This window comes from Thalassophryne amazonica, chromosome 2 (assembly GCF_902500255.1).
Source record: "Thalassophryne amazonica chromosome 2, fThaAma1.1, whole genome shotgun sequence".
Taxonomy (NCBI): domain Eukaryota; kingdom Metazoa; phylum Chordata; class Actinopteri; order Batrachoidiformes; family Batrachoididae; genus Thalassophryne; species Thalassophryne amazonica.
The window spans coordinates 12,728,436-12,800,524 of NC_047104.1; the positions used below are offsets into that span (position 1 = coordinate 12,728,436).

General features: G+C 42.5%; 1 protein-coding gene across 1 annotated transcript; it reads right to left on the reverse strand.

Annotated features, from left to right (window-relative positions):
* Positions 1–2,555: 2,555 nt before the first annotated feature.
* Positions 2,556–52,784, reverse strand: LOC117522313 (low choriolytic enzyme-like). Its single transcript, XM_034183712.1, has 10 exons — positions 52,646–52,784; positions 48,595–48,625; positions 48,448–48,513; positions 46,710–46,862; positions 40,943–41,060; positions 36,320–36,498; positions 34,177–34,258; positions 26,202–26,326; positions 2,960–3,023; positions 2,556–2,767 (listed from the first exon to the last, which is right to left on the reverse strand). Exons 1-10 carry the CDS (start codon positions 52,706–52,708, stop codon positions 2,758–2,760), a joined length of 891 nt encoding a protein of 296 aa, XP_034039603.1. The 5' UTR covers positions 52,709–52,784; the 3' UTR covers positions 2,556–2,757.
* Positions 52,785–72,089: the final 19,305 nt, after the last annotated feature.

A 72,089-nucleotide genomic window follows, 5' to 3' on the forward strand; every position in this document is an offset into this window, starting at 1 on the left:
CTCCAGTTCGTCATCGTAACCGACTTGAGTGGGCAAATGCTCACATTCGCTGGCGTTTGACACATTGGAGAGGAGTTCTCTTCACGGATGAATCCCGGTTCACACTGTTCAGGGCAGATGGCAGACAGCGTGTGTGGCGTCGTGTGGGTGAGCGGTTTTCTGATGTCAATGTTGTGGATCGAGTGGCCCATGGTGGCGGTGGGGTTATTTTATGGGCAGGCGTTTGTTATGGATGAAGAACACAGGTGCATTTTATTGATGGCATTTTGAATGCACAGAGATACCGTGAGGAGATCCTGAGGCCCATTGTTGTGCCATACATCCAAGAACATCACCTCATGTTGCAGCAGGATAATGCACGGCCCCATGTTGCAAGGATCTGTACACAATTCTTGGAAGCTGAAAATGTCCCAGTTCTTGCATGGCCAGCATATTCACCGGACATGTCACCCATTGAGCATGTTTGGGATGCTCTGGACCGGCGTATACGACAGCGTGTACCAGTTCCTGCCAATATCCAGCAACTTAGCACAGCCATTGAAGAGGAGTGGGCCAACATTCCACAGGCCACAATTGACAACCTGATCAACTCTATGCGAAGGAGATGTGTTGCACTGCATGAGGCAAATGGTGGTCACACCAGATACTGACTGGTATCCCCCCCCAATAAAACAAAACTGCACCTTTCAGAGTGGCCTTTTATTGTGAGCAGTCTAAGGCACACCTGTGCACTAATCATGGTGTCTAATCAGCATCTTGGTATGGCACACCTGTGAGGTGGGATGGATTATCTCAGCAAAGGAGAAGTGCTCACTAACACAGATTCAGACTGGTTTGTGAACAATATTTGAGGGAAATGGTGATATTGTGTATGTGGAAAAAGTTTTAGATCTTTGAGTTCATCTCATACAAAATGGGAGCAAAACCAAAGTGTTGCATTTATATTTTTGTTGAGTGTAATAATAATTGTTGTTGTTATTTATGTAGGGCATGCCCAGGAATCAATTGACACACAAATCAAAGAACTACAATACAAAATTAAAATTGTGTACCAAATTAAAGGGCGGATAAAAAAAAAAATCAAATGAAATCTTGTTTTTGCTTAAGTGTTTCCATTGCAGCTGGGATAGGCTCCAGCCCCCCTCCCTCCCCCGTGACTCTGAGTTGGAGTAAGTGGGTGTAGAAAATGGATGGATGCTTTCCCTGCTGTGGATCAGCAATCCATGTTCATCTGTCTCAAATAACATCCAAAATATTGTCCATCACACGTTTTACCCATCTTGCTTATTTTTTAAATTAAAAGTCCATACGGCACACATCGTACACTGGGAGCTTCATGTACGAATCCACAGTTCATGTCTCCATGTGTCCATCTGATGTTTTCATTTGTCCAAACTGCATCAACCAACATTCACTATGTTGTCCAATGGATGTTTATTTGTCCAGTTTGCTTCTTTTTTTTTTAAATTTCAAATTACTCGTTTTAAGTAACAACACACACTGTGGTGTGCACATGTGTGACATGCCCCCAGGGAAACAATGTTGAAAAGTAAGTGATGATTGTTAAGATTTTATTTCGAAGACCTGCACACAGTTTAGCTCCCATAGTCCACCGATATAGACATGTTGTGTTTTTAAAAAGTGAACAATGTATTAAGCCATGCTTGAGAATGAGTTTGAAACACTGTCAACCATTTCACCTCCAAGACCTGGCCCACTCTCAAGGCAGCGAGCCGGCAGCAATAGCTACACAGATCATACTTTCACCACACAGTGCCTTATCTGCACAGTTTCTTTCACTGCACCACTGTTCCTTCTTCCTTTGAAAAGCAGAAAAAATGGCCAAAAAATTACAACAAGCCTTCCAGAGAACAATTATGTGTGTCTCCAAGTCTCTGTTCACCTCATGAGCACCTCAAAATGACTCCTCAAAATGACAAATATGTAAGAAGGTTGAGATCATGCAGACTGTCCACTAGTGAGGAAGGAGGCCCAAATTATCAACCAGGAATTAACAGAAAATTGTCTTAAAGGTCCACTAGAATTTCAGGGTCACAATAAAGGAACTGATAAGAGGCGTGGAGGCATCAGATCGAAGTGGGACATCGTTCACCTTTCAAAGGTCAAAAATGTTCAGTGCACAATTGCAGACATACGTTTACATACACACTGGCTAAAAACTTCCAAACTTCATTTTTTCCTACTGTGCATATACTTTATTTCACTTATTACTTTAATAACTTATTCTAGTTATATAATTATTTAAAAATCATGTTTATCCTGTTTATGGATGTGAAAACTCAAAATGTGGTGCACGGATTCCAATGACATTTTATGGAGAGATGGTCCTCTAGTCAACGAAGTGCTCTGCAAGTTTTGAAATATAGGTGACAATTTTCCAAAATGTTCCAAATGTTTTTTTAATCACATTCAGTAGAATTGTTGCTTTATGATGTCAGAAATATGATGATGTAATAAAGGACTGCTTTGGAACTGTTTTCCTGAAAGTTTGAGTGATATGATTAAGAGTGAACAGAGAAGGCAGATAGTTTTTAAATTCTTTCATTTTATTTCATCAAGCATGCAAGCAGTTCACTGCAAAAGTGAAGCTTTGTTTCAGGGTATTTTCACGTCATTAGGACAGCAACAATACTAATCAAATTCTGACATACAGTGATACGGTCACTGGGGACAAGATGCATTTCTGGTTTTGCTTGTAGATAAAAAGCTGCAGATCTTCTGTTTCCGCGATAGTGTTCAGATTCTCCTGTTTCAAAAGAAGGAAAAAGTCATTTACAAAATTCCCTCAATTAGACATTTTAGAAAGAGCTTCAAATATACAGTACGCAGCAAAGAGAACTGCTCACTGGTTTCTAGAACCTCTTACGGCTGAGTGTAATGGAGTACTATTAAAATTACTCACATACTGCAGTTAGTGTGTACATAGAAACTCACTTACTCTGAGCTGAGGAAGAATTGGCTCATTTTATTTTTTACCAGTAAGGGTTTTTGTGCAGATGAATCTGAAATTAATTCAAACACACATGTTAAGTGAAATGTGGACACATGACATCATTATGCAGTGTTCACATTTTGATGGTACGAAGTTACAGGAAGTTACAGGATACTTGCTGAGTGACTGAGTGGCAGATGGAAGATGAAAGATAGAAAATACTGTACGCAACACAAACATACTGCAGCGGTAAAGGCGGTTAACCCGAAGAATGTCCACGGGACTCATTTGGGTCGCTCTGCCGATTGCTACGTTGCTGTTGGGGATGGAAACGATGGTCAGCTGGCGGTTCCTCGAAAAAGCGTACCTATGGAGCAAACACAACTTCAAAATGAGGTTTTCAATTGATTACTGAACGTTAATGTGTCCTGGCATAATTACAACAGAAAACTGACTCCTGACCACAAAGGATTTCATGCCTACCTACCAAGAAATGTGTTATGTCACTGTTCTATGTAGAATAAAAGAGTACTAGCGTGTTGCCCATGGGGATCCTCGGGCTCTAGATTGGGTAGTATTGGGTAGTGACATTTTTCAAGGGTGGTAATAAATTATGCAAAGTTTCTATAATGAGTTGGAATGACATATGATTCCAGAATGATTTTAGAACCTTAGACCTTAACAGGTTTTTGAAGTACAACTCAACCCATTTATTTCCTTTTAATTATGTAATTTTTTAATGTTAATTTACTGTCTTAATGCATTTATAAATTGTTTACATTGTTGTTATCATATACATATTATTATTAGGGCCCGAGTAGGCAACGTCCTACGAGGACCCTATTGTAATTGCGCTGTTTATTATTATTATTATTATTATTATTATTATTATTATTATTATTATTTGTTATGTGTCGACGCGAGTTGAGGAGCGGACCTCACAGCAAGAAGATCATGGTTTTGATTCTCACCTGTGGCCTTTCTGTGTGGCGTTTGCACGTTTGTGTGGTGTTCTGGTTTCCTCCCACGTTTAAAGACATGCAGGTTACTGTAGATGGATTGGAAACTTTATAATTGTCCAGGTCTCTCTTGCAAAAGAGATCTCGATCTCAATGGGACTAACCTGAATTGATCATACGATCAATTCAATTTATTTCATTTATATAGCGCCAAATCAATCAATCAATCAATCAATTTTTTTATATAGCGCCAAATCACAACAAACAGTTGCCCCAAGGCGCTTTATATTGTAAGGCAAGGCCATACAATAATTATGTAAAACCCCAACGGTCAAAACGACCCCCTGTGAGCAAGCACTTGGCTACAGTGGGAAGGAAAAACTCCCTTTTAACAGGAAGAAGACTCCAGCAGAACCAGGCTCAGGGAGGGGCAGTCTTCTGCTGGGACTGGTTGGGGCTGAGGGAGAGAACCAGGAAAAAGACATGCTGTGGAGGGGAGCAGAGATCGATCACTAATGATTAAATGCAGAGTGGTGCATACAGAGCAAAAAGAGAAAGAAACAGTGCATCATGGGAACCCCCCAGCAGTCTACGTCTATAGCAGCATAACTAAGGGATGGTTCAGGGTCACCTGATCCAGCCCTAACTATAAGCTTTAGCAAAAAGGAAAGTTTTAAGCCTAATCTTAAAAGTAGAGAGGGTGTCTGTCTCCCTGATCTGAATTGGGAGCTGGTTCCACAGGAGAGGAGCCTGAAAGCTGAAGGCTCTGCCTCCCATTCTACTCTTACAAACCCTAGGAACTACAAGTAAGCCTGCAGTCTGAGAGCGAAGCGCTCTATTGGTGTGATATGGTACTACGAGGTCCCTAAGATAAGATGGGACGTGATTATTCAAAACCTTATAAGTAAGAAGAAGAATATTAAATTCTATTCTAGAATTAACAGGAAGCCAATGAAGAGAAGCCAATATGGGTGAGATATGCTCTCTCCTTCTAGTCCCCGTCAGTACTCTAGCTGCAGCATTTTGAATTAACTGAAGGCTTTTTAGGGAACTTTTAGGACAACCTGATAATAATGAATTACAATAGTCCAGCCTAGAGGAAATAAATGCATGAATTAGTTTTTCAGCATCACTCTGAGACAAGACCTTTCTGATTTTAGAGATATTGCGTAAATGCAAAAAAGCAGTCCTACATATTTGTTTAATATGCACTTTGAATGACATATCCTGATCAAAAATGACTCCAAGATTTCTCACAGTATTACTAGAGGTCAGGGTAATGCCATCCAGAGTAAGGATCTGGTTAGACACCATGTTTCTAAGATTTGTGGGGCCAAGTACAATAACTTCAGTTTTATCTGAGTTTAAAAGCAGGAAATTAGAGGTCATCCATGTCTTTATGTCTGTAAGACAATCCTGCAGTTTAGCTAATTGGTGTGTGTCCTCTGGCTTCATGGATAGATAAAGCTGGGTATCATCTGCGTAACAATGAAAATTTAAGCAATACCGTCTAATAATACTGCCTAAGGGAAGCATGTATAAAGTGAATAAAATTGGTCCTAGCACAGAACCTTGTGGAACTCCATAATTAACTTTAGTCTGTGAAGAAGATTCCCCATTTACATGAACAAATTGTAATCTATTAGACAAATATGATTCAAACCACCGCAGCGCAGTGCCTTTAATACCTATGGCATGCTCTAATCTCTGTAATAAAATTTTATGGTCAACAGTATCAAAAGCAGCACTGAGGTCTAACAGAACAAGCACAGAGATGAGTCCACTGTCCGAGGCCATAAGAAGATCATTTGTAACCTTCACTAATGCTGTTTCTGTACTATGATGAATTCTAAAACCTGACTGAAACTCTTCAAATAGACCATTCCTCTGCAGATGATCAGTTAGCTGTTTTACAACTACCCTTTCAAGAATTTTTGAGAGAAAAGGAAGGTTGGAGATTGGCCTATAATTAGCTAAGATAGCTGGGTCAAGTGATGGCTTGAAATCACAACAATGTTGCCTCAAGGCTCCTCACACAAGTAAGGTCTAACCTTGCCAACCCCTAGAGCAAGCACACAGGTGACAGTGGTAAGAAAAAACTCCCTCTGATGATTTGAGAAAGAAACCTCAAGCAGACCAGACTCAAACGGGTGACCCTCTGCTTGGGGCACGCTAACGACACACTTGACAATACAAATGCAGAGTAAATTTTGGGAGTCCATGCTGGTGTCCAGGACGGGAGGCCTGCAGAAGAAGACACCACTCCCACTTCTGGATGGAGCCGCACCTCAAACAGAGAGAAAACAAAAAACAGAATCAGGCAGCAGAAAGACTACAAATTAGGTATAATTTGTCACCATTAAGCAACAAGAAAAACAGAAAAAATACTAAAGTGTTCGCCGATTCGCCGGCCACTAGCCCTAAGCTTCACTAAAAGACCATACCAATGATAAACTTGAAGCATTTTTTAGTTGTTCCAACAATTCTCTTTTGATATTTGATCATTTTGTGAATTGTTGTCCACTAAATGCTAAAAATGCAGCGTAAAGCCTTTCTATTACAAGTTCTGAATGTTTTTAAACTTCTGTCCTTCACCTTGATGCTTTCATTGAGAATTTGATCCCATGAGATTCCCGTCAGTTTAGGTAGCCCAGAGATGAAACATAAAAATATAGCCTCTGTTTGATCTCAAGACCCTGTGCAGTTCTACTAACTAGTTTTACCTTGAACAAAATCAACAGCATGTCTTTCTGGCAGAAATTGTCATATTAGAGGCTGTAATGATGATTCCATCCACCAGATATCACTAGTGGTGCATTAGAAGAATTATTTATAAAAAGCAGTGGTTCCCAGTCTTTTCCATCAGTTGTTCCCCTCTGTGGGAGGGTCAGAATAAATGCTGTGTGGCCAAAAAAATGTTGTGGCCATCATGCAGCATCACAGTGGTGTTGTTTGAGATGCAGATATTAATTAAACTTTTATTGCAGTGGAGATTTCATTTGCACCAGGTGTTTATATCTTCATTTAATGTTGTTTTCCCCCCAAGTGCTCCCCCAGGAAAATCTCTACAGAAATTGCTGTCCTTCCATCCATCCATATGGCAAAACATTCCATGTACTAAACGTCAAGAACCGTAAAACTCTCAAAATTTAAATTTTTATAACACTGGCAGGTCAAAGATATGGCTGCCAAAAAAAAAAAAAAATAAAAAATCATGTTTTCTGACATTTATAAATACTTTTTTAATCGCATTTTGGGTTTAAAGTAGGAAATGCACAGAAGCCCTGAAATGCTCACATCACATGCTAGATGGCGACAATAATCGCTCAAATGTGCAACACGGACTCCACTGTTTATACATTTGAGAAGTTAATTTTTATGGAAAATAAGATGACAATTTACTTATGGGCAACTTATTTGTGTTGTTGCATCTTTTCAAAATTATACTTTGTGACCTACCTTTAGACAGAAGATTAAAGGGTGGGTGAGATGTTACCTTCCATAGTGCATGACAGAGTTGTAGTCATAGGGCGTGTCAAGGTTCCTTGTGTTAATCTTCCGGAAATTATGTTCCTGTCCTGCATGGGAGTCACATGCACAAAGAAAATTTGTTTTAGTGGAATTTATTATTTTTTTCAAGTAAAGTGCTGAATTCTTAGCCAGGATGTTCTGGCACACACACACACACACACACACACACACACACACACACACACACACACACACACACACACACACACACACACACACACACACACACACACACACACACACACACACACACACACACACACACACACACACACACACAGTTGATTTAGAGTCACCAATCCACCACACCTGCATGTCTTTGGAACTGGGAGGAGACCAGAGTACCCCCACGGGAAAATCTTTGATAACACGGAAACTCACACAGAAAGCACCAGTAGTGCAGCAGATAATAGAATATTTACAGAGGAATCCTGCAGTGAAACAGTGTTTCAAGCACCAAATTTGGCACAAATCCCCCTTAGACATTACGCTTTTGAAAAAATCGACTGGCCAGTTGAATTTTCAATAGGAGGCCAAGTAAGGGTCAACTGAAGAATTACACGGGTCAAAATTGAAAAACATTCCAATCATAATGAAATGTATAACACATTTGTTGTCTGATCTTAAAGATTTGAAAAAGGTGGACTATCTGATGACTGAATGTTATGGAGTTATGGGGTAAAAACAAAAAGATTGGTGACAAAGGTCAATTTCAGTTTGTACAGTGGGTCAAACGTTAATGTTGCTCCAATTTTGGTAAAAAGTGATGTAAATTATTGGTGCCACTCTATTTTCAATGGTCAAATTTTATAAGGAGAGATTTTGTCTTAATAGCAACAGCAGCACAGTAGGCAGGGGTGGTGACCAAATGGTTAGTGTGCTTGATTTCAGTGTGGAAGGATCCTGGTTCAAACCCCATCCCTGCCCACTTTCGCATGTAATGTGGAGTTGTGTCAGGAAAGGCATCCGGTATAAAACTTGTTCCAAATCAACATGCAAATCCACCTCAGCTCTGCTGTGGCGAACTTGGGTGAAAACAGGGGAGTAGGGCCTCACTTAATTTTAACGATAGCAGTATGATGACATCACAACAGCACAAAGGATTCTGGGAATATAATGCTTAATAATTGTCCAATTATTCTATCATTTGGAAAGTTGAATGCTTCTTCTTGTGGTAAGATTCTTATAGTTTGTTAAAGCTTCTTAAAGGATGATAAAGTTATGTCAGTAAGTGAGAAAGTGATACCCCCATCACACATAGCCAGAATAATACAGAATGGTGTCGGAATTATGAATTGGCGCACATCCGAAAAGTGTCGGATTTCAGTTCCAAAACGTTCTCAAGCCATCTGTGGACGTCAACACAGTTGGTCAAAATCGGCCGGCGGCCCCGAGTGTGATGGCCATGTTCAAAATACTCTGGGCACGGTCGAGACGGGACACCTATCCGACAGCGGCCCATGTGCAGTCTGAGGACCATCTGACCGCAATTTACATATTCTGATGGCGGAAAAACTGGATCCTCAACAATTTGAGCGCATACGAGGGAACCTCAAGATTGATCTGGCACTGCAAAGCCTGCCAGTATGACCTGCACATGCCACGTATAATAATGTAAATAAGAAATTCACAGTTCTCATCATACACAAGCTCCATGATTTCTGTTTCAGAAGTTGCCACGTTAACTTCAGTCTTCATGTCTGTTTGTCTATTCATTAGGTGTTTTCCCTTGTCTGATGAAATGATCACTTGATTAAAGTCAATCATAACTTTATTTCTACAAGTTCAGAATCACATTCTAAAAGATAAAACTCACCCCGAATAACATTCCCTAACAGGATGCGAACATGCTGGTCCCTGTCAGATCGGGTTTGTTCGTGGTTGAAGCCCAGGGCATGGAGCAACTCGTGCTGGATGATCGAATGGAAAACACAACCTTGGTGACTCAGGAACACTTTCTGTCCACCACTGCGACGACCAACAAATGAGTAACACCTGCAAGAATGTGAAAATGGCTAAACTGCAACAAAAACTGACAGTTATTAAATGTACAGTGTAACTAACATTATAGATTCACGAAGAAACAGAAAAACGGGATGAGGTGGTGTATTCTGAGCTGCTGCCCGAGAAGACATCTTGCCCAGTGTGCTGAAGCTGTGTTCATGTTCAAAACGATCACAGGAACAAAAAGTTGAATGTTATCTTAAGAAAGCCTAGTATGATTTTGATCAAACTTGGAAGCTACATTTATTCTATAGACAGGAAGAAGTAATTTGAATTTGGTTCGGAACGGTCAATGAAAGTTTCAGATCAACATCAGATTTTCAGTTGCGTATTAAAAGTGCAGGTAGCTCAATGACATGAGGAGTTGGGCTACCATTATGCAGAGTTTGAATGCTGGTGATGCTCTGTTTGTGTCCTTAAACAAGACAGTTTATCTGCATTGTCTCAGGCCATGAAGCTGTAACTGGATACCAGCCTTGACTGTCGTCATGGAGTCCGGGTGTAGGCACCAATAGGCCACAGACCAGATAAAGTTTTTACTTCTTCTTTGCAACCTCAAATCAGAAAGGCAGGGACATTTTGGAGTGCATAATATCATTCAGTGATTCAAGGAATCTGGAGGAATTTCAGTTTGTAAAAGGCAAGAGTGCCAGTCTCAGATGAGCACCCAGGATCAATAACTGTTATTCATCAACAGATTATACATTACAGATTTACATTCAGTTATGCCACTTAAAACTTTACTGTGCAAAAAAGTAGCCTGATGTTAATCTTTTCCAAAAGCAACTTTGATATATATATATATATATATATATATATATATATATATATATATATATATATATATATATATATATATATATATATATATATATATATATATATATATATATATATATATATATATATATATATATATATATATATATATATATGCCCACCCATTAAAAATGCTCTTAATGATAGTTCTCTGGTACCGGGTCTGGATTGGCCGAGGTCCAAGTTAACAAAGACTGGCACCAGTGCTGTTGTTCAATAGCGTCCTGGCAGAAACTGTGCTACTGTTGGGTGATGAAGAAGAAAATGTAGAGAACATGTATGGAGTCAGCGGCAGAGAATGAAAATGTGGGAGTGAGAGTTGGGACTTGGGATGTTGGTGGTGTGACTGGTAACGGGAGAAAATTGGCTGATATGATGAAGAGGAGAAAGGGTGGTATAATGTATGTGTATTAAAGCCCAACTGGAAGGGAAGTAAGGCAAGAAGCATCAGAGGCAGGCTCAAATAGTTGCATCATGGTGTGGAATGGAGGCAAAATGGTGTTCAGGTCATTCCAAAGGAAGAGTTTAGTATGTGTGTTGGAGGTTAAGCAAGTGTCTGACATGGTGATGTGTGCCAAGTTGAAAATTGAAATGGTGATGATTCATGTCATCAGTACGTATACCCCACAGGTATGTTGTGAAGAGGAATAGGGGCGTTTCTGGAGTGAACTAAATGAGATAGTGGAGAGTGTATCTAAGACTGAAAGAGTGATCATTGGAGCGGATTTCAGTGGGCATGTTGGTGAAGGAAACAGAGGTGACGAGGAAGTAATGGGTAGATATGGTATAAAAGAGAGAAATGTGGAAGGGCAGATGTTGATAGAGGTGCAGATATGTTCTGGAGAGAAGAGGAATGAAAGTCAGAGTGCAAGATGGAGTGTGTGAATGAGAAGCAGCATGACTGAAAACTGTGGTTGCAAAGAGTGAAGGTGGTGAAGGTAGATGAATTTAAATACATGGAGTCAACTGCCCAAAGTAGTGGAGAGTGTGATAAAAGGAAAGAAGACAGTGAAAGTAGAGTGGAGTGGGTGGGAAAAGGTGGCAAGACAGTTATGAGACCAGCTCTGTTATCTGGCTTAGAGACGGTGGCACTAAAGCAAGACAGGAGGCAGAGGTGAAGATGTTGCAAATTTCTTTGGAGGTGAATAGAGTGGACTGGATTAGAAATGAACATTTATCAGCAGGATCATGCAGGTAGAACAGTTTGGAGACAAAGCCACTGAGCCAAGATTGAGATGATCTATAGATGTACAGAGGAAGGACTCAGGGTATATAGAGAGAAGGATGCTGAGGATGGAGCCACCAAGGAGGTGGAGGAGAAGAAGTGGTTTATGGATGTGCTGAGAGGACATGCAGGTGGTTGGCATGACAGAAGAAGTTTCTGTGTAGGCTCTCAGTTGTCCAGGTGGTTTCCATAGTAGAGAAGCTTGAATCTTCGACTGGACTAGGTTGCTTGACGCAAGGACGTTTCGCTTCAAATCGCAGAAGCTTCCTCAGCTAAAATTCTTGCTCTGGTGGTCTGACGTCTGTCTGGACTCTTGTAGAGAAGAATAATCAAGAAGCTGCCCTGTCATTAGGAGGGTGCTAACTAGAGCACAATAGGTGCTAATTAGAGCTATTGTTTAGTCACTAGCCTATAGCAGTCTGCCTCTCGGCTGAGGAAGCTTCTGCGATTTGAAGAGAAACGTCCTTGCGTCAAGCAACCCAGTCCAGTCGAAGATTTAAGCTTCTCTACTATGACAGAAGATGATTGAGAGGACAGGGTGAAATGGAAATGGATGATCTGATGGATGAGCAGCTGAGAGAAGATTTATTGTATGGTGCACTGTGTTTCGTACCCTGAACGAGACTTGATGTTGACAAAATCCTGCTGTCTGCCCTGGGGGGTGAAACGGATGCAGGTAGATGTAGCAAACGAGCGAAGGCCTGTGATGATGGTGTTTCTCTCTCTTGTAGCTGTAAGTACAAATCACAGCTTATGTTTACTTCATCACTTCGTCATCATTTTATCACTTCATTACAGCACTTCAGTGTCACTACATTACCATTTTTACATAATTTCATTAACTCTTCATCATCAGTTTCAGTTTCCAAAAACCCATTTGAACAGTAGGCAAGAGGTCTCACTGCCATCTGATTGTGGTCACAATCACGCATGTTGAACGCAGGTCAGACATATCGTGCCGCGTCCGAGGGGCTGCACCAAATTATCGGCCAAGTCAAACCCTGGCCGAATGGTGCGATTGAAGCAGCCTTCACACCAACGGCTGAATGACGGTAAATGGTGTGCGAGTGCCCATTCAACTCACTCTCAGCAGGAGTCAACAAGAGTCCAGGTGGCACCCACAAACGTCCAACACCACTCGTGGGGCACTTAGAGAATGCGGGGCCATTTATGCAGCCAGCATTATTATTCATTATTTTGTCCTTACACATTTTCATCGATTTATGTACATTTGTCCAACATGTAATTACTGCTGCTGCTGTGTGAGCACGATGTGGTATCACACCTCTCACATGCTCGCACTGTGTTCCTGCCCATGCACACAAGCATGCTCAAAACTGTCTCTGCAGACCGTCCCTCCTAACAGTTGCTGGAATTTTTCGCAGTTTGCCAATTCATTTTTTTCGCCCCCTTTTCTTCCAGTTTCTGCTTCTTTTGCCCAACTTTGTGTTATGTGTGAAGGGGCCACAAGGTTAGACCGTACTTGGTGATGCGGCTTGAGGCAGCTTTGCTGTGACATGGTGCTGTATAAATGAAATGTTGGCCTTGATCTCTTTGTCAGCTTGGATTGGTTGCTTTATTTTCGGTAACTGTCAATGGCTTGTGTTCAGAATCTTTGTCTTGCACTTTGATGTTGAAGTGCTTGCAGACTGCCCAGTGGAGGTATGCTGCTGCTTTCTTGGGAGGTGATGGTCTACTAATTAAACACTGGGCTTCAGACCAGAGGATCCTTGGTTCAAAAAACCCAGCCAGACTGAAAAATTGCAAAGGTCCTTAATCCCCTAGTTCAGGGGTGGCCAAGCTCGGTCCTCGAGAGCTACCTTCCTGACACTCTTCATTGTCTCCCTGCTCCAACACACCTGAATCCAATGAAAGACTCATTAGCAGACTTTTAATGAGCCTTTCATTGGATTCAGGTGTGTTGGAGCAGGGAGACAACTAAAAGTATCAGGAAGGTAGCTCTCGAGGACCGAACGTGGCCACCCCTGCTAGAGTAGAGAAGCTTGAATCTTCGACTGAACTGGGTTGCTTGACGCAAGGGCGTTTCGCTTCAAATCGCAGAAGCTTCCTCATCTAAAATTCTTGCTCTGGTAGTCTGACTTCTGTCTTGACTCTTGTAGAGAAGAATAAACAGAAGCCACAAAAGCTGGAGTTTTAAACCTAGCTAGACCCCTCCTACCGAGAGGCAGACTGCTATAGGCTAGTGACTAAAAAATAGCTCTAATTAGCACCTATTGTGCTCTAGTTAGCACCCTCCTAATGACAGGGCAGCTGTCCCTCCTAATGATGGGACGGACACCTCTCCTGACGGCTCCCCTGACGACTCTCCTGCTGACGTGAATGACTCATTACCATGAACAAAAGACTGAAACTGCTTTGACCTGAGTATCCCATTGTAAACAGGGGACAAAGCGTCCCCGGTTAAGGCTGGGTTTCAAGGCTGGGTTTCAACTGTTTCACATAACCAAATATGTTTCATAACCTTTGGCCCCTTTTGTACTGTGGTTTTACGTCTCAGATGTCCCTGACTACTGAGACAGAGGCCTAACACAACTCATTTACTTTGGTAAGGGACGGTTTCTGCTGATTTTGTACATCTGTCATGTTTGATTTTTGGTAGTGGTGCTCTTTCATACATGCTTGTCTCTTTCACAGTCTCCTACTTTCTCAGGATTTCTTCCATCATTTCTATTAGTTTTGCATCATCAGGATTTTGGTGAGCCTCTGGTGTCTCAGCTCATTTGGTTGAGTTCAGTATCTTCCTGCATAGCTACCTTATCATTCTCTGTCTTGACATTGTTTTTTTGATAGTGCTCCTTTTCTGTTCCAATTCTTCAGCAACTCTGTCTTTGATGGTTTGGATTTCCATATCTATCAGTCTTTTCGTGTTCATGATGTGTCATCTGTTGTTTGCCTTTTGTTTTTCATTTGTCTTGAATTTCCTTCTAATAGAGTGCAATGGGCCCCAGACCCGGGATCTAAAGTTGCACCCAACATTACTGACATTGTATCTAAGGGCTCTCTTCAAAATGGTGACCTATCCTCTCCACAAATACTGCCTTTGATAGCCTGCCCCGTTTCTCATGCCTTGAGTAAGCAAAGCAGTATAAGATCTTTTTCTTCTCCCCAATGGACCAGTTTACAGTAATGTAGTTTCATTGCTTTCTTTTGGCCCTTTGATGCTGTTATTGCTGGAGTCCAGGATCAGAACTATGCTGATCTGGTGGATTATCCAGCTGAGTGCTGCCACAGGAGAGATGTCTTCTCGCAGCACTGGGAGAAACTGCACCATTGCTCTCCTCACACGCCCTGGTGTCTAGGCACTTTGTGGAGTTTTTAGCTGGAGTTTGTTTTCTTTGAAACATCCTCATAACAAGATCTCTCCCGGCAAACCCCTTCACAGTGGGACTCGAGGATAGTATCCAGTAGGAACTCCAAACCACCCAGTTTAATGGGATCCATGTGAGTTCATGTTGGTGGATTTTTTTTGCACACCAAATATTGTATGTGTTTTTTTGGGACTGATGCATTGAGCTTAGAAGCTTACTAAAGCTTTAAAGTACTTTCACATTATCCTCCCTAGTACATTTTCTTTTTCTTTGCCTTTGGTGGCTTTCAGATCATTACTTTTGAGAGCCTCATTTCCTTGTGGGGTGGAGTTTGTTCCATACTGAGGGACCTGGTTTTTGTTCATCTGAGAGCTGGGCAATGCAGTATGAAATATCTTTACATTAACTTTTCATCTCACTGTGTGAGATTGCTTTTTATACTTTTGACCTTATCAGAAAGATGCGTCGGCATCAACGAATAGTGTTTAGTCCCCTTCCCTCTCAGGATAATGACGAGATGTTCAGCAGACTGATGTCATTGAATAGGTGTCTGGTGCACTGTGCAGTTTTGTAGACAGCAAGGTTTTACTTTTATTGATAACTCTCATTTTTTCTGGGGGCACCATGGCTTGATGATGCCGGACAGCCTTCACCCTTCTGAGGAAGGCACTGCCATCTTCTTTGTAAACATAGATAGATTTCTACAGAGAGACTAACATGAGGACTCTACAGCAGGCCACGGAGAAGGTGATTAGAGAACCTGCAGTGCCTACAATTAATGTGGCCGTGGAATCCATTAGACTAGTGGGGAAATTAGTGCATGAAATGCAGTTCATGTGAATGGAAGGGAAATTTTTCAAGATGAGACTGTTGCCTGTTTCCAAAGATGTACCCATAAAGAGCTTAGAGGGACATGTATTGCAAAAAACCATTACACTCTCTCTAAACGCAACACTTTTGGTTTTGCTCCCATTTTGTATGAGATGAACTCAAAGATCTAAAACTTTTTCCACATACACAATATCACCATTTCCCTCAAATATTGTTCACATACCAGTCTAAATCTGTGATAGTGAGCACTTCTCCTTTGCTGAGATAATCCATCCCAACTCACAGGTGTGCCATACCAAGATACTGATTAGACACCATGATTAGTGCACAGGTGTGCCTTAGACTGCCCACAATAAAAGGCCACTCTGAAAGGTGCAGTTTTGTTTTATTGGGGGGGGATACCAGTCAGTATCTGGTGTGACCACCATTTGCCGCATGTAGTGCAACACATCTCCTTCGCATAGAGTTGATCAGGTTGTCAATTGTGGCCTGTGGAATGTTGGTCCACTCCTCTTCAATGGCTGTGGGAAGTTGCTGGATATTGGCAGGAACTGGTACACGCTGTCGTATACGCCGGTCCAGAGCATCCCAAACATGCTCAATGGGTGACATGTCCGGTGAGTATGCCGGCCATGCAAGAACTGGGACATTTTCAGCTTCCAAGAATTGTGTACAGATCCTTGCAACATGGGGCCGTGCATTATCCTGCTGCAACATGAGGTGATGTTCTTGGATGGCACAACAGTGGGCCTCAGGATCTCGTCACGGTATCTCTGTGCATTCAAAATGCCATCAATAAAATGCACCTGTGTTCTTCATCCATAACAGATGCCTGCCCATACCATAACCCCACCGCCACCATGGGCAACTCCATCCACAACATTGACATCAGAAAACTGCTCACTGACACGACGCCACACACGCTGTCTGCCATCTGCCCTGAACAGTGTGAACCGGGATTCATCCATGAAGAGAACACCTCTCCAATGTGCCAAATGCCAGTGAATGTGAGCATTTGCCCACTCAAGTCGGTTACGACGACGAACTGGAGTCAGGTCAAGACCCCGATAAGGACGACGAGCATGCAGATGAGCTTCCCTGAGACACTTTCTGACAGTTTGTGCAGAAATTCTTTGGTTATGCAAACCGATTGTTTCAGCAGCTGTCCGAGTGGCTGGTCTCAGATGATCTTTGAGGTGAACATGCTGGATGTGGAGGTCCTGGGCTGGTGTGGTTACACGTGGTCTGCGGTTGTGAGGCTGGTTGGATGTACTGCCAAATTCTCTGAAATGCCTTTGGAGACGGCTTATGGTAGAGAAATGAACATTCAATACACGAGCAACAGCTCTGGTTGACATTCCTGCTGTCAGCATGCCAATTGCACGCTCCCTCAAATCTTGCGACATCTGTGGCATTGTGCTGTGTGATAAAACTGCACTTTTCAGAGTGGCCTTTTATTGTGGGCAGTCTAAGGCACACCTGTGCACTAATCATGGTGTCTAATCAGCATCTTGATATGGCACACCTGTGAGGTGAGATGGATTATCTCAGCAAAAGAGAAGTGCTCACTATCACAGATTTAGACTGGTTTGTGAACAATATTTGAGGGAAATGGTGATATTGTGTATGTGGAAAAAGTTTTAGATCTTTGAGTTCATCTCATACAAAATGGGAGCAAAACCAAAAGTGTTGCGTTTATATTTTTGTTGAGTATATATATATATATATATATATATATATATATATATATATATATATATATATATATATATATATATATATATATATATATATATATATATATATATATAATAGACTCAAAAATTAATTTGTCCCCATGTCCATCAAATTGCTAAACAATAATGTCTAAAACTGGAATTGTGCAATACTTTTGGTGTTTGTCCTGACTTCCTGTCATGTTAATTTGTTATGGATGTGGTTGTGTTTTTACTTGTATCTGTTTGTTTTCCTTTTGTAAAGGCACTTAGCATGAGTCCAAGACAAATTTCCCTGAGGGGACAATAAAGTATATCGTATCATATATATATATATATATATATATATATATATAAAGCTGCCTTGAGGCAAAGCTGCCTTGAGGCAGCTTTGTTGTGATTTGGTGCTAAATAAAGGAACTAACTAGAATTGAATTGAAATTGAATACAATTTCAAATATATAAATTCAGTTAAGAAATAAATTGCACATTATGAAGTCATTCACTACTTGAGTAATTTTTATCTCTTATGAGTACTTTAACTTTTACTTTCATAATTATAGTTCTGAAGTACACAATACTTTTACATCACTACTTTTTGTGTTTACTTTGGTACTTAATATGTTGGTTTTCGATGGTGTACTTACAGTACTGGTTGGAGATGCGGTAGGGTACATAGACATTGCCATCTCTGGATTTGGGCCACAGGCAGCCTCTCTGTGTGCATGGATCAGCGTTCTGTAGACCTGTTGGTATGGCAATGTCTCCTTCCACAACCAGAGGCTCATCTAAGCTCCTTTCTGCAACACAACACAACAATAATCAAGCACAAATCTTCTCATTTATATTTCATATTTTTGGAATGCAGTACAACATGAGCTTGCTCAGTGTATAATTCTATGAACTTGTTTGTATGTATGAAGATATGTAGGTTTGTATAAACACACATTTCTGTGTAAACACGTATATGTTGATGTAAACACATATTTTGTGTAAACACATGTACTTTTGTGTAAATACATGTATGTTTATGTAAACATGTACTTTTGTGTACATAAGTATGTTTATGTAAACACATGCATGTTCGTGTAAACACATGATTTTTGTTGAAAATGTTTGCTTTTGTGTAAACACATATGTCTATCTCAACATATTTTTGCACAAACACATATGTTTATGTAAACATGTATGTTCGTGTACAACATGTATTTTTGTGTAAACATTTATTTTGTGTAAACTCATGCATGTTTATGTGAACGTGTGTTTTTAAATGAACACATATGTTTGTGTAAACGGGTGGGCCAATAAAATGTTACCACTTTTGTAATCCAAAGAAGAGGAGCGTGGATTGAACATGTCATCATTTATTGAACTTCGCGGAAAACAAGAGACAAAGCGGGAAACCTTTGGTATCAAATGTTTATTTCATGCTTCTGTTCTTCTTCTTTGTCTTTCGGCTGTTCCCGTTAGGGGTCGCCACAGCAGATCAATCGTTTCCATCTCACCCTGTCCTCTGTATCTTCCTCTGTCACACCAACCACCTGCATGTCCTCTCTCAGCACATCCATGAACCTCCTCTTTGGTCTCCCTCTTCTCCTCCTGCCTGGTGGCTCCATCCTCAGCATCCTTCTCCCTATATACCCTGGGTCCCTCCTCTGCACATGTCCAAACCATCTCAATCTCGCCTCTCTGACTTTGTCTCCAAACCGTCCCACCTGAGCTGTCCCTCTGATATGTTCATTCCTAATCTTGTCCATTCTTGTCACTCCCAAAGAGAATCTCAACATCTTCAGCTCTGCCACCTCCAGCTCTGCCTCCTGTCTTTTTGTTAGTGCCACTGTCTCTAAACCGTACAACATAGCTGGTCTCACTACTGTTTTGTAAACTTTCCCCTTCACTCTTGCTGATATTCTTCGGTCACAAATCACTCCTGCCACCTTTCTCCACCCACTCCACCCTGCCTGCACTCTCTTCTTCACCTCTCTACCACACTCTCCATTACTTTAAATATATTTAAACTCATCTACTTTCACCACTTCTACTCCTTGTAACTGCATGATTCCACTGGGCTCCCTCTCATTCACACACATGTACTCAGTCTTGCTTCTACTGACTTTCATTCCCCTTCTCTCCAAAGCATGTCTCCACTTCTCCAGACTAGACTCAACTTACTCTCTACTGTCACTACAGATCACAATGTCATCTGCAAACATCATAGTCCATGGGGACTCCTGTCTGTTCTCATCTGTCAACCTGTCCATCACCACCGCAAACAAGAAAGGACTCAGAGCTGATCCTTGGTGTAATCCCACCTCCACCTTGAATGAGTCTGTCATTCCGACTGCGCATCTCACCGCTGTCACACTATTCTTGTACATGTCCTGTACTACCCTAACATACTTCTCTGCCACTCCAGACTTCCTCATACAATGCCACAACTCTTCTCCTGGCACCCTATCATAAGCTTTTTCTAAGTCCACAAACACACAATGTAACGCTTTCCACACAGCTGGCATGGCTCAGCTAAAGGTTGATTGGCACACTCCTGACTGATTGGCCAGCTCACGCTTGAATACCCCTGTTTCCAGGAAGCCCAGCGTGGTCAGCACCTGTGTGGATACAGACAACCCCTGGCTCTTTGCTGTATTGCACTCTGGGACAGCTGCAGTTCTGCGCGCAACTCCAATAACAGTGGCCTTGATAATCGAAATCAGTTTATGAGCCAATTATTGTCATTTGCAAGTAAATCCTCACATTTCCTGAATACACGCTCACCTCAGCTTGCACCATTTGCAAGGTCCTCTGATGCTAACGTAATCACTGTTGTAGTGCCATTTTCACTTTGCAATTATGTGGATGCATACAAACCATGCGCAAACACGTGGGTGTGTTAATTCATCAGTGTGTCGCTGATGTGCACATCACTCTGATGACTTCTTGTTTTCACACTATTAACAGTTTCCCAGCATCACCTCTACGTGTCGGCAGTGGAAGAATAGCTGTAGAAACGTGAGTCTCTTGTTGAGAAAAGTGAATGTTTATACATGTTTCATACTTTTAGCACATACTGATAATGTTCTGATGGCTGAGTCCAGGAAGTCATTAAAAGCCTGATAGTCCATGAGCCAGTCATGGATTTTGACCTAATCGGTACCACTTAAGGGGAAAAAAACGACACTTAGAATCCAGCCTCAGTGTATCATGGCCTACACAAAAATGTATGATAGCCATTCCAGGGTGGTAACTGTCGTCAGGTAGGAGTCAATGAAGAATTACACAGAGGTCAAACTTTAAAAATGCTCCAGTCATGTTGAAAACTATATCACATTATTTGAATGATCATAACAATTCCAAAAGGCATAGTTTGGACTATCTATGATGGAATGTTATGGAGTTATAGGGGTAAAAACAGCAAAAATGGCGATAAAGGTCAGTTTCAGTTTGTACAGGGGTCAAAAGTTAAAGTTGCTCCAATTTCAGCAAAAAATGATGCAAATTATTTAGTTGAAATAAAAGGATCAATAAATGGAATAGTTTTGACTGTGTTGAATGTTTTGTCTCAAAGTAAAGGACAAACAAGGTCCTGTGCTAGGACCAATTTTATTCACTTTATACATGCTTCCCTTGGGCAGTATTATTAGACGGTATTGCTTAAATTTTCATTGTTACGCAGATGATACCCAGCTTTATCTATCCATGAAGCCAGAGGATACGCACCAATTAGCTAAACTGCAGGATTGTCTTACAGACATAAAGACATGGATGACCTCTAATTTCCTGCTTTTAAACTCAGATAAAACTGAAGTTATTGTACTTGGCCCCACAAATCTTAGAAGCATGGTGTCTAACCAGATCGTTACTCTGGATGGCATTTCCCTGATCTCTAGTAATACTGTGAGAAATCTTGGAGTTATTTTTGATCAGGATATGTCATTCAAAGCGCATATTAAACAAATATGTAGGACTGCCTTTTTGCATTTACGCAATATCTCTAAAATCAGAAAGGTCTTGTCTCAGAGTGATGCTGAAAAACTAATTCATGCATTTGTTTCCTCTAGGCTGGACTATTGTAATTCATTATTATCAGGTTGTCCTAAAAGTTCCCTAAAAAGCCTTCAGTTGGTTCAGAATGCTGCAGCTAGAGTACTGACGGGGACTAGCAGGAGAGAGCATATCTCACCCGTGTTGGCCTCCCTTCATTGGCTTCCTGTTAATGCTAGAATAGAATTTAAAATTCTTCTTCTTACTTATAAGGTTTTGAATAATCAGGTCCCATCTTATCTTAGGGACCTCATAGTACCATATTACCCCATTAGAGCGCTTCGCTCTCAGACTGCGGGCTTACTTGTAGTTCCTAGGGTTTGTAAGAGTAGAATGGGAGGCAGAGCCTTCAGCTTTCAGGCTCCTCTCCTGTGGAACCAGCTCCCAATTCAGATCAGGGAGACAGATACCCTCTCTACTTTTAAGATTAGGCTTAAAACTTTCCTTTTCGCTAAGGCTTATAGTTAGGGCTGGATCGGGTGACCCTGGACCATCCCTTGGTTATGTTGCTTTAGACGTAGACTGTGTTTCATAATTATTGTATGGCCTTGCCTTGCAATGTGGAGCGCCTTGGGGCAACTGTTTGTTGTGATTTGGCGCTATACAAGAAAAAAGTTGATTGATTGATTGATTGAAACAAGGTCAACATCCATTGAATTCTATGACGTGACATATGTTACCCTGTAACATGATAACTAAGCATGACAGATGGTGCAAACTATTCCTTTTTAGAACCCTATTAACCCAAACAAGAAGTTGCATAATTTTTTACTGAAATTGGAGCAACTTTAACTTTTGACCCCTGTACAAACTGAAACTGACCTTTGTCCATTGACCTTTGTTGACCGATACCTCATCTGGGACCTCCCACAGGAGTAAACCCTGTCCCATGGTTTCCAGATGAGTACTGGGCATGGAAATGACAACTGCATTGGTTGAAACTCGCGTGGGCATGTGCCTTGTACGATGTGTACCATTTTGTGCAGAGTTGAAGAAAGGCTCCTTCCTTGTCACAACAGAAATCTCCTCCGATAAAAAGTCCAGAGACTTTTTAATGTCATCACCCTCCTCCGCCATCAGAACCTTCTTAGGCCCCATGGTCAACTTGTGGGCTGCTTGTTGGCAATCGCCGATGTTATCTGCCTGTGATGTTGGTCGCCGTGAGCCAGGATGAATCTGCACTGCGCTGGTGGTGCGCGGCCTCGGTGTATCCGCGCTGATGGGTCCGCGGTTGCTGCTCGAGGCCTCGGGGAAGCTGCGCTCATGACTCGCAGCTTCAGTGATCTTTCCTCCTGCTGCTGATCTTTCCACAAAAGCCTCACCGCTTTCGATCTTATTTCATCATAGTGTCTCCAAAGTACATTCCCATCAGAAAAAAAGCAGCAAAAAAGTATATTTCCAGTGTTTTGTGCGATATTCCAGCGCCGTGGCCCTGCCGTCTGTGCACCGAGCCGAAGATCACATTTGTACTTCATGATGATCTTGTGCTGTTACACAAAAATTCTGTGGGTGCTTACAGGTGCAAGAGTTTGTTGTTGGTATGACTTCTCTATTTATGTGGATATTTCCCAAAAAAATGGTTTGTTGTGACAGTGTTGCACAGTCTTACAAAGCCAGCACAGATTCTTGCAACAGTTTCTTTAGCTGAGGTTACATGATGAAGTATAGGATACCAAAGTGGTGTGACTATAAGAATAAGAATAAGAAGAATAAGAAGCCTGATCACTGCTGATATATATATATATATATATATATATATATATATATATATATATATATATATATATATATATCAGCAGTGATCAGGCTCTCTCTCTATAGAGAGAGAGAGAGAGAGAGAGAGAGAGAGAGTGTGTGTGCATAGTCATCAGAATTACTGGTACCCCTATATTTTATTTACACATTTTATATAGTCAGAAGGCAGCGCAGTGAGTTAGTGGTTACCACTGTTGCTTCACAGTAAGAAGGTCATGGGATTGATTCTCACCTGTGGCCTTTGTGTGTGGGGTTTGCATGTTCTCCTCTCACATCCAAATACATGCAGGTTAAGTGAACTGGACACTTTAAATCGTCCATAGGTGTGCGTGTGCGAATGTGTCTGTCTGTGTATATGTGGTCCTGTGACAGACTGATGTCCTGTCCAGGGTGTACCCCGCCTCACGCTCTATGCCTGCTGGGATAGGCTCCAGCCCCCAGTGGCCCTTAATTGGAATAAGTGGTTGAAGATGAGTGAGTGAATATATAGTCATAAATAAATGCAAACAAAGCAGTTCTGCTTAACCATGTGCCGTGGCCTCTCCTCTGCCCTGCAGGGGCAGTTCCTCCTGCAGGCGGAGGTGGGCTATGTCTATGGATTCACCTGGGGCTCATTATAAAAGCAGGGCTCCAGCAACATTCTTTCTCTCTCTGCTGGCTCCTACAGGTGTCACCTTTTTGTTCAGTTCTTGTTTGGTTTTACGCTCATATTTACACCTACATGCTCACACACCCACGCACTGCATACATCTCGACACGTCACACCTCATTGTCTTTATCTTTGTTTAAAATTAATTATTTACAATAAAACCCTTCTGATTGGTGTAAACCTTGCCTCCCCTCTTTCTAGTCGTGGGCTATGAGCCGGCTTGAGACACGATATTTAAAAAAAAAATGTCCATTAAAAAATAGAAAGGTGCTATATTCTAATATTCTAATTTTCTGAGATACAGAATTTGGGATTTTCATTAGTTGTCAGTTATAATCATCAAAATTAAAAGAAATGAACATTTGAAATATATCAGTCTGTGTGTAATGCATGAATGTAATATACAAATTTCTCTTTTTCAATGGAATTACTGAAATAACTCAACTTTGTCATGATATTCTAATTTTAAGACCAGCACTTGTACTCACATAACACATATGCTGGACAGTTATCAGCACACTTTGATGAATTTACAGTAAATCATGACTTTTATGGTGTTGGAGGACATACTGCTGTCTTGTAATTGTTCTCCTGAAAGTGATAGTGACATGATTAAGAGTGAACAAAGACGATTCACAGGCAGATAGTTTTTAATTCTTTCATTTTATTTCATCAAGCATGCAAGCAGTTCACTGCAAAAGTATAACCTTGTTTTAGGGTATTTTCATGTCATTAGGACAATCAGCAGTACTAATCACATTATGACTTTCAGTGATACGGTCACTGGGGGCAAGATGCATTTCTGGTTTTGCTTGTAGATAAAAAGCTGCAGATCTTCTGTTTCCTCGCAGGTGTTCAGATTCTCCTGTTTCAAAAGAAGGGAAAGGCCTTTAAAATTCCCTCAATTGCACATTTTAGAAAGAGCTTAAAATGTACACTACACAGCAAAGAGAACTGCTCACTGGTTTCTAGAACATCTTACAGCTGAGTGTAAAGGAGTACTATTAAAATTACTCACATACTGCAGTTAGTATGAAACTCATTTATTCATTTTCTACCACTTATCCGGGTCCAGGTTGTGCTGGCAGCAGACCAAACAGCCCAACCCACACTTCCCTACCCTTGGTCAAGTCCTGTAACTCTTCCTGTGGGATCCTGAGGTGTTTCCACGCTATCTGAGAAATATAATCCCTCTGGCGTGTCCTGGGTCTTCCCAAGGGCCTCCTCCCAGTTGGATGTGCCTGGAAGACCTCCCTACGGGGTCAAGATAGTTGAGCTTCACACCTTGTACAGGAGTGTAAGCTCAGATACCTGATCAAGCAACCTCATTTCTGCCACTTCAATCTGTGATCTTATTCTTTCCGTCATTTCCCAAAGTTCATGACCATAGGTGAGGAAAGAAGCATAAACTGACTTGTAATCTGAGAGTCTCGCCTTCTGGCTCAGCTCTTTCTTCACTACAACAGTCTGGTACAACATCCATAAACCATCAGATGCAGCCCAAATCCGTCTATTGATCTCATGGTCCAATTTGCACCCACTCATGCACAAGACCACGAGATACTTCAGGCAATAACTCTTCCCTGATCCAGAGGTGACAATCCACCCTTTTCTGACAGAGGACCATGGTTTGGAGGGGCTAATTTTCATCTCAGTCGCTTCACACTTGGCCTCAAACCTGCCCAGTGCACATCGGAGGTCACTGCCTGAAGAACAGAACTGACAAAAAGCAGAGCTACAACTCTAAAGTCACCAAACTAAACATCCTCCATTCCCTGGCCGTGCCTTGATAAATTCCATCCATGAACATCACGAACAAGACTGAGGTCAGATGTGGCGAAGTCCAAAACCCACCAGAATTAGGTCCTACGTAACGCTAAGAATACAACCTCATCTCCTGCTTTGGTGATACAGAAAATGGATCATGCGTTGCAGTGGTTCTGGTAGCCCATAACCTGCCAGTGCCCCCCACGGGACACCTCAAGAGACCCGGCCCGTATGCCTTTTCCAAGTCAACAAAACACATGTAGACTGGTTGGTCTACATGTTGGTTCTACTCCAAAGGGTCTTGGGACTGGTTGGGAGATGGACTAACCACTCTGCATGTTGTTGTCACACAGAAACTGAGAAAATATTTCTACTTACTCTGAGCTGAGGAAGAATGGAACTCATTTTAGTTGTTTACCACTGAAGTTTTTGTGCAGTTGAATCTGAAATTAATTCAAACACACAACATGGTAAGTGAAATATGGACAGATGACATCATTATGCAGTGTTGACATTTTGACAGTACAAAGTTCCAGGAAGATCCAGGATACTTGCTGAGTTGCTGAGTGACAGATGAAAGAAAGAAAATACTGTATGCAACACAAGTAACAACACAAACGTACTGCAGCTGTAAAGGCGGTTAACCCGAAGGATGTCCACGGGACTCATCTGAGTCGCTCTGCCGATTGCTACGTCACTATCAGGGATGGGAACGATGGTCGGCTGGCGGTTCCTCGAAAAAGCGTACCTATGGAGGAAACATACCTTCATAATGAGTTTTTCAGCTGATTACTGAACATTAATGTGTGCTGACATAACTACAACAGTGTTGCGAAGCGCCTGCATTCAACAACCTCCTAAGTTGCATTAAGCAAAAGTCGTAAAATTTCTTCAAAAAGGAACCCATTCCAACAAAGACATGGGAAATATCAAGTTGTCAAAAGACGGCTTTCCTGACCATAGCACGAGATGGCCAACTGTCATCGACCCCCACCACTAACAGGATTTAAGATTCTCTAAAGTGCATTCCTCATGGAGCTGTGAATCCCTTTATCAGTCCAAAACCAGATGTTGCCAACTCCTTTCTCATCTAAAAAGCACAGACCCCAGAAAGACCTACTTTTTCCCAAAGTCTAAACTCTATGTCTTTACAACAAGATTGAAGTAAAATCATGCCACAGACGAACTGCCATCAACTTAGAAATCACACTGCAGTTTGTCTGGTTCAAATTGATGCAGAATTGACAAATAGAATATTTTACAATGAAATCCAAAACCCAGTCCCTTCCAGTCCATGAACCAAGAGTGACCACTGTTGGACAAATTGGGGAAGGGCAGGTAACTAATTTGTACAGTATTATAAAGTTTAACCCCCTTTAAAAAGTGTACTTTGCTTTTGTAACCAGGAGAAAAAAAAGAGGAAAAGGAAACAAACGTGATTGTTTAACCTCACACATGAAATCTGGTATTTTGTGCTCGGATCATAGATTGTAGAAAGTTTATCCAATGTGCTTTTTCATATATCATCGTGTGTGTGATAGTTCTAAGGACATTGTTTACTAGAGTTTTGCAATATAGGACTTCCTTGGTTTGTAAGCGGGAATTTAAGAATAACAGATGCTGATTTATTATAAAACTAGACAAAGGAATGAAGAAGAAAACTACAGTACCCAGAATTCTTGGGGGGGGTGGAGCTTTTAACCCTTTAAAAGCAGGCGCCATTGGGGAATCGCCCTCTTGCTTCTCTTCTCTTACGCAATGCTCTTACCCTCCTCATCTCTTCCTCTCTTCTTGGGTCTCGAGACGCTGCCTAGCCGTCCAAATTTTTTTTTGACCCTTTGTCTACAACCACGTGCTGTGTAAACCTTATTTCTTGTTTGTGCATGCCAACAAGAAATTACTTTTTCCTTTTTTCTACAGATAAATTTTGCTCAACTTTTGTAAAGTGAAATACGCAGGTGCATGTAACTTCCTTTTGCAATTTTTCAAATTAAAACCTTTTTTCTTCTTGAACTCCAAATTTATCTAGCAAACATTTTTCTTACAAAGTCAACTTTTTTTGTATCGAGTTTTGTGATTTGATCCGGCTTCCAAAAGACGACAACGAACGATGAATTTTTGTTTTGTTGAATAGAAAAATAAAGACACTCAAGCCTTTATTCTGATGATCCCAGACTACAAGCACTGCAGAGATAAAAACATCCAGGACAGCTGAGACGTCAACAGCGATTTGAACCACCACCGCAAGTCACAGCCTAACAACAAAAAGCGTCCCCAGTAACCACGAAACTGGGCGGGGTGACCGGCAGAGTCTCTGTCAAGGTCCCTAAAGCAGCTGTGTGACAGACGGATCATAGACTGAAAACGAGACGATTCCCAGTACATAACCTACGGAGACTGATCTGTACAGCGCCTCCAAAGTAAGACTGGGCTACGGTGTCAGATAAAAAAAAGAGTGGCTTTTATTTTAATTCTATTCACCTTCATTAACAATATCTCCCGTTAATAAATACTAAAGTAAATTCCCTGCTGGTTAGGACGAAATTCATTCTTAAACTCCTGCAACTAAACCAAATTAACTGAACGTCATACAATAATTGCTCAATGAAATTCATCATCCTCAGAGTGCTTACTGTGATATGTCCTGTTATTTAACTCCTGCCTGAGTTAAATAGATATCTAAAACATGTGAAGTTGTCTGTGATTTTGTATGTTTTACAGAGGGGGTCGGACTTGACATGTAGAACATGCGACTGTAAGATTAGAGACTGATTTTAATATTTCCTATTGACTGACCCTAAAATCATAGATATTATAACCTGGCTATAATATCATTCAGTCATTTGTGGTGTCCCAGTAGTCGATGTAAAATTATCCACAAGTGATAATTTCAACTATCCTAAAACACATATTATATTCTTCTTGATGCTACAACAGCAAACTGATGACAACCAGTCAGCAAAGCAAGACACTTCATTTCGCATCATAGTCTGTGGTATAAAAATTAGGGATGTCCACATCATGGATTATTTTAGCCAAGGCCAAAATATGGCAATCAGGTATTTTGAAGGCCTTGCATCAGTCCATACATCTGTGCTCAGCATAAGTCCAGTCCTTTTACTGCCAGGGCCTTCAAATTCTCAGGGAACATTCTTGGGACACAGACCTTGGACAAGTTCAAAGATGGCTAACGTTGACATTATGCTCATATGGCCGATGGTAATTTAGCATTCCATGATATTTTTCTATTGCCCCTGATTTATTTAATATTGAGTGTCCACCAGTACCAAGTGCTGATCCAATACTTGTACTTCCCTTAGGGCCCCTTCACACATAGTACGAATATGTACAAATCAGGGCAAATCACAGCGGAACAGCTCGTATGAGCTAACCACGAAAACATCCAGCCGACAGGCAGGTGTGAACGATGCCGCTGCAACGGTTTCATGCACGCGGGAACACAGTGCCAGCAGCTGTGAAAACCACCAATGGGATTCGAACCTGCAATTTCCAAAAGCTCTGATTGCCAGCCAGAAACGTTACCACTGACCTACCATCACTGTCCTGTGAAAGGTGTGGGAAAATGTCTGATATCAAGAAGGACATGGACGTATTTAAAAAATACAACCACACACCATATAAAACACTGCATTTTATTGAATCCCTCTTATCAAGCGGGCAATACGAGTATGATCCGTCTGTTACTCTGTAGACGACCCATGGTCACAGATGTACAGTCATGAAATGACATGAATGAGAAGCAAGGTGCTTTTTTCATGTCCACATCTGCTGGTGGCATGTCCAGCCGGCTCCCGCACGTGTCCTGCCCGACATGGGTGTCCTGTGGATGGCGCGCTGCATGGCAGACACCATGTCATGTGGAACAGAGCTCACGTGGGTGACATGACATTCAGATCGCCTTCTGCATGTTACGATCTGACGGTCCATTTCACCTAGGGTAGCCTGTCAATGTGTGCGCTGTGTGTGTGCTTGCTGCAGCCCATTGCAACAGCAATATATGTTTTTATATATGTCCACGTGAGGACAGCAAGCAGACACACGCGTGTCACAGTGGACAGTTGACAGTTCATGTTCGTCCAAACATGGTACGTGTTCTCCAGCTGGGATGTCCAGAACCAGAGATCTCCGCAGCGGCTACTCTTGGTGGACACACTCCCTGTCAGTTCAGCGCACACACCAACGTGTCACTGTGTTTGCAAAGCCACACTCATGGGGGCACTCAGACAAATTTCACATCTAGCTTGAAAGTGATCATCTGCTGACTGTTTTCGTGATGATAAGTGTGACTGGCCACAAGTGCTATGTGAGCGGTGTTAGATGTTCGTGTGTGTCAACTGGAATTTGGCCGACACCTGCCGCGAGAGGGTTCGATGGGCTCTCACAGTGCTCACTCTGTCTTTCAGCCACTGGTGTGTGCAAATAGTTGTAGCAACAGGTGTACGAGGCGTTGGAGGCAGCTATGATTTTACACATATTGCATATGACTCCTGCTTCATGCGCAATTCAACCACAGTCGTACTATGTGTGAAGGGGCCCTTAATACAGTTGCACCAAGCAGAATTCAAGCACGTTAAAAGGACATTAATAGTCACTTTAACAACTCTACCACGCATTAAGACAAAATCCAAGGTGCTACATAAAGGTTTTATTCATTAATTGTTGTTTATTTATTGTTAAAAGTTAAGTACATTTTCATGGCTCATCAATTCCACTAAATGCACAATTGTATTTGTAAAACCAGGACGCTGGGTTGTAGTGATTGAACAATGTTTCAGTTTTAAAAAAACACCCTCATTATTATTATTATTATTATTATTATTATTATTATTATTATTATTATTATTATTATTATTATTATTAATGTATTATTGTTGTACATAGAAAATGTCTGAAATGGAGGAAATTGGATATTTACAGAAATGGGGCAGTTTTTTTAATGCTTTGCTTCTCTGGCTATGACCCTGTACTACAGTGCATCCAGAAAGTATACGCAGCACTTCACTTTTCCTACATTTTGTTATATTACAGCCTTATTTTTATTTTTATTTATTTATTTTTTTTGGTGGTATGTTTTTTGATATTGTTTTTACTGTGAAGCTGTGTGCTATATAAATAAAACTGACATTGACATTGACATTATTCCAGAATGGGTGAAATACACTTTTTACTCAAAATTCTACACAATACCCCATAATGACAATGTGAAAAAGGTTTTTTTTTTTTTTTTTTTTTTTTTTTTTTAACTTTTTGCTAATTTATTAAAAACAAAAAACAAAGAAATCACCTATATATAAGTATTCACAGCCTTTGCCATGAAGCTCAAAATTGAGCTCAGGTGCATCCTGTTTGCTGGTCACTCTACCATAAAGACATGATTGGTGGATTGCTGCAGAGATGGTTGTCCTTCTGGAAGGTTCTCCTCTCTCCACATAGGAACGCTGGAGCTCTGACAAAGTGGCCATCGGCTTCTTGGTCACCTCCCTGACTAAGGCCCTTCTCCCCAGATCGCTCAGTTTAAATGGGCAGCCAGCTCTAGGAAGATTCCTGGTGGATCCAGACATCTTCCATTTACATTCAATGGAGGCCGCTGTGGTAATTGGGACATTCAAAGCAGCAGAAAAATTTCAGTACCCTTTTCCAGACAATTCCTTTGACTTCACGCTTGGTTTGTGCTCTGACATGCACTGTCAACTGTGGGACCTTATATGTAGACAGGTGTGTGCCTTTCCAGATCATGTCCAATCAACTTAATTTACTCCAGGTAGACTCCAATTAAGCTGTAGAAACATCTCAAGGATGACCAGTGGAAACAGAATGCACCTGAGCTTAATTTTGAGCTTCATTCAAAAGCTGTGAATACTTATGTACATGTGATTTCTTATGTTTTAACCCAAGTCCATCAAATATGGCCATCGAGTATTGTCCATCTGTCCATCTGTGCTCAGCATAAGTCCAGTCCTATTACTGTCACAGTCTTCAAATTGACAGGGAACATTTTTAGGACACAGACCTCGGACAAGTTAAAAGATGGCTAACCTTGACCTATTTTAAGAGGTATTTAAGGAGTCTGTACCTAATTGTATGGTATGATCTCACGGATGTTATTTGGTGACGTCACTTCCTGGTGTTGCTAGCTGCTAACTTTGCTTCGTTTTGGGCTAGAAATAATAACTTTTCATATATTATTTAAAAGCTAGCAAGAAATAAACACTTCTGAAACTGAAAACCCCGAGTGTAACTTGATAACACCTCTGGAAGGATTTACAAAACAGTTAGCAGATGGTGATGTCACTTTCTAGTTTCACAAGCTGCTAACTTTCCTTCGGTTTTGGCTAGAAATAACACCTTTCTCATATATTCTGAAAAAGCGAGAGAGAAATAAACACGTCTAAAACTAGATACACTGTTTTTGGAACCTAATACAACCCCAATTCCAATGAAGTTGGGATGTTGTGTAAAATGTAAATAAAGACAGAATACAATGATTTACAAATCCTTTTCAACCTATATTCAATTATATACACCACAAATACAAGATATTTAATCTTCAAACTGATAAACTTTATTGTTTTTGTGTAAATATTTGCTCATTTTGAAAAGGATGCCTGCAACACATTTCAAAAAAGCTGGGACAGTGGTATGTTTACCACCATGTTACATCACCTTTCCTTCTAACAACACTCAATAAGTGTTTGGGAACCGAGGACACTAATTGTTGAAGCTTTGTAGATGGAATTCTTTCCCATTCTTGCTTGATGTACGCCTTCAGTTGTTCAACAGTCTGGGGTCTCCATTGTCATATTTTGTGCTTCATAATGTGCCACACATTTTCAGTGGGCGACAGGTCTGGACTGCAGGCAGGCCAGTCTAGTACCTGCACTCTTTTACTATGAAGCCACGCTGTTGTAACACGTGCAGAATGTGGCCCTGAAAAATATGTTGCTTGGATGGCAGCATGTGTGCTCCAAAACCTGGATTTACCTTTCAGCATTGATGGTGCCATCACAGATGTGTAAGTTGTCCGTGCCATGGGCACAAACACATTCCATTCCATCACAGATGCTGGCTTTTGAACTTTGCACTGGTAACAATCTGGATGGTATTTTTCCTATTTTGTCCGGAAGACACGACATCCATGATTTCCAAAAACAATTTGAAATGTGGACTTATCAGACCACAGCACACGTTTCCACTTTGCATCTGTCCATTTCAAATGAACTCAGGCCCAGAGAAGGCAGCGGCGTTTCTGGATGTTGTTGATGTATGGCTTTCGCTTTGCATGTTAGTTTTAACTTGCAGTTGTAGATGTAGTGACGAACTGTGTTAACTGACAATGGTTTTCTGAAGTGTTCCTGAGCCCACGCAGTAAGATCTTTTACACAATGATGTCAGTTTTTAATGCAGTGCCACCTGAGGGATCGAAGGTCATGGGCATTCATTGTTGGTTTTTGGCCTTGCCGCTTACATGTCAAAAGTTCTCCAGATTCTCTGAATCTTCTGATTATATTATAGATTGTAGATGATGGAAACCCTAAATTTCTTGTAAATGAACATTGAGAAAAGTTCTTAAACTGTCAGACTATTTTTTCCTCGCCCCATCTTTGCTTGTGAACGGCTGAGCCTTTTGGGGATGCTCCTTTTATACCCAATCATGATGCTCACATTTGGTGTCCTCAGTTCCCAAATGCTTATTGAGTGTTGTTAGAAGGAAAGGTGATGTAACACTGTCCCAGCTTTTTTGAAACGTGTTGCAGGCATCCATTTCAAAATGAGCAAATATTTGCACAAAAACAATAAGGTTTATCAGTTTGAACATTAAATATCTTGTCTTTGTGGTGTATTTAATTGAATATAGGTTCAAGAGGATTTGGAAATCATGGTATTCTGTTTTTAAAATGTAAAATTTTACACAACATCCCAACTTCATTGGAATTGGGGTTGTAAAACCTCTAAACTGATTTACAAGACAGTTCGCAGATGTTTGCGTACACGCTAAATTTTGCTAACTCACAACTAAACTGCTATGGAGTAAAATTTGTCTCATTAATACCTCAAAATGCATAGAGGGTGATCTACAAATAGTCCTTGATGTGCACAGCTTCCGCTTTTCTCAAAAGTTCATATACGAGTATGTGCACACGCAAGGTCCTCTGCAGATGCCGTTAAAATGTAAATATTGTTTTAGATTTATTGTACATGTTTAACAAAGACTTTTGTAAATTGTACATAAGACAATATTATCTCAATAATTAATTAAACAACTGCAAATTATAAAGAACACAATGCTCGTACGGCAGAGGGTATTTCAGGATTGCGTTATATTTTTTATTTTTAATACTTTAGCAAAAAAAAAAAAAAACATTTTTGGCAATCTTTAGAGGGTATTGTGTGTAGAAGTTTGAGAAAAAAAAAAAAGAATTTCATCCATTTTGGAATAAGGCTGTAACATAACAAAAAGTGGAAAAAGTAAAGCACCGTGAATACTTGACAGATACACTGTGTGTTATTGTATCTTTTCATAATTATACTTTGCTACCTATTTTTACTTAGAATATAAATGGGTGGCTGAGATGTTACCTTCCATAGTGCATGACAGAGCCGTAGTCATATGGTGTGTCAAGATTCCTTGTTGCGATCTTCCGAAAGTTATATTCCAGCCCTGCAGGGGAATCACACGCACAAAAAAGGTTTGTTTCATTGGAATTTGTCCAGTAATAGAGATGGGCAGTGTGTTGGCCAAGCTTGTATCCAAATCAGAAGGTTGCTGGGTCAAAACCAGCCATACCTGTTCTCCATGTAATGTGGAGTTGGGCCAGGAAAAGTATTCAAGGTAAAACGAGTGCCAAAGAGAGGGAAGCCAAAAGAACGACTAATTAATTGCTGGAACTGAATCTTTCCAGTTGCATCTACAGTATACCTGAGCACAGTTCCATTACTTCTCCACAAGTTCTAATCAGTCTCATAGGATCTGACAGGCACCTTCAAAGCAGCAGAAAAATTTGTGTTCCTTCTCCAGATTTGTACCTCTAGACGATCCTGTCTCGGAGGTCTACAGACAATTCCTTTGACTTCATGCTTGGTTTGTGCTCTGACATGCACTGTCAACTGTGGGACCTTATATGTAGACAGCTGTGTGCTTTTCCAAATCATGTCCAATCAACTGAATTTACCCCAGGTAGACTCCAAATAAGCTGTAGAAACATCTCAGGGATGATCAGTGGAAACGGGAAGCACCTGAGCTCATTTTTTTTTTTTTTTTTGCTTCATGGAAAAGGGTGTGAATACTTATGTCCATATGATTTCTTAGTTTTTAAATTTTAAATAAATTTGCAAAACCCAAAAACAAAACAAAACAAAACAAAAAAAAAATCACGTTGTCATTATATGGGGTATTGTGTGTAGAAGTTTGAGAAAAAAAAAGAATTTTGGAATTTTGTATTAAGGCTATAACTTATAAAAATGTGGATTTTTTTTTTTTTTTAGCAAGTGTAAGAACAATGCAAATGTTCATGAGCATAAGATAAAGAACTACATGTACAGTAGGCCAAAGTGAGTGGTGAGCATTATGCATGCAGATGTGCACAACACATTTTACTGTAGCCGGTGAAGGGAGAGTAGAAGGCAAGACAGAGATTCGACATCATGATGTAAAGTAAGTCCCTTCGGCTGCTCTCTTGTTTACACTCGGGGTCGCCACAGCAAATCCAAGGTGGATCTGCATGTTGAATTGGCACAGGTTTTACGCCGGATGCCCTTCCTGACGCAACTCCACATTACATGGAGAAATGTGGCAGGGGTGGGATTTGAACCCAGAGCCTTCTGAACTGAAACCAAAGCGCATTAACCACTTGGCCACCATCCCTGCTATCATGATGTACACTGTGATTCTTTAAAAATTGAAAGGTGTGCAAAATATGCAACATTGTGCAAAAAGAGGTGTTGGGATGTTGAGTAGGCCATTTTAAAGAACACAGCGATAATTTAAATATGTGTATGAAATGTAAAAGAAATACAAGAATGTGCCAAATTATGTCACTGAAAGCATAGACTGTACTACGTGCAAAACAGACAATGTCTAGGTGTGTGTGTGTGTGTGTGTGTGTGTGTGTGTGTGTGTGTGTGTGTGTGTGTGTGTGTCTGTGTGAATGAGTGAGACGGGGGAGGGGAGGTAAATAAGATTTATTGCTGAGGCTGATGTAGAGGGGAAGAAGCTGTTTTTTGTGTCACATGGCTTTGGTCCCAATGGACCACAACTCAGTGATGGGTAATTCTTCAAAAAGACGGTGACCAGGATGGGATGGATCAACCACAATCTTCTTAGCATGTTTTAGGATCTTGGCAGGGTACAGGTCGTGGAGGAATGGTAACATAATGGTAATCACCTGCTCAATAGAGCAAATGATACACTTCATTTTGCCCTTGGACTGGTTGCCATCCAGCAACAGTGGTGGTCCTGGTGTGTCATGGATGTGGCAGTGTGCGTGGCACCAGTGCATGTTCCCAGACTTGACTTGTATCGATTCTGCCCTTGTCCCGTGCCGTGGCACAAGTCTACCAGATGGTGATGGATGATTAGAGGATGGGACGTGATGGTTATGTAGAAGTTAACCATCATCTTCTGAAATGATCACTTGATTAAACTGTCAACCTTCTCCTTTTTACTACAAGTTCAGAATTCTATTTTATCCAATTCTAAATGGTAAAAACCTTTGTGACTTACCTGGAATGACATTCTCTAACAGGATGCGAACATGCTCATCCCTGTCAGATCGGGTTTGTTCGTGGTTGAAGCCCAGAGCATGGAGCAACTCGTGCTGGATGATCGAATGGAAAACACAACCTTGGCGGCTCAGCGACACTGTCTGCCCACCACCACGACGACCAACAAATGAGTAACACCTGAAAGAATGTGAAAATGGCTTACCCAAACAAAAACTGACAGTTAGTAAATGCAGCAGTTATTAAACATTCTAATCCAATTACATATTTTTCTGGAAATCTGATTGATTAATTGTGTAAGATTTCAGACGGTATAATATCGGGTGTAAGGTCGCAAAATATTTGACTGTTTCACATTTAATGTATTACTCCACGCCCTGACCCGCCGCACGCGCTGCTACGCAGATGCCAATAATGGCGCTGTTAACTGAGAGCGAGAGAAAGTTGTGCACCAACAATGATGCCGAAATGGGTGAATTTAAGGTACCATATGAAAGTATTGATGTGGATTCTGATACAGAATTATCTGTATCAGATAATATGTAATTATATTATCTGTAATTATCTGATACAGAATTATCTGTATCAGATAATTCTGGATTTGATAGATTTTCACATTTGATGGATTACTCTGTGCCCTGAGCACTGTTGGAGCGACACTGCCTCGACAATAAGTCTCGCCGACCGAATTACCTCCAGAAAAATAAACTATGCAAAAGATGGAATTAGATTAGAATGAGAATAACCCCCTTGTGCCTGATAATTTGCAGACGTTCATGCTGGATTACGGTCATAAATATCCGTAAAACTCTGTTTTACCAGCTCCGTTAACATGTCGCCGGTAAAACTCAATTTGTGACTGTATAACCAGCATCCTTTTGGCAAACTCCAGGCAGGCTGCCATGTGCCTTTTACAAAGGATTGGCTTCTGTCTGGACACTCTATGGACACTCTACCATACAGGCCAGACTGGAGGATTGCTGCAGAGATGGATGTCCTTCTGGAAGTTTCTCCGCTCCATTGGCTATTGGGGTCTTGGTCAACTCCCTGACAAAGGATACCCCCCCCCACTTGCTCAGTTTGGATGGGCGGCCAGCTCTAGGAAGAGTCCCGGTGGATTCAAACTTCTTCCATTTACAGATGATGGAGGCCACTGTACTCAATGGGACCTTCAAAGCAGCAGAAATGTTTCTGTACCCTTCCCCAGATTCGTGCCTTGAGACAGTCCTGTCTCGGAGGTCTACAGACAATTCCTTTGTCCTTTGTCTTCATGCTTGGTTTGTGCTCTGACATGCACTGTCAACTGTGGGACCTTATATGTAGACAGGTGTGTGCCTTTCCAGATCATGTCCCATCAACTGGAATGACCCCAGGCGGACTCCACTTAAGCTGTGAAACATCTCAAGGATGATCAGTGGAAACAGCATGCACCTGAGCTCAATTCTCATCTTAATGTCAAAGGCTGTGAATACTTATGTACAAGTGATTTCTTAGTTTTTTACATTTTTAATAAATTTGCAAAAAAAAAAAAAAATCACTGTCACAAAAAAAACTGAATTAATCTATTGTGGAATAAGGATGTAACATAACAAAATACGGAAAAAGTGGAGCGCTGTGAATACTTTCCAGGTGCACCGTAACTAAGGGCCCTGTCCCACTGGCGTTTAGAAGGATTTGCGTATGGATTGCGCACAAAATTGTCCTATATTCGCCAAACATCCGCAATATCCGTGTAACATACCTGTATGAGTTGGCCATCATCCGAACACGCCCGTGATCATCCACAGAGGCATGCATGTTCGCAGCCAGGATTTTTGAGCCGTTCAAAAATCTGAATGCGGATGACATCCGCCTTACATACTCCATATATACTCAATTCATACACAATACATATTCACTCTATGCGCTGTATATCTGCCGTTAACCGCTGATATCCACAACTGACGGGGATTTGCGGCTTGACAGTGGACTGGGACAGTGTGTAAAACAGATATATATCATGCCCATCATGTCCACATCACAAACTAAAATATGTTGTAGCGAATGCAAAAAATTGGCCACGAATAAAGTGTTTTTATTACATCTGCTTTGCAGCTGATTTGTGGACAATCTGTGAATGCATAACAAACATGTCACGTAAACCCAAAGTACTGTATGTGGCAGAAAGTGACATACCTGCCAGTCAGTGCCGGTCCGGCTATGTAAATCCGCAGAGACGTAGCTGCTGCAATCCAGGACTTTTAACACCAACAAAAGGAAGAGTTGCTGTTTATCCACAACTCACTAAAAAAAAAAAAAAAAAAAAAAAAAAACACTGTCTCACACCGTGAGCGGCTTCCCCCCTCCTGCTCCCCAAACTCATGAACAGTTAACCCTCGAATGACAACATGAACATTAACTCTGTGATCAACTTGTCTAATTCCAGCAAATGCTCCAGAGCCTGTATTGATGGTGTGAATAGTGATGCCGAAAGGCCCCAGTGCACTTATTTTATGACCGCAATGCAGATGCCGTGCACACGCAACACGTGCGCGATGCATTCATAATACATCCGTAATACTGCCATGATATTCGCAATGTGTCGGATCAGTTTCCTCACTACTTGCGTTATATAACCGTGATTGTTCATCATATATTTGATATATTATTAATATATCCGTAATTCATACTGGGACATTTGTCATTTTTGGCCATTTTTGTTGCGGTTGACAACGAACGCCCGCAATTTGTATACTCAATTCATGCGCAATTAATCCTCTCCCCAGTGGGACAGGGCCCTAACACAGCAGATGAGAGACAGAAAGGAAAAAGGGATGGAAGTGGTGGAATCTGAGCAACTGTCCTGCCCAAAGAATCTTGTTCATGTTCTTCACAATCAAGGTGAAAACACACACACACACACACACACACACACACACACACACACACACACACACACACACACACACACACACACACACACACACACACACACACACACACACACATACAGAAATGCCAACTATAGGAAATGGACTGCATTTATGTAGTGCTTATTCATCTGCATCAGAAGCTCAAAGCACTTCACAGTTATGCCTCACATTCACACCGATGTCAGGGTGCTGCCACACAAGGTGCTCATTACACCCCAGAAGATGCCCATGGAACCTTACTGATTTTCTCTGGTCTGAAGCTCAACGCTTAACCACTAGACCATCATCCCCCAACTACATCAACATCAAATGCTGGTCTTGTCTGAAAATGTTTAAACATCACATTTAAAGATCACCTGCATTTTTTTAAAATTGAAACATATAGGTGGTGTTGTGTTGGTGCGACTCGACCTCAGTGCAGCCTGTGATGCAGCTGATTATTTGATTTAGCTCAATAAAAATTGAAAATCTCTTTCACCAGAATCATATTTAGTCCAAAAGAGGAAGAATGTGTCACCTTCATCTAATCAGTGACACCTGTGGAGGTATAGGCTCTTGTGATCAACTTGATGTACCTATAACTGTGTTTGTTGTATGTTCGCAAGATAATGTAAGGAAGATTCATACAATTTTCATCAAACAATATGTTTGATAATATTAAAGGATTCAAGGAATCTGGAGGAATTTCTGTGTGTAAAGGGCTAAGGTCTACCCTAAGCTGAGCACCTGTGGTCTCTTATCCCTCAGATGGCACTGCATCAAGAACAATCATTCATCAATAGCTGATATAACAATATGGGTAAGGGATTACTTTTTTGAATCCTTTGTCAAGCACTACAATACAGAGTTACATCCACAAATACCACTTCAAACTTAAAAGGAGCAGAGGTGATGAAGGTAGATGAGTTTAAATACTTGTGGTCAGCTGTCCAAAGTAATGGAGAATGTGGTAGAGAAGTGAAGAAGAGAGGGCAGGCAGGGCGTAGTGGGTGAGAAAGGTAGCAGGAGTGATCCCCCCAACTCCCAAGTCCACAGTACACTATTTAACAGCTACAACAATGAAATAAACCAAGACTGTGCAAATATATGATGGAAATACATATTACCAGGCACCATCTTGAAAGCCTTGCCACCTTTGCTAACTGATGTGGCTGACAGCTTATTTGCAAAAAGTAAACCAAGAAGTACCACTGTGCCAAAGATTGCTATGATATATGCATTTATCTGCTGCAGTAAAGAGTGAAAGTGAACATTTACAAGATGTTATTAAGACCAGTTGTGTTATATGGCTTAGAGGTGGTGGTGTGAACAAAAAAATCAGAAGGCAGAAGATGCTGCAGTTTTCTTTGGGAGTGAACAAAATAGGCAGGATTAGTAATCAACATATATCAGAGGAATAGCACAGGTAGAGAGTTTTGGAGATGAAGCCATTGAGGCAAAATTGAGATGGTTTGGAGATGTACAGAAGAAGGAGCCAGAGTGTACAGGAAGAAGAATGCTGAGGATGGAGCCACCAGGCAGGAGGAGAAGAGGGAGGCCAATGAGGAGTTTTATGGATGTGCTGAGGGAGGACATGCAGGTGGTTCGTACGACAGAGGAAGATGCAGAGGACAGGGTGAGATGGAGACAGATAAACTGCTGAGTTGACACCGAAGGGGTGCAACCAAAGGAAGAATAAGGAGATTTACTGTATGGTGCACTGTGTTTCATACCCTGATCTAGACTGGATGTCAACAAAATCCTGTTCTCTGCTCTGGGGGGTGAAGCGGATGCAGGTGGACTCAGCAAACGAGCGAAGACCTGTGATGATGGTGTTCCTCTCTCTTGTAGCTTTGAAGCACACATGGCATCTCATGTTCATTTCATCATTTTATCATTTTATCACTTCATCAAATTTTACCATAACTTAATCAACATTTCATCAACACTTCATGATCATTTTATCGTCACTGTATCAACTCCTCATCGTCAGTTTCATTGTTGCCAATAGTGGACTGAAGTGCACATTTTGACACATTTGATCACTGTATTTTCTTGGAGAAAATGATTTTGATATGACCCTTATTTGGAGTCAGTGGGTATGGCAAATCAATAGATCTTCTAAAAGATAGTTCTTTTATGGTTGAGAAATTATTTGTCATGTTCTCAACAATGTGTTCTACAAAACAAATCTGAGTTTTTAACTGAGATATGAGGTATAATGGGGTTCTGTTCCAGGTCCACTATTGATCTCCTTTTATGTAGCACCTCTTGGTCAGACTTTATTCCACCATCAAACTATAGGCCGAATGAACCCGAATGCCATCTGAAAGAAAATTCGACCTCCATTTGGGCAAAGTCGAGGTGCAATCGAAAACCTACGACAGCAGTCTGAGTGCACTCCAAACAGTCAGGCAGAGTCGGGCACAGTCGTGCGGCCAGCCCGAATGTAGAGCACATGCTCTCAACATTTGAGGTGCATGTACTCAACAAAAATATAAACACAACACTTTTGGTTTTGCTCCCATTTTGTATGAGATGAACTCAAAGATCTAAAACTTTTTCCACATACACAATATCACCATTTCCCTCAAATATTGTTCACAAACCAGTCTAAATCTGTGATAGTGAGCACTTCTCCTTTGCTGAGATAATCCATCCCACCTCACAGGTGTGCCATATCAAGATGCTGATTAGACACCATGATTAGTGCACAGGTGTGCCTTAGACTGTCCACAATAAAAGGCCACTCTGAAAGGTGCAGTTTTGTTTTATTGGGGGGGGATACCAGTCAGTATCTGGTGTGACCACCATTTGCCTCATGCAGTGCGACACATCTCCTTCGCATAGAGTTGAAGAGAACACCTCTCCAACGTGCCAAACGCCAGCGAATGTGAGCATTTGCCCACTCAAGTCGGTTACGACGACGAACTGGAGTCAGGTTGAGACCCTGATGAGGACGACGAGCATGCAGATGACCTTCCCTGAGATGAGACGGTTTCTGACAGTTTGTGCAGAAATTCTTTGGTTATGCAAACCGATTGTTCCAGCAGCTGTCCGAGTGGCTGGTCTCAGACGATCTTGGAGGTGAACATGCTGGATGTGAAGGTCCTGGGCTGGTGTGGTTACACGTGGTCTGCGGTTGTGAGGCTGGTTGGATGTACTGCCAAATTCTCTGAAACGCCTTTGGAGACGGCTTATGGTAGAGAAATGAACATTCAATACACGAGCAACAGCTCTGGTTGACATTCCTGCTGTCAGCATGCCAACTGCACGCTCCCTCAAATCTTGTGACATCTGTGGCATTGTGCTGTGTGATAAAACTGCACCTTTCAGAGTGGCCTTTTATTGTGGACAGTCTAAGGCACACCTGTGCACTAATCATGGTGTCTAATCAGCATCTTGGTATGGCACACCTGTGAGGTGGGATGGATTATCTCAGCAAAGGAGAAGTGCTCACTATCACAGATTTAGACTGGTTTGTGAACAATATTTGAGGGAAATTGTGATATTGTGTATGTGGAAAAAGTTTTAGATCTTTGAGTTCATCTCATACAAAATGGGAGCAAAACCAAAAGTGTTGCGTTTATATTTTTGTTGAGTATATATGTGTATGTGTATAGGTATGTGTGTACGTATATATGTGTATGTATATATATATATATATATATATATATATATATATATATATATATTCTATTTCTACCTCATTTTCTTATTTTATGGTACTGTTACAAGTATTATCATTACTGCTTATCCTTGCACACGCTGTTTGATGAACATTTTCCTCTACTTGCACCCATCTTGTGTGTTTTTTAAGAGCTGACGTAACGTGTGTATTTCTCCTCTGTGAGATCAATAAAGTCTTATCCTACATCCAACATCCAATCGAGGTGGAAAAATATTGAACGGCAGTCGAGATGGACTCTAACTGCATTTTGACTGCGTTATAAATATTCTCACAGTGTCAAAACAGCATTCAGAACAGTCAAATCGTGCTCAAGAGACATTCGCCATGGTCAATCATATCTAATCCTGCTGGCATGTCCTGGACTGCACCCAACGTACATCCCATTTGGGATTCACAAAGGAAATATTGCAACATGCAGAGTCTGTGGGGCACATTCAGGTTGTGACATCGACGGGAGCATTGCTCAATCATACCAAAAACACCATGTCTCGCTGTGAGTCCATGCATCTCAGAGCCGACGGGTAGCGTGCACACCTGGACAGGGTGTTACATCCATAATAACCATATTGTCACAGATACATGGTCAGTCCCACTCATGGGTTAGATAATGTATTATGTTATCATGGCTGCAACACCGCATTGCACCGCGTGCATCTGAACAGCCTGTCACAGCTGTAATACACATCATATGACAGTTACATCTAACTCATATGAAGGAATGACGACTGTATTAGCAAGTCATTATAGTATGAATAGAATAAATAATCACATTTGGAATGCCTGCCGATGTGGCTCCCACCGCTCGACGTCCCGAGACTGGCCTGCCTGCAGTCCAAACCTGTCGCCCATTGAAAATGTGTGGCGCATTATGACCCTGGACTGTTGAACAACTGAAGCCATATTTCAAGCAAGAATGGGAAAGAATTCCACCTACAAAGCTTCAACAATTAGTGTCCTCAGTTCCCAAATGCTTATTGAGTGTTGTTAGAAGGAAAGGTGATGTAACACAGTGGTAAATATACTACTGTCCCAGCTTTTTTGAAAAGTGTTGCAGGCATCCATTTCAAAATGAGCAAATATTTGCACCACACAATAAAGTTTATCAGTTTGAACATTAAATATCTTGACTTTGCAGCCCAGTTTCACGTTTTATTTTTCGTGCACCCGTGACGAAATGAGTCAAATTTTCGTGACTTTTTTTTTAAACTCACTATTACTAATCCTACGCCTTCCCCCCACCCTAACCATAACCACCCCAACCCCCACCCCCACTTCACTTTTTTTTTCGTGCAGCCATTGCGGAATGAATTAGAATGAATTTGTGCTGCCGTGATGAAAATGAAGCGCTTTTTGTCACAATATGACGAACCAATAGATTAATGTATATTTCGTGCTGCTGAATCACCACTTGCTGTGAGACTGGGTTGGTCTTTGTGGTGTATTCAATTGAATATAGGTTGAAGAGGATTTGCAAATCATTGTATTCTGCCCACGTGGGCAGTGACAGTGAGACCTGGAGGGGGTGATCGGGAAGCACTACCTCCCCGATCTGAACCCGAGTGGTGTTCAGTTGTTGGACTTCTGTGCTAGTCACAGTTTGTCCATCACGAACACCATGTTCGAGCACAAGGGTGTCCATAAGTGCACGTGGCACCAGGACACCCTGAGCCAGATGTCGATGATCGGCTTTGTAGTCGTATCATCTGACCTTCGGCCACGTGTCTCGGACAGTCGAGTGAAGAGAGGGGCAGAGCTGTCGACCGATCACCACCTGGTGGTGAGTTGGATCCGCTGGGAGGGGAGGAAGCCGGTCAGACCTGGCAGGCCCAAACGTATCATAAGGGTCTGCTGGGAATGACTGGCGGAACCCTCTGTCAGCGAGGTCTTCAACTCCCACTTCCGGGAGAGCTTCTCCCAGATCCCGGGGGAGGTTGGAGGCATGGAGTCCGAGTGGACCATGTTCTCCACCTCCATTGCCCATGCGGCCGCTCATAGCTGTGGTCGCAAGGTCTCTGGTGCCTGTCGCGGCGGCAATCCCCGAACCTGGTGGTGGACACCGGACGTAAGGGATGCCGTCAAGCTGAAGAAGGAGTCCTACTTATCTTTGTTGGTAGGTGGGACCCCAGAGGCAGCTGACAGGTACCGGCAGGCCAAGCATGCCGCAGCCCGTGCGATCACAGAGGCAAAAACTCGGGTCTGGGAGGAGTTCAGGGAGGCTATGGAGGAAGACTATCGGTCGGCCTCAAAGAGATTCTGGCAAACCGTCCGACGCCTCAGGAGGCGGACGCAGCACTCCACCAGCACTGTCTACGGTGCGGGTGGGGAGCTGTTGACCCTGACTGGGGATGTTGTCGGGCGCTGGAAGGAGTACTTTGAGGATCTCCTCAATCCCATCGTCGCGTCTTCCGAAAAAGAAGCAGAGACTGAGGACTCAGAGGCGGACTCATCCATTACCCAAGCCAAAGTCACCGAGGTGGTTAGAAAGCTCCTCAGTGGCAAGGCTCCTGGGGTGGATGAAATCAGTCCTGAGTACCTTAAGTCTCTGGATGTTGTGGGACTGTCTTGGCTGACACGCTTCTGCAACATCGCGTGGCGATTGGGGACAGTGCCTATGGATTGGCAGACCGGGGTGGTGGTCCCTCTGTTTAAGAAGGGGGAGCAGAGGGTGTGTTCCAACTATAGGGGGATCACACTCCTCAGCCTCCCCGGTAAGGTCTATTCCAGAGTACTGGAGAGGAGAATTCGACCGATGGTCGAACCTCGGATTCAGGAGGAGCAGTGTGGTTTTCATCCTGGTCGTGGCACACTGGACCAGCTCTACATGCTCCATCGGGTGCTCAAGGGTTCATGGGAGTTCGCCCAACCAGTCCACATGTGTTTTGTGGATCTGGAGAAGGCGTTCGACCGTGTCCCTCGGGGCACCCTGTGGGGAGTGCTCCGGGAGTATGGGGTCTGGGGTCCTTTGCTAAGGGCTATCCGGTCCCTGTACGACCACAGCAGGAGCTTGATTTACATTGCCGGTAGTAAGTCAAACCTGTTTCCAGTGCACGATGCTCTCCACCAGGGCTGCCCTTTGTCACCGGTTCTGTTCATTATTTTTATGGACAGAATTTCTAGACGCAGCCAGGGTGTAGAGCACCCTGAGGTGCAGAGGTGTTCCAGCATCACACTGGGCTGGACAGCGACCGCACTCCAGGACCTTCAGCCGCTGTTGACAATGTTGAATCCGTGGTGTGTGTGTGTGTGTGTGTGGGGGGGGAGGGGGGGGGGGGGTCAGCACAGTCATGCCCATGTGTGTTGCTAGGTTATACCACACTCGTGGGGCACATAGACAGTTTTCACAGACAGGTTGAATGTGGTTGCCTGCTGTCTGCACTCATGCTGAGAGTGCGAATAGCTTCGCCTTTTCTAAGCGTCCAGCGAGCAGTGTTAGATGTTCATGTGCAACACCTGAAATTTGAGCGACACCTGCCGAGAGAGGAGTTGAATGAGCATGCGTAGGGCACTCGCTGTCTTTCGGCCTCTGGTGTGCGCGAATGGTTGTGGTGACAGCTGTACGAGGTGTTTCAGGCAGCTCCAATTATTCGTGAGTGGCATTTGACTCCTCCTTTGTCCACCATTCTGCCTCTATCTGTGTGTTATGTGTGAAAGGGCCCTTAGCGATGCAGCATTCACAGTTGTGGTTGGAGATGCAATATATAAAGCACTGCTTAGAGATGCAGTACTTACAGTACTAGTTGGATATGCAATATGTAAAATACTGGTTGGAGATGTGGTACTTACAGACTGGTTCTAGATGTGGTACTTACAGTACTGGTTGGAGATGCGGTAGGGTACATAGACATTGCCATCTCTGGATCTCGGCCACAGGCAGCCTCTCTGTGTGCATGGATCAGCATTCTGCAGGCCTGTTGGTATGGCGATGTCTCCTTCCACAATCAGAGGCTCGTCTAAGCTCCTTTCTGCAAAACAGCACAGCAATAATCATGTAAATGTTTTAATTTATTCATGGTTTTGGAATGTATTCCAACATGAGTTTGCTCATTGTATAACTAAATGAATTCATTTGTCTGAAAACATGAATGCTGACGCTGGATCATAGATCTGGCAAGTTGCTTCCGACGGATTGTTTGCTGTTGTGACGCTCTTTTGATCTTTACACAGTTGTATATATTTCTTTTATTTCTGTTTAACACTTCTTTTGATTTTTAAGTGTATCTACTCTGAATCTTATTTAACTACAATCCTGTTGTGAATCGCTAGGGGTTAGCTTTTGCTAGCAGTTAGCTTTCGCTAGCAGTTAGCTTGGATTAGCTAGGCCGACTCTACCCCCCACCCCCACCCCTGCCATTACTTTTATTACTGTTTTTGCCAGTCTAATACTTCTGTTAGTTTTTAGGTAAAGTTAAGTTAGGTCATCATTTTAATCCTATGCAAATCTTAAGAGTGGCTAGCATTTTTGCTAGCGGTTAGCTTGCATTAACTAGGTCAACTCCCCTTTCTTTAATACTTCTGTTAGTTTTTCAGTGTTTTACTCTTGTATAAATCTTAGAAGTGGTTAGATTATTCATTATAACTTGCGCTTGCTTGGCTATACTCTTGAATTTTTCTGGTGCACAAAGTACACTACACTTCACATAAATCCTGCATGATGCTGGACCATAGGGTGGCTCTTTTATAGAGTCATGTCCGCAAGCTAGAACAGCTTATTAGCTCAGTGGAGATAGATGTTACAGGCACTCCAGGTGAGGTTAGTGTTCGGCCGGCTAGCATGCCCATTAGCATCAGCCTAGAAATGCTGACTGTGGAGGATGGCTGTCAGACTGTGGTTAGGAGGAGGAAGCCATGTAGGGCTTGGTGCCCGGTTGTGGTACCCCGATCTGTGAACTGTGAACCGGTTTTCCCCCTTCAATATGTCTGATGTGAGTTCTTTGAGCCCATGGGTGACTTCCACTCCTATCTCCAGGCCAAAATGGCAGGCTTTAGTGATAGGGGATTCTATAACCCGCAAAGTCAGGTTACAGACACTGGCTGACATTAAATGTATTCCTGGGGCCAGAGCTCCCAACATCGTATCCCATCTTAGGGTGCTGATGCTGCAGAATGGTAGACAGACTAAGGAACATGATACAAGATACAGTCACATAGTTATTCACGTCAGCGCCAATGATGTCAGGATGAAGCACTCAGAGGTCACAAAAATGGACAAAGAGAGGACTTGTGATCTTGCAAGAAAGATGTGTCAGCATTGATTAATAGTCTCTGGTCCCTTCCCCTCCCAGGGTAATGATGAGGCATTTAGCAGGCTGACATCATTAAATAGGTGGCTGGTGCAATTTTTGTAAATAACAAGGCTTTAGTTTTATTGAAACTGGCCTTCGTTCTGTGGCTGCTGTGGCTTGCCTATGGGTGACGGTGCCGCCATCTTGTCTGTGAACATAGATAGAGCTCTACAGGGAGGGTAACATTAAGATTTTACAGCACGCCACGAAGCAGGTGATTAGAGACCCTGTAAGATTTATGACAAATGTGTAGATATGAACATACCAACATTGTTATTTGCTCTCTCTAACAGGGTGGACACGGAGACATCCTCGTCCTCAATGCTGTTGCCTGTGGATCACAGTTTTAAAGAATTAGGTTCAGACAAAATATTCACTGTGTTTATGATACAAAACAAAAGTCCAGTCTTACCAGAGTGTTCCTCAACCTTTTCAAATGAACCCTGAAATATGAAAGAAGACAAACAGAAATACGGGACTGAATCCAACTGAATCAATTTTGATGAAATCAGAACCTGATGGGATTTTTTTTTAAGCATAAGGATTTATTTTGTTGGATTTCAGTTCAGTTTTGGAATTCAAACTTGTCACATGAGAGCTACTATTTTTCCTTTTATTTATTAAACATATTCTTCTGACACTTGAACAATGATGGTCTTCACTGAAGATCATTAACCTTTTCTCTTTTTGTGCACAAGTGTGCAACATGATATTCAGCAAACAAATGCTCGTAACTTCAAATAACTGTGAATAACCTGCACAAACAGGAAATGGCAGTGAGGACAAAGAACAGTTTTAGTCAGAGATCCTCAGCACTCTGTAATCCTCAAAGGCTGTAATTCTTTGCAGCATATCTAGTGGAATTAAAGGTCCTGCGAAAACTAGGAAATGGGAGGAAATAGTGAGTGTCGTGTGAGAAGAAAAGGTTCAACGTAAAAACAGAAGGATTGTCACAGTATACAACCGATTACTGCAATAAGACAATGTTAATGTAATTATGAAATTTTAATTTCTGTAGGATTTTCAAACCAGACATGAAATATTCAGTCAGTCAAATCAAATCAAATCAAATCAATTTTATTTATATAGCGCCAAATCACAACAAACAGTTGCCCCAAGGCGCTCTATATTGTAAGGCAAGGCCATACAATAATTACGGAAAAACCCCAACGGTCAAAATGACCCCATGTGAGCAAGCACTTGGCAACAGTGGGAAGGAAAAACTCCCTTTTAACAGGAAGAAACCTCCAGCAGAACCAGCATCAGGGAGGGGCAGTCTTCTGCTGGGACTGGTTGGGGCTGAGGGAGAGAACCAGGAAAAAGACATGCTGTGGAGGGGTGCAGAGATCAATCACTAATGATTAAATGCAGAGTGGTGCATACAGAGCAAAAAGAGAAAGAAACACTCAGTGCATCATGGGAACCCCCCAGCAGTCTAAGTCTATAGCAGCATAACTAAGGGATGGTTCAGGGTCACCTGATCCAGCCCTAACTATAAGCTTTAGAAAAAAGGAAAGTTTTAAGCCTAATCTTAAAAGTAGAGAGGGTGTCTGTCTCCCTGATCTGAATTGGGAGCTGGTTCCACAGGAGAGGAGCCTGAAAGCTGAAGGCTCTGCCTCCCATTCTACTCTTACAAACCCTAGGAACTACAAGTAAGCCTGCAGTCTGAGAGCGAAGCGCTCTATTGGGGTGATATGGGACTATGAGGTCCCTAAGATAAGATGGGACCTGATTATTCAAAACCTTATAAGTAAGAAGAAGAATTTTAAATTCTATTCTAGATTTAACAGGAAGCCAATGAAGAGAGGCCAATATGGGTGAGATATGCTCTCTCCTTCTAGTCAGTCAAAAAGCAAACAAAAACAAAAACAAAAAATAGGTTTGGATGACACCAGATTAATTCCTAGAGCAGGTCTGGACAGCCTATGAATTTTTTGGTAGAAAAGTGAATTTTGAATGAATGAATTTATTTGGCACATAGACTCAAAATAGCAAAAAAACTCATAAAGAAAACTTTTTACCAAGAAAATTTTGTTGATACAGTTCTGTTTAATTTGAAGAACAACAATATTTATACACCACTTGGAAATTTTGTTTGTACCTCAGAAAAAAAGTCAAAATATGACACAACTTATCCTGGCAAATTCTAAGTAAGAAGACTGCATAGTGTTTTGCACAATGGTGATTTTACTGCTCTGCGTCCCACTGCACTGGGACATACTTTTAAAGATTATTAATTCTTTAGAAAGTCATTTATTTTGTTGTTGTTCGGAGTAACTCCAAACATGAAAGTTGATATCTTGAAAGTTTGTGTAATTGTTTTTTTTGGAAATCATGCAGCAATCTCTACAAGCTTCGTGCAATTTCACAAGAATAAAAGAGATCTTCCATTATTTCTTTATTTTAATGCACAGTGACAATTATTAACTTTGTCACATTTAAATATTCTTCAAATCAATTCATTTGAAGGATAAATTTCATCTCCTGTTTTAAAATGTATTCTGCATAGTACATGTTTTATTTACAGATATTATACCCAAGCATTCCATTACTTATGCAACCCATCATCTTGGCTTATATAGTTTTTTTTATTAATTCATATCAAGTTGTAGAGATCTGCTCTACATGTATGTATGTATATATATCTATATATATAGCAGAACCTGGTTTCTTCCTGTTAAAAGGGAGTTTTTTCTTCCCACTGTCACCAAGTTCTTGCTCATAGGGGGTCGTTTTGACCGCTGGGTTTTTCCTGTAATTATTGTATGGCTTTTGCCTTGCAATATAGAGTGCCTTGGGGCAACTGTTGTTGTGATTTGGCGCTATATAAATAAAATTGGTTTGATTTGATCTATCTATCTATCTATCTATCTATCTATCTATCTATCTATCTATCTATCTATCTATCTATCTATCTATCTATCTATCTATCTATCTATCTATCTATCTATCTATCTATCTATCTATCTATCTATCTATCTATCTATCTATCTATCTATCTATCTATCTATCTATCTATCTATCTATCTATATATATATATGTATATATATGTATGTATGTATGTATGTATGTATGTATGTATGTATGTATTTAAATTTGTGAAATACCAAGTGTTCCAATACTTTTGGAGGGCACTGTGTTGTGTTTGGTGTTGCCTTCACAACTGCACTTATAATAATTCTTAACATCTTATGGAAATATGTAATTTTGGTGTGTTATCTAAATTATTCTGTACAAGCTGAACAAATGCTGCTGGGATGTTTCGTGTCAACTTGATGAAATCATTTCATAAAGTAATTTAATTTATAGTTCATTAAAATTCTCCAGGTGGAGGATGTTACCCTTTCTATCGATTAGTCAGTTAAGTGCCTGATTTACTGAGATGCCAGATACAAGTGCTCAATTGCGTGAGCAATCCAAACTTTTGCGCGTTGGGGTGGAAACAGTTTTGCAGGTGAGTAAATGCATAAATAAATGATAGCGGGCGGTAATGTCATGCAGACAGCAGCAGATACATGAGAATGTTGCACATTTATTGCCCGTGAGTGCAAAATGAAATCAGCCACTGGATGGGTGTGTAAAGCACCTCTTTACACAAATCTCATTCACATGGAAAAAAAAGAATATATATATATATATATATTCTTTTTTTTTTTTTTTTTTTTAGAAATTTGCCTTTGCACCAAGCTTCATGAATCAACAGATTTTTGTGTCGTCCTAATGACAAACCAACAAAACAAGAAGGTTAAATCATGAGTGCAGTTTTGTTTTTCTAAGTCACACATCTCACCTCGTGGGATTTGAGAAATGTGACTTTTGGCACCATTAGGTAATTATGACACTGATTATTACCTCCTTATGTTTTCGGTCGCATCCATTTGTTTGTTGGTTGGTTGGTTTGTTATCAGGATTACTCAAAAAATCCTCAATGGATTTCAATGAAATTTTTACCAGGGGTGTATCTTGGCCTAACTTAGAAGTCATTAAACTTTGGTAATGATCCAGAACACGATCGAGATCCAGTAATTATTTTAAGGATTCTGTATCATTGCAGGATAGGGCCAATTTCAACATTTTTGCATCCATCTTCATGAAGACAGGTCACAAAGACAAAGTTACGACACAACAATAATTTAGCTTTTGTTTCTCCTCATTGAATAAACTTATTAGAAAAAAAAAAAAAAAACTTGTGTAGTTCATGCAGTTTCTCTTTCTAAATACATTTGCTGAAGATCTAAGGGTTTAACCACCGAATCTGAAACATGACAGTAGATGCGTGAAACGATGTGGAATAAGTCTCTTTGCCAAAGAGTATTCCATGTGACGTCAGTGACCCTATGGCTTTGGCAGAGGTTTGCGCTCTCCGAGTGCTTCTAGTTTGATGTTTTGATCAGCACTATTTGTTTGAATGGCTGAATGTGTGCAGTGAGTTTGAGTTCAGTGTGGGTTGATGATTGCTTACCGGGATGCTGTGGCTCTGCACGGAGCAGAAGAGGAAGCTGAGCAGAGCCGCCTGGAACATCATGACTGCTATGACTGGTACCAACTCACAGAGGAAACGTGCAGGAAAAACGGTTGATGTTGAGCTTTTATAACAAGGAAAACCAGTTGCTGTTCAACATGCTCAGTGACGACAGATTGACAAATTCTCTTTCACATAAAGTGGCTGTTGTTACTCAACCTGGACTGTGGTTTGTGTAGGACGTGCACTTCTCATGCATGAGCACAGTGCTGGTGCTACTCATCAGTGATCTAAAAATTATTAGATGAGAGAACCCAAAAAGAAGAAAATGGACAGAATCGGAATCTTTAAGGAGAAAGTATTTATTTTAAAAATATGGAAGAAGGGATGTGTCTTTTCTTTGCAACAAATTTGTTTTGACCATCAGATCCAAGATGACAATCTTCAAAGCATTTACAAAGATGACCACATGAAATGCTGAGTTTTCTTAACTGATGGTGCAACAGACAACAGTTGAACGCAACCTGGTCTCACGGCAAGCAGCAGCACGAAATATAAATTAATCTATTGGTTTCTGATATTGTGACGAAAAGCGCCTCATTTTCTTCATGGCAGCATGAATTCATTCTAATTCATTCTGTGATGGCTGCACGAAATTAAGTGAAGTGTGTGTGTGTGTGGGGGGGGGGGTCGGGGTGGTTATGGTTAGGGTGGGGGGAAGGAGTAAGATTAGGTTATGGTTAAGGTTAGGGTCAGAGGTAGGAGTAGGGTTAGGAATAGTGAGTTAAAAAAAAAACCATCACAAAAATTTCGTCACAGGAGCACGAATAAAAAAATGTGAGACTGGGTTGGTTGAACGATGCACAATCCAATCACAAAAGAATCCCAGAAGCCAACAATTTGTTACAGCTCATTGTAAAAAGTAACTTGGTGGCTTCCCTCATGAGTGTCCGTTAAGGGTCCATCAATTCTTGAGAACTGCATGCAGCTGTTCCTTGGACTGCACTCTTCTGGACAATGATCCCTGATGTTGTGCCTGGAATCTTCTGGAGCCAACCTTCCAGTTTGGGTGTTAACAGCTCCTATGTTCCTCTTGCCACTGAGACCACTTTGGTCTTTACCTTCCACATCTGCTCCAGTTGTTTCTTCTCTGTTTTCTCGTACTCCTTCTTTCTGATGCTGCTGTCGGCATGGGATTGCCACATCGATCACAACTGCAGTCTTCTTTCCTTTGTCAACCAACACCACATGTGGTTGGTTGGCCAGCAGCTGCTTGTCTGTCTGGAATTTGAAGTCCCACAGGACCTTAGTTCTGTTATCCTCAATCACCTTCGGTGGCGTTTCCCATCATAACATGGAGATACATGGTGCTACATACTAATCCATATGTGGCACAGATGTTCCTGTACACTATACAGTAGATCCTCGGTTGTGCACGCTGTTTGCCTCTTGCTACCATGTGTTCTGCTATCTCTGGGGCATATTTGCACAGCATGCAACTTGAGCCATATTCCCTCAAAATCTGTGGCCCATCTCTGGACATCTTTAAAGCATTGTTATAATTTCACCTCTTTACAAAGTCCTTTGGGCTCTGAACTTCTTCCTCTCTGTAAAGAGGCCTTTGATTTCTTGAATGGTGAAAAATAAATACAAGTTATTATTATTATAACTATTCATTCATTCAGTAATATTCAAAACCCGCTTCCACTCAAGGCTCACAGGTGTGCTGGAGCCTATCCCAGCAGTCACAGGGTGTGAAGCGGGACACACCCTGGACAGGATATCACTCTGTCTGATAGACAGATAGATAGATAGATAGATAGATAGATAGATAGATAGATAGATAGATAGATAGATAGATAGATAGATAGATAGATAGATAGATAGATAGATAGATAGATAGATAGATAGATAGATAGATAGATAGATAGATAGATAGATAGATAGATAGATAGATAGATAGATAGATAGATAGATAGATAGATAGATAGATAGATACAGTAGTGTGCAGAATAATAGTAGTACTATGTGACTAAAAAGATTTATCCAGGTTTTGAGTATATTTCTTATTGTTACATGGGAAACAAGGTACCAGTAGATTCAGTAGATTCTCACAAATCCAACAAGACCAAGCATTCATGATATGCACACTCTTAAGGCTATGAAATTGGGCTATTAGTAAACAAAAAGTAGAAAAGGGGGTGTTCACAATAATAGTAGCATCTGCTGTTGATGCTACAAACTCAAAACTATTATGTTCAAACTGCTTTTTTGGCAATCCTGTGAATCACTAAACTAGTATTTAGTTGTATAACCACAGTTTTTCATGATTTCTTCACATCTGCGAGCCATTAATTTTGTTGGTTTGGAACCAAGATTTTGCTTGTTTACTAGTGTGCTTGGGGCCATTGTCTTGTTGAAACACCCATTTCAAGGGCATGTCCTCTTCAGCATAAGGCAACATGATCTCTTCAAATATTTTAACATATCCAAACTGACCCATGATACCTGGTATGCGATATATAGGCCCAATAACATAGTAGGAGAAACATGCCCATATCATGATGCTTGCACCACCACCAGCTGATCAATGGGTGAGACTTTGCCATTTTAGTTATTCTTCTATCCATTTTAATGGTTATTTTCCATTTTCTTCCACGCGTCTGTTTTTTTTTTTTTTTTTTCCATTTTAAAGCATTGGAGATCATTGTAGATGAACAGCCTATCATTTTTTGCACCTGCATACAAGTTTTCCCCTCTCCAGTTAACTTTGTAATCAAACTATGCTGTTCTTCTGAACAATGTCTTGAACGTCCCATTTTCCTCAGGCTTTCAAAGAGAAAAGCATGTTCAACAGGTGCTGGCTTCATCCTTACATAGGGGACACCTGATTCACACCTGTTTGTTCCACAAAATTGACAAACTCACTGACTGAATGCCACACTACTATTATTGTGAACACCCCCTTTTCTACTTTTTTTACTAATAGCCCAATTTCATAGCCTTAAGAGTGTGCATATCATGAATGCTTGGTCTTGTTGGATTTGTGAGAATCTACTGAATCTACTGGTACCTTCTTTCCCATGTAACAATAAGAAATATACTCAAAACCTGGATGAATCTTTTTAGTCACATAGCACTACTATTATTCTGAACACTACTGTAGATAGATAGATAGATAGATAGATAGATAGATAGATAGATAGATAGATAGATAGATAGATAGATAGATAGATAGATAGATAGATAGATAGATAGATAGATAGATAGATAGATAGATAGATAGATAGATAGATAGATAGATAGATAGATAGATAGATAGATAGATAGATAGATAGATAGATAGATAGATAGATAGATAGATAGATAGATAGATAGATAGATAGATAGATACTTTATTCATCCCCCTTAGGGGAAATTCATCTACCCGAGAGCAATCATGCATAGATAATGCATCCATCCAATAAAATACCAATAAATAAAACAAGTATATATATATATATATATATATATATATATATATAAAAAACACATTAAAAGTACATTAGCAAGAGGTGTTAAACAGTCTCGGGACAAATGATCTTCTTTACCCCTCAGTCCTGCATCTCATGTAAATGTAATTTGTCACTGCAGTTGCTTTTCTGAGCAACCACAGTGTCATGCAGAGGATGAGATTTGTTGTTAATAATAGAGCTTATAATACACCTCATCCTGCTCTCCACCAGTTCACCCACAGAGCCCGCCTCCCTCACCGTCACTGACACACACTTCCTGACAAATTTGTCCAGTCTGTTACTGTCCCTGACAGACATGCTGTTCCCCCAACACACAACAGCAAACAATACAGTGCTGGCCACAACAGATCAATAAAAAAGGAAAAGCATATCGTTACAGACATCAAAGGATTTCAGTCTTCTGAGGAAGAACAGTCTGCTTTGTCCTTTTTTATATGCTGCATTTGCCTGCACCAACCAGGCCAGTCTATTGTCAATGTGGACTCTGAGGTACTTGTGTATGTGGACCACCTCAATGCCCACATTGTCTATATTGACTGGTAGGTGTTGTGCTTTCCTCCTGCCAAAGTCCACGATCATTTCATTTGTTTTGCTGGTGTTCCAGTTGGTGCTCCAGTTGGTGAACTCCCTAATGACTGCCCTATACTCCGTCTCATCCCCTCCCTTCACACAGGCCACCACAGCCATGTCATCAGAATATTTCTGAATATGACATGTTGAAGTCCAGTAGTTGAAGTCCGATGTATACAATGTGAAGAGAAAAGGGGAGAGAACCGTTCCCTGGGGAGTGCCAATGCTTGTTGGTGCTCCCCATCACATCCACATCAATTCCACAGACTGCCTGCCCCAGCCTGATGTACTGTGGCCTCTCTGTCAGGTAGCTGTTGATCCAGGACATAAATGCCTGCTCCACACTCAACTTCTCAAGCTTATCCCTCAGAGGAGAGGGATAGATGGTGTTAAATGCGCTTGAGAAGTCGAAGAATATAGGCCACACATACCCCACCGAGCCATCGAGAAAGGAGAGTGCCCTGTGCAGCATGAACAGTATGGTGTCCTCCACACGCATGTGCACTCGATAGGTGAACTGTAAAGGGTCTAGTGCAGGCTGTAGTTGAGGCCCAAGAAGCTGAAGGAGGAGCCTCTCAAGGGTCTTCATAACTTCAGACATCAGGGCCATTGGTCTGTAGTCTTTGATGACTGATGGCCTCCCAACCTTTGGGCACTGGCACAATGCACGAGGTCTTCCACTGTCTCTGCACCTCTCCATCTGCAGGCTCCAGTTGAAAAGCACCTGCAGAGGCACCTCCAGCTCCACAGCACAGTCTTTCAGGACCCTTGGCGCTATGCCATTAGGTCCAGCTGATTTACCAGGACTCACCTTTCGAAGCTACGATGGAGATGCTGCAGGGTGGAGCAGAGCAGAAGGCAACAGCAGAGATGGAGATGCTGCAGGGTGGAGCAGAGCAGAAGGCAACAGCAGAGATGGAGATGCTGCAAGGTGGAGCAGAGCAGGAGGCAACAGCAAAGGTGGAGATGCTGCAGGGTGGAGCAGAGCAGGAGGCAGCAGCAAAGGTGGAGATGCTGCAGGGTGGAGCAGAGCAGGAGGCAACAGCAAAGGTGGAGATGCTGCAGGGTGGAGCAGAGCAGGAGGCAACAGCAAAGGTGGAGATGCTGCAGGGTGGAGCAGAACAGGAGGCAACAGCAGAGATGGAGATGCTGCAGGGTGGAGCAGAGGAGGCAGCAGCAAAGGTGGAGATGCTGCAGGGTGGAGCAGAGCAGGAGGCAACAGCAAAGGTGGAGATGCTGCAGGGTGGAGCAGAGCAGGAGGCAACAGCAAAGGTGGAGATGCTGCAGGGTGGAGCAGAGCAGGAGGCAACAGCAGAGATGGAGATGCTGCAGGGTGGAGCAGAGGAGGCAGCAGCAGAGGTGGAGATGCTGCAGGGTGGAGCAGAGCAGGAGGCAGCAGCAGAGGTGGAGACACCGCAGAGTGGAGCAGAGCAGGAGGCAGCAACAAAGGTGGAGATGCTGCAGGGTGGAGCAGAGCAGGAGGCAACAGCAGAGATGGAGACACTGCAGAGTGGAGCAGAGCAGGAGGCAGCAACAAAGGTGGTGATGCTGCAGAGTGGAGCAGAGCAGGAGGCAGCAACAAAGGTGGAGATGCTGCAGGGTGGAGCAGAGCTGGAGGCAGCAGCGGCAGAGTCAAACCTGCAGTAAAAGTGGTTGAACTCCCCGGCCATTGCAGTGTCCCTGTGTGGCCCACTGTCCTTCACTTTGTAGTAATGGCTCTCATACCACTCCACACTTCCCTCGTGTTGTTTTTCAGTTTGCTCTCTAACCTCCTTTTATAATCCCTTTCAGCTCGCTTCATGCTCTTCTTCTGGTCATGTTGTACAGCCCTGATATGGTCCCTGTCCCTTGTTTTAAATGCCTCCTTTTTCAGATTTAGTTGGTGTTTAATCAATCAATCAATCAATTTTATTTATATAGCGCCAAATCACAACAAACAGTTGCCCCAAGGCGCTTTATATTGTAAGGCAAGGCCATACAATAATTACGGAAAAACCCAACGGTCAAAACGACCCCCTGTGAGCAAGCACTTGGCGACAGTGGGAAGGAAAAACTCCCTTTTAACAGGAAGAAACCTCCAGCAGAACCAGGCTCAGGGAGGGGCAGTCTTCTGCTGGGACTGGTTGGGGCTGAGGGAGAGAACCAGGAAAAAGACATGCTGTTGAGGGGAGCAGAGATCAATCACTAATGATTAAATGTGGTGCATACAGAGCAAAAAGAGAAAGAAACACTCAGTGCATCATGGGAACCCCCCAGCAGTCTACGTCTATAGCAGCATAACTAAGGGATGGTTCAGGGTCACCTGATCCAGCCCTAACTATAAGCTTTAGCAAAACGGAAAGTTTTAAGCCTAATCTTAAAAGTAGAGAGGGTGTCTGTCTCCCTGATCTGAATTGGGAGCTGGTTCCACAGGAGAGGAGCCTGAAAGCTGAAGGCTCTGCCTCCCATTCTACTCTTGCAAACCCTAGGAACTACAAGTAAGCCTGCAGTCTGAGAGTGAAGTGCTCTATTGGGGTGATATGGTACTATGAGGTCCCTAAGATAAGATGGGACCTGATTATTCAAAACCTTATAAGTAAGAAGAAGAATTTTAAATTCTATTCTAGAATTAACAGGAAGCCAATGAAGAGAGGCCAATATGGGTGAGATATGCTCTCTCCTTCTAGTCCCCGTTAGTACTCTAGCTGCAGCATTTTGAATTAACTGAAGGCTTTTCAGGGAACTTTTAGGACAACCTGATAATAATGAATTACAATAGTCCAGCCTAGAGGAAATAAATGCATTAATTAATTTTTCAGCATCACTCTGAGACAAGACCTTTCTAATTTTAGAGATAATTGCATAAATGCAAAAAAGCAGTCCTACATATTTGTTTAATATGCGCATTGAATGACATATCCTGATCAAAAATGACTCCAAGATTTCTCACAGTATTACTAGAGGTCAGGGTAATGCCAACCAGAGTAAGGATCTGGTTAGACACCATGTTTCTAAGATTTGTGGGGCCAAGTACAATAACTTCAGTTTTATCAGTTTAAAAGCAGGAAATTAGAGGTCATCCATGTCTTTATGTCTGTAAGACAATCCTGCAGTTTAGCTAATTGGTGTGTGTCCTCTGGCTTCATGGATAGATAAAGCTGGGTATCATCGGCGTAACAATGAAAATTTAAGCAATGCCGTCTAATAATACTGCCTAAGGGAAGCATGTATAAAGTGAATAAAATTGGTCCTAGCACAGAACCTTGTGGAACTCCATAATTAACCTTAGTCTGTGAAGAAGATTCCCCATTTACATGAACAAATTGTAATCTATTAGATAAATAGGATTCAAACCACTGCAGCGCAGTGCCTTTAATACCTATGGCATGCTCTAATCTCTGTAATAAAATTTTATGGTCAACAGTATCAAAAGCAGCACTGAGGTCTAACAGGACAAGCACAGAGATGAGTCCACTGTCTGAGGCCAAAAGAAGATCATTTGTAACCTTCAATAATGCTGTTTCTGTACTATGATGAATTCTAAAACCTGACTGAAACTCTTCAAATAGACCATTCCTCTGCAGATGATCAGTGAGCTGTTTTACAACTACCCTTTCAAGAATTTTTGAGACAAAAGGAAGGTTGGAGATTGGCCTATAATTAGCTAAGATAGCTGGGTCAAGTGATGGCTTTTTAAGTAATGGTTTAATTACTGCCACCTTAAAAGCCTGTGGTACATAGCCAACTAATAAAGATAGATTGATCATATTTAAGATCGAAGCATTAAATAATGGTAGGGCTTCCTTGAGCAGCCTGGTAGGAATGGGGTCTAATAGACATGTTGATGGTTTGGATGAAGTAAGTAATGAAAATAACTCAGACAGAACAATCGGAGAGAAAGAGTCTAACCAAATACCAGCATCACTGAAAGCAGCCAAAGATAACGATACATCTTTGGGATGGTTAGTTAGGCAGAAAGTTAAATAAAGTAAAATATTTTATATGGCTCATCAATTCCACTTAGTCCACAATTGTAGTAAAGCCTAGGTACAGAGTAATACTGATAAACATTTTAGTTGTTAAAACTATTATTATTATTGTTATTGTATTTATATGTAAATTAATGGTAAATGGACTGCATTTATATAGCGCTTTTCCATCTGCATCAGACCCTCAAAGCGCTTTACAATTATGCCTCACAGTCACCCCGATGTCAGGGTGCTGCCATACAAGGCACTCACTATACACTGGGAGCAATAGGGGATTAAAGGCCTTGCCCAAGGGCCCTTAGTGATTTTCCAGTCAGGCGGGGATTTGAACCCATGATCTTCTGGACTCAAGCCCAACACCTTAACCACTAGACCACCACCTCCCCTGTACAAATATGTACAAAAACATCTGTCCAAGGACAGATATATTTGTATATGTTGTCCTCGTCTATCCAGCGGACCTTTACTCGAAGGGTGGTGGTGATGGGGGGCATTCTGTCCTCTTTCTCTCTAGCTAAGCCCCTGCCCTGCACAGTGAGCAGGAAGAATCAGAAAATGTGTATTTATGTATAAAGCGCTACCTGACCGCCCGGAAACAATGTTTTATCACTGTTTTTGTGCCATCCTCAGAAAGAGACTTTCAGTGTATTTGGCTCACAGTCCAGGGCGGACAATGGCCAGGGAAGCTCCTCTCGCCCCGGCTATGCCATGTGCTGATGACATCGGCTCACGCATGCTTCGCTCACCACAGCATAAAAATATCCCACGACCGGCGCCATCCTGCGGCGCTCCGGTGAATCGACCAGACAGTGCAGAGCACAGCTCTTCCGTGCAGTCTGTTTGCTGACAACAACGGCTCACACATGCCTCATCCACCACGGCATAAATTATTCCATGTCAGGCGCCATTGATCTGACCAGACAACGCAGAGCTCAGATCCTCTGTATGCTCATCACACCGCCATCGCCGTGCTGTGTTCATGAGCACAGTGTTGACACTCCATTATGTGTGGGAGATGCATGTCCATCCAGTCGCTAAAGTGTCCTGCACAGAGGTCAGTGCGCATGAGGGAGTGAGTGATTGAGTGAATAGGTGTATGAGTGGGAGAGTGAGTTACTGACAACACTTGAGCAGTTCCATCTACCAGTCTGGGCACTTTATTTGTGTTTCTGGTGCAGTCTGACAGCAGTCTGTGTCTCCAGAGTGGATCCACCCACAGTCCACGTGGTCGTTCGGCAGTCCTACACGGATGTCCAACTGACTGTTCCCCCCAACTGCACCTGGAGGTTTGGGTTTTTTTTTTACCCTTTTGGCTGATTGTGCCTGATCCCTGCGCATTCTTGCTATGTGTGATGGGGGTATCAGCAACATTCCAACAACTACTCTCAAGCAACTACTGTGTAATTTCAAGGCCATGAGTACTGGGCATGGAAATGACAACTGCATTAGTTGAAGCTAATGTGGACACTCTGTACCATTTTGTCCAGAGTGGAAGAAAGGCTCTTAAAGTGCAATAGAGTGATTGGTATTTGTACTTCATGATGATCTTGTGCTGTTACACAACTTCTGTGGGTGCTTACAATCAGATATTCACATATGCAAGAGCTTGTTGTTGGTGACTTCTCTATTTAGTGGAAATTTCCAGAAAATGGTTGGTTGCGACACAGTGTGGCATAGACTTGCAAAGCCAGCGCAGGTTGCAACAGTTTCTGTAGCTGAGGTCACATTATGAAGCGTAAGATACCAAAGATATGACTATTATACAAATAATGAATGTTTATGAGGTCAATGGTATGAATATTTCATAATGATCAAAGATGGAATGTTCCATCATGGACATTCCAGCTTTCACTGAGTAATGAACAATGAAAATAATAATGAAATAATGAATGAAAAAAAACATTATTTGTTTTATATAACGGCTAAAATAGATTTTTGCTATTTGATATTTTATTAATGTACTATTTTTGCAGTAGGTTTTGTGAGTGCTTGCAGCTGGAGGCTGGGTTTGGACTGACGTCTTCACTCCAAACCTTTGATAAGTACACATACTACTGCACGTGCCAGCTTTCTGAATGAGAGGTGGAGGTGGAGTTCCACCATTGTTGTTACTGGGTGTTCACACACCCACATCTGATTGTCTCTGCTCCTCGCCAGCAGTACCAGATCCAACACGCGGAGACGGTGGCCACCTGGGGTTTTCGGGACTTGGCGTCTCCAGTATTCACCAGGTTCCGTGGCGGAGGAAATCGTGTGGTTCCGGTTCTTCTCAGGACAGACGTCCTCTATCCTCGAGCCTGCCCACACGTCACCTTTGTTAATTGACTATTGTACACATTCTGTAATCTGCTGTGTTTGGTTGTGCTTTTCACAACAGTAAAGTGTTCATATTTGACTCTTTCATTGTCCGTTCATTTACGCCCCCTGTTGTGGGTCCGTGTCACTACACTTTCACAACAACAAATGGGATGAATAATCCATGTCATGTGACATACAAAGTCCACTCAGCCATTATATCAAAGCCTGATGTGAGTGACAGTTGAGGAACACATAATGTCACAACACAGAATGCCTGCAGCTGTTATATTTGTATCCAAGTAAGTCCCGTTAACTCGTGCGAGTTGGGGTCCAAAAAAAGTCGGGCCGCGCATTATCTGAAACCATGATTTAATTAAGTTGACCAAAAAAAAAGACCTTACCTTGCCTTATTATAATAGTTTGGACGATTTGAAAATGGACTGCATCTATATAGCGCTTTTCCATCTGCATCAGACACTCAAAGTGCTTTACAAATAATGCCTCACATTCACCCCAGTGTGAGGGTGCTGCCACACAAAGTGCTCACTACACACGGGAGCAACTAGGGGATTAAAGACTTTGCCCAAGGGCCCTTAGTGAAGTGTGATTCCTTCCTGGATGGTGACGATTTCTTCATCTGGAGTGGGTTCGGGATCTTTTTTCCTCTTGCGGCTGCTGCAGGTCAGCAATGAGGGGTTTGTTAGTGTGGCCGATTGTGGATGAAAATTTCTTCATTTGGAATGGGGCTGGAATCAGTGGCGGCTGGTCAAAAACAGTCTTGGTGGGGCTGCTGTGCCAATAGATTCCCTTGCCTTGTCCAGTACAGGCATTCAAGTCAACAGTCGGAAAATTACTACAATTCCACAATAATCATTTCATGTCCTTCTCAAAATCAACAGTTTTACAGATCAAGTTAACATTTACAGCTATATTAGGCCCCATTTGTTGGGAAAGTGTAGGAACACGGACCCACAACAGGGGGCGCAAATGAACGGACAATGGAGTAAGTCAAAATAACAACGCTTTACTGTTGTGAATGTGCACAACGAATACAACCAATTACAGAAATGGACAAAAGTCAATACACAAAGGTGTCGTGTGGGCAGGCTCGAAGATAGGAGACGCCCCTCCAAGGTAAGACCGGAACCACACGGCTTCCTCCGCCACAGGACCCCGGGAATACTGGAGCCGCCAAGTCCCGAACTCCCAGGTGGCCACTGCCTCCGCGTGTCGGACCTGGTACTGCTGGCGAGGGAAAAAGAACAGTTAGATGGGGGCGCGTTTGCACCCAGAACTCTGAACGGCAGGAAAGGTACCTCCACCTCTCGTTGGAACAGTAAACCAATAACTAGCTCAGTCAAAACTGTGTACTCAGTAGGCTTTGATATGTTACCTCTCTGGTAGAAACGATATCTCGGCAATGAGGTGGAGATGCCGTCCTGCTGATATACCCCACTGATGATTGCCGTCAGCTGTCTCAGGTGATGGGTGACAGCTGTCACCGAGGCTGCTCCCGTGAGGCGGCGGCGCCCTCTGGTGCCTGGAGCCCGCACTCCAGGCAGGGCGCCCTCTGGTGATGGTGGGCCAGCAGTACCTCCTCTTCAGCGGCCCACACAACACCATTTCTACTTTGGAAAGGAACAGTATCAAATACAAAACTCAGGTTCTTGAGCAAAGAACATTTCACCATTTGACACCAATTACACACATAATACACCAAACTGTACTGCACTGCCTTTATCTTCAGACAAACAGATCCTGGGGTGCACAATGACACCCCCTTAACAAAATAGAAAATATCACCAAATTTACACTCTTTCAAAATATGGAAAAATTCTTCAATTGACAAAAGAACATTATGTACATATTACAATGTTCACACCACCTTCAGAGAGAGAGAGAGAGAGAGAGAGAGAGAGAGAGAGAGAAAGTGTTTGTGTGTGTGTGAGAGAGAGAGAGAGCGTGTGAGAGTGTGAGAGTGAGAGAGAGAGAAAATGTTTGTGTGTGTGTGTCTGTGAGAGAGAGAGAGAGCGTGTGTGAGAGTGAGAGAGCGTGTGTGTGTGTGAGTGAGTGAGAGAGAGAGAGAGTGAGAGTGAGAGAGAGTGCGTGTGAGAGAGAGAGAGTGTGTGAGAGTGAGAGAGAGTGCGTGTGAGAGAGTGAGAGCGAGTGAGTGTGTGTGTGAGAGTGTGAGAGAGTGAGAGAAAGAGAGAGTGCGTGTGAGAGAGAGAGAGAGTGTGTGTGTGAGAGTGTGAGAGAGAGAGAGAGTGAGAGAGAGAGTGTGTGTGTGTGTGAGAGAGAGAGAGAGAGTGTGTGTGAGTGTGAGAGAGAGAGAGTGAGAGTGTGTGCGTGTGTGAGTGTGAGAGAGAGAGAGTGAGAGAAAGAGAGAGTGCGTGTGAGAGTGAGAGAGAGAATGTGTGTGTGTGTGAGAGAGAGAGAGAGCGTGTGAGAGTGTGAGAGAGTGAGAGAGAGAGAAAATGTTTGTGTGTGTGTGTCTGTGAGAGAGAGAGAGAGCGTGTGTGAGAGTGAGAGCGTGTGAGTGAGTGAGAGAGAGAGAGAGTGAGAGTGAGAGAGAGTGCGTGTGAGAGAGAGAGAGAGTGTGTGAGAGTGAGAGAGAGTGCGTGTGAGAGAGTGAGAGCGAGAGAGTGTGTGTGTGAGTGTGAGAGAGTGAGAGAAAGAGAGAGTGCGTGTGAGAGAGAGAGAGAGTGTGTGTGTGAGAGTGTGAGAGAGAGAGAGTGAGAGAGAGAGTGTGTGTGTGTGTGAGAGAGAGAGAGAGAGTGTGTGTGAGTGTGAGAGAGAGAGAGTGAGAGAGAGAGTGTGTGCGTGTGTGAGAGTGTGAGAGAGAGAGAGTGAGAGAAAGAGAGAGTGCGTGTGAGAGTGAGAGAGAGAGTGTGTGTGTGAGAGAGAGAGAGAGTGTGTGTGTGTGAGAGTGTGAGAGAGAGAGAGCGTGAGAGAGAGAGTGTGTGTGTGAGTGTGAGAGAGAGAGAGTGTGTGTGTGAGAGAGAGTGTGTGTGTGAGAGAGAGAGCGTGAGAGTGTGTGTGTGTGTGTGTGAGAGAGAGAGAGTGTGTGTGTGAGAGTGAGAGCGTGAGAGTGTGTGTGTGAGAGAGAGTGTGTGTGTGTGAGAGAGAGTGTGTGTGTGTGAGAGAGAGAGCGTGAGAGTGTGTGTGTGTGTGAGAGAGAGAGAGTGTGTGTGTGTGAGAGTGTGAGAGAGAGTGAGAGAGAGAGTGTGTGCGTGTGAGTGAGAGAGAGAGAGTGTGTGTGAGAGAGAGAGAGAGAGTGTGTGTGTGTGTGTGAGAGAGAGAGAGCATGAGAGTGTGAGAGAGAGAGAGAGAGAGAGTGTGTGTGAGAGTGTGAGAGAGAGAGTGTGTGCGTGTGTGTGTGTGTGAGAGTGAGAGAGTGTGTGTGAGAGAGAGAGTGTGTGTGTGTGAGAGAGAGAGAGAGAGCATGAGAGTGTGTGTGTGTGTGTGAGAGAGAGAGTGTGTGTGTGTGTGAGAGTGTGAGAGAGAGAGAGTGTGTGTGTGTGAGAGAGAGAGAGAGAGCATGAGAGTGTGTGTGTGTGTGTGAGAGAGAGAGTGTGTGTGTGTGTGAGAGTGTGAGAGAGAGAGTGTGTGTGTGTGTGAGAGTGTGAGAGAGAGAGAGTGTGTGTGTGTGAGAGGGTGAGAGAGAGAGAGCGTGAGAGTGTGTGTGTGTGTGTGTGAGAGAGAGAGAGAGAGAGAGCGAGAGAAAATTAAGGTAATATTTTGCATGAACATTACTGAATGGAATGGAGGCAAACTAAAGAAGCTTGAAAAACTTAAATAACTTGACTAACTAATAACACCAAAACCTTTAAATTAAATTGGTTAAAATTAATTAACAGTGTAGAGGACAAAGCAAATGAAGTATACAAAACCACTTAATTAAATGCGTTGCTAAACTTGGGTTTGTCTGACTATAAGTGTCTTGTGTGAACTCTGTGGCTGAGTTAGAATTTATTTAAAAAACATGCAAATTGCTATTTTAGGGTTTTGTTTTGTTTTGTTTTTAAACTGAGCAAATAATTTGTTTTAGTGTGTGGAATACTCCAAAGAATATTTCACTTCTGTGAACTGATCCTCATAACGTGGAAAGTGAAATCAAAATACCAGCATGGCTGCAGCTTTGAACACTATTACAAACAGCCCCGGCCTCCCCTATTACCATTATAACTGGTTTGCTGTCCCAAAAGATCACAGCTTTGACCCCCTAAAACAAACAAACAAAAAACACCACTCATTCGTTTTATCTTAAATTTTCATCCTCGTTTCCACACCAGGAGCAACATTGGGGAATAAATCCGAGCAGCTGAAGTGGATCCAGAGGAGTCAGTCTGCAGCTGGCAGAGGTGGACGCGCTCCTTTCCACCCCGCAGTAAAGAGCGCAGATCAGCAGCCTCCGTGACGTGTGCGCATTGACAGTGTGAATGAAGCCTGACACGGTTTATAACGAGTCAGACAAACGTCTCTCCTCCAACCGGGATGTGCAATTGTCATTAAACCACGAGAAAGATCTGATGTGCGCACCTCCATGCGCCTCCAAAAGGATCCCCGCCAAACTTTGGTGTCATTGATTTGATTAGTTTTGTCCCGTTTTAAACCTCCGAAGAGTTCAACTTACTCCAGCAAAACACACGGAGACAAAATAAAAGTCAATAAATATAACCCAAACTTCGTTGTCACCATCATCTCTTCCTGCCTGACTGACTGACAGCAGCTGCAGCGTCACGTATATCACTGACTGTAATCTAACGTTCCCGCATTTTTGTAGCAAGGGCTAAAATTCCGGCGCCCCAAAGCCATTAATTTTGGCAATATTGATTTGCCAAATATTTATTAATTTTCCCTAGCAACTACATACAATTGGTTATTGTGCTGCACTTCAAGGGCGCTTTGAATGATCGCCCATGACGAGGAACGATACGTTCTCTGCTTCTGTCGGTGGAAATGCACTGTTGAATGAGAGTCAGTTGGAGGAAGTGTTGTTTTAATCATTCATATTACATGTAGGCACATACTATTAAGTAAAACTGACACTGATAATACTTTTTAAATATATATATATATATTATGACTTTTCCCCTCCACATCTAGGAGGGCAGCGCCCGAGCGTCCCCTATGGGCCAGCCGCCACTGGCTGGAATCTTTTTCCCTCCTCCGGCTACAGGTCAACAATGAAGGCATCGTCACTGCAGAAGATTCCTGACAATTTTGGATGTGACTCTTTTAGATCCTTAATGCCGGTTCAGATTGGGCTGGAATTTATACATGCCTACTTAAGTAATTAACTAATACATTTAATTAATGCATTACTTCTAATGAATAGTCCCATGCATTATGTGTTTACTAATTGTTTTTCATAATTAATAAACCATGAACAAACTATTTGTAAGTGCACATACTTTGTGTTTATGACAAGTTGACATAATGATTATTATAATTACATGTACAAGGTTACAAGGGCAGGGGTGGTGGCCAAGTGGTTAGTGCACTTAGTTTCAGTGTGTAAGGTTCCAGGTTCAAACCCCACCCCTGCCACATTTCTCCATGCAATGTGGAGTTGCGTCAGGAAGGGCATCCGGCATAAATCCTGTGCCAATTCAGCATGCTGATCCACCTTGGAGTTTCTGTGGCGACCCTGAATGCAAACAAGGGAGGAGGCAAAGGGACTTAGTACACTCAACAAAAATATAAACGCAACACTTTTGGTTTTGCTCCCATTTTGTATGAGATGAACTCAAATATCTAAAACGTTTTCCACATACACAATATCACCATTTCCCTCAAATATTGTTCACAAACCAGTCTAAATCTGTGATAGTGAGCACTTCTCCTTTGCTGAGATAATCCATCCCACCTCACAGGTGTGCCATACCAAGATGCTGATTAGACACCATGATTAGTGCACAGGTGTGCCTTAGACTGCCCACAATAAAAGGCCACTCTGAAAGGTGCAGTTTTATTACACAGCACAATGCCACAGATGTCGCAAGATTTGAGGGAGCATGCAATTGGCATGCTGACAGCAGGAATGTCAACCAGAGCTGTTGCTCGTGTATTGAATGTTCATTTCTCTATCATAAGCCGTCTCCAAAGGCGTTTCAGAGAATTTGGCAGTACATCCAACCAGCCTCACAACCGCAGACCACGTGTAACCACACCAGCCCAGGACCTCCACATCCAGCATGTTCACCTCCAAGATCGTCTGAGACCAGCCACTCGGACAGCTGCTGAAACAATCGGTTTGCATAACCAAAGAATTTCTGCACAAACTGTCAGAAACCGTCTCAGGGAAGCTCATCTGCATGCTCGTCGTCCTCATCGGGGTCTTGACCTGACTCCAGTTCGTCATCGTAACCGACTTGAGTGGGCAAATGCTCACATTCGCTGGCGTTTGGCATGTTGAAGAGGTGTTCTCTTCACGGATGAATCCCGGTTCACACTGTCCAGGGCAGATGGCAGACAGCATGTGTGGTGTCGTGTGGGTGAGCGGTTTTCTGATGTCAATGTTGTGGATCGAGTGGCCCATGGTGGCGGTGGGGTTATGGTATGGGCAGGCGTCTGTTATGGACGAAGAACACAGGTGCATTTTATTGATGGCATTTTGAATGCACAGAGATACCGTGACGAGATCCTGAGGCCCATTGTTGTGCCATACATCCAAGAACATCACCTCATGTTGCAGCAGGATAATGCACGGCCCCGTGTTGCAAGGATCTGTACACAATTCTTGGAAGCTGAAAATGTCCCAGTTCTTGCATGGCCGGCATACTCACCGGACATGTCACCCATTGAGCATGTTTGGGATGCTCTGGACCGGCGTATACGACAGCGTGTACCAGTTCCTGCCAATATCCAGCAACTTTGCACAGCCATTGAAGAGGAGTGGACCAACATTCCACAGGCCACAATTGACAACCTGATCAACTCTATGCGAAGGAGATGTGTTGCACTGCATGAGGCAAATGGTGGTCCAACCAGATACTGACTGGCATCCCCCCCCAATAAAACAAAACTGCACCTTTCAGAGTGGCCTTTTATTGTGGACAGTCTAAGGCACACCTGTGCACTAATCATGGTGTCTTATCAGCATCTGGTATGGCACACCTGTGAGGTGGGATGAATTATCTCAGGAGAAGTGCTCACTATCACAGATTTAGACTGGTTTGTGAACAATATTTGAGGGAAATGGTGATATTGTGTATGTGGAAAAAGTTTTAGATCTTTGAGTTCATCTCATACAAAATGGGAGCAAAACCAAAAGTGTTGTGTTTATATTTTTGTTGAGTGTAGATGTGCAAGGTTCCAAACCAATTCAAATGTCTTCATCACACTGCCATAACTGTGTCATGGCAGTTTATACTTCATGATATTATTCATACATCCATCCATTTTCTTCCGCTTTATCCGGAATCGGGTCGCGGGGGCAGCAGCTCAAGCAAAGCCACCCAGACCTCCCAATCCACACACACCTCCCCCAGCATCTCCGGGGGAACCCCAAGGCGTTCCCAAGCCAGCCGAGAGATATAGTCCCTCCAGCGTGTCCTGGGTCTTCCCCGGGGCCTCCTCCCAATGGGACATGCCTTGAACACCTCTCCAGCGAGGCATCCAGGGGGCATCCGGAAAAGATGCCTGAGCCACCTCAACTGACTCCTTTTGACGTGGAGGAGCAGCGGCTCGACTCCGAGCTCCTCCCGAGTGACCGAGCTCCTCACCCTATCTCTAAGGGAGTGCCCAGCCACCCTGCGGAGGAAACTCATCTCGGCCGCTTGTACTTGAGATCTCGTTCTTTCGGTCATGAGCCAAATCTCATGACCATAGGTGAGGATCGGAACGTAGGTCGATCGGTAAATCGAGAGCTTTGCCCCCCTACTCAGCTCTCTCTTCACCACAACGGTCCGATACAGAGACCGCATCACTGCAGATGCTGCACCGATCCGTCTATCGATCTCACGCTCCATCCGTCCCTCACTCATGAACAAGACTCCAAGATACTTAAACTCCTCCACTTTAGGCAAGGACACTCCACCAACCTGAAGAGGGCAAAGCACCTTTTTCCGGTCGAGAACCATGGGCTCAGATTTGGAGGTGCTGATTTTCATCCCGGACACTCCACACTCAGCTGCAAACCATCCCAGTGCGCGCTGAAGGTCCTGATTTGACGAAGCCAACAGAGCCACATCGTGCGCAAACAGCAGAGATGAGATTCTGTGGTTCCCAAACCAGACCCCCTCTACACCCTGGCTGTGCCTAGAAATTCTGTCCATAAAAATAATGAACAGAACCGGTGACAAAGGGCAGCCCTGGCAGAGGCCAATGTGCACTGGAAACAGGTTTGACTTACTACCAGCAATGCGACCCAAGCTCCTGCTGCAGTCGTACAGGGACCGGATAGCCCTTAGCAAAGGACCCCAGACCCCGTACCCCCGGAGCACCCCCCACAGGGTGCCCTGAGGGACATGGTCGAACACCTTCTCCAGATCCACAAAACACATGTGGACTGGTTGGGTGAACTCCCATGAACCCTAGAGCACCCGATGGAGCATGTAGAGCTGGTCCAGTGTGCCGCAACCAGGACGAAAACCACACTGCTCCTCCTGAATCTGAGGTTCGACCATCGGTCAAATTCTCCTCTCCAGTACTCTGGAATAGACCTTACCGGGGAGGCTGAGGAGTGTGATCCTCCATAGTTGGAACATACCCTCCTGTCCCCCTTCTTAAACAAAGGGACAACCACCCTAGTCTGCCAATCCAGAGGCACTGTCCCCGATCGCCACGTGATGTTGCAGAGGCGTGTCAGCCAAGACAGTCCCACAACATCCAGAGACTTAAGGTACTCAGGACGGATTTCATCCACCCCAGGAGCCTTGCCACCGAGGAGCTTTCTAACCACCTCGGTGACTTCGGCCTGGGTAATGGATGAGTCCGCCTCTGAGTCCCCAGTCTCTGCTTCCTCTTAGGAAGACGTGATGATCGGATTGAGGAGATCCTCGAAGTATTCCTTCCACCGAACGACAACATCCCCAGTCAGGGTCAACAGCTCCCCACCCGCACCGTAAACAGTGGTGGTGGACAGCTGCT

Excerpts from the sequence above, each read along its gene's own strand:
- LOC117522313 (XM_034183712.1), bottom strand. The coding sequence starts at position 52,708 with ATGATGTTCCAGGCGGCTCTGCTCAGCTTCCTCTTCTGCTCCGTGCAG. Across the intron at positions 48,626-52,645 it reads TGCAGAGCCACAGCATCCCG|GGTTCATTTGAAAAGGTTGA; the intron begins GTAAGCAATCAT and ends TTCATATTTCAG. Across the intron at positions 26,327-34,176 it reads TCTGTCATGCACTATGGAAG|GTACGCTTTTTCGAGGAACC; the intron begins GTAACATCTCAG and ends TTTCCTCCATAG.